Genomic DNA, 72,089 nt, shown 5'->3' with positions numbered 1-72,089 from the left:
TTCTTTTGCCTTTGCATTTGCATTGAGCTTTACTTCTTTTTCTTTTCTTTTCTTTTTCTTTGCATATTCTTACTTTTTAGCTCTTAGCTCAATGCTTTTCATGTTTTCCCAACAACCCCAAACTTGAACATTTAACAATACCACACAAGATTTTCTACTTAACTCAAGGTAAAGATTTTCAATCAAAGGTTTCAGTGTATGTTCAAGGCTAAGGGTTCAAAAGGATTGAACACAAAGTGTTCTCTTTTAGTGGGCTAATTTTTACAAATTTGGCCAATAAAAAGGTTTCCAACAAATGGCCTTGATCATATGATGCAAAACAAGCAATTGATTTAATCATAGAAAACCTGGGCAAAGTCATTCATACTTTCAAAGTAATAGCATTCAATCATACCAAAAACTCTGGAGCTCAAAACCTCACATATAAGCTCATTCACATTTGACATACACATCCTGCTTAATTTCACAATCACAATCATGATATCATGCATTTGTTCACAAAGCTTGTGAATCACCTGTATAAGCATTTAAATGTGCACATCATCTCAATCATCAATCAATCAAGAAGCATCATCAAACATTACTTATCAAACAATCACAGTTAAGAGCAAACCAACATCACAAACCAGGTGTTCAATAGAGTACATCAAACCCTAATCTAGAAACAAAGATAAATAAGTTCAGAAAACTTAAACCACAAAAGCATAATCATATGATAGCATTCATCAGTAAATGCTATCTCAGCTCTGCATCAGTCTGAGCTGTCCTCTGTATCTTCCTCTTCCTCCTCATCTTCATCATCTTCAAATGCATCCTCCTCATCAGCTTCATCTTCTTCCATATCTCTAGCTGAAGCTTCAGCTGCTCCAGCTCCTCCTCCATGCACTGGTTCTTCTGGCCAAGCTACTACATTATGGAATTCATCCATAGTCCACCTGTGGGCTGGAGGTGTATCATACATCCCCACTATCATCTCAGCAGTGGCCACCTGCCCTCTGTGAATGGACTGCAACTGAGCACCTATAAGAGACATATACATGTCCCTCATCTGGAATGGTTCTGCTTCATGTGTCTCAGCAGATGTCTGGCTCTGTGCTGGCCCTCTCTCTCTACGAGCCCGGCGTGGTGAAACTGGCTGAGCTGCATCCTCACCTCCACAGTACTGTCTATAATAAGCCTCATCAATAGCTTTTCTTGGCCTTTCAAATGATGGAACAGAAGTGTCCACCCCAGCTAGCTTACAAAGGTGAGTGATCAAAGAAGGATGTCCTAGTGGTGCTTTGTTGTTTGAGGTGTTAGCACATACACTAATTTCATCAGCTATCACCTGCCCAATATTAACATTTAAATTTCTGATAGCACAGTAGATGAATAGTGCCCTGCTGAGAGTAATATCTGACACATGTGAACATGGCTGAATGTTGGCATGAGAAAACGCCATCCAATACTTTGCAAGAGGAGTCAAATCCGTCCTCCTAATGTTAACCACTGAGCCAGATCTATTCCTTTGGAAGTGTCCTCCAGGTATACACAATACTCTCTCCACATCCTCATAATCAGTACCTTCCTCCATGCAAAGAGCAAACTGGCACTGCTCACCAGCCCATACAGTGTCCAGGAAGTTATTAATAGAATCAGGATCATACCTGATAGCATGGCCTCTGACATAGCCCAAATAATTCTCATCTGGATAATCACCAATCTTCTTTGCATTGGTGTAAAATTCCTTTACCACAGCTATGTTGGCAGGTGCAGGATAAGTGGCTAGCTTTCTCCAATCATTCCCTAACACTTGCTCTCCAAATTGAGGAGCAAAGTTAGGTATCATTCCAACCTTTCTCTCCATCAGAAGTCTCCTGTCCTGAACCACCCTAAAGTGCTTCTCATGTTTCCTAGAGAGGAACCTGCTAGATTGGGGTTGCTCTGGTTCCTTTTCCTTTCTCTTGGTTGCCATGGTTTTCAATCTTTTTCCTGATGAGGATGCCATTCCTACATTCAAAACACAAACAAAACCACAGAACATGATGTTAATCATTAGTAAAACACAGAACACAACTCCTTTCGAAGCTAAACCACCGCTGAGGGCCAGAATTTCCCCTCAGCGCCACCAGTACCACATTCCAGATCACAAAAACCAGAAAAAAAACAAATCTGGCAGAGTGCCGCTCAGCGGCAATTTGCCCCTCAGCGGTAACTCTGCAGATTTTTGAAAAACCTGTTTTAAAGCTTTCCTAACTCCACCCAAATGCAATTTTCAGTTTTTCAGTTCATAATCATGCAGTTTAATCGGTTCAAACATCAAATATATCATCAAATCATGCATAGAAATCAAAACCCCTAAATATTCATGCTTTGACAATCACATTCAAATTCAAGAACCCTAGAATGAACAAAATGCTTTTTACTTACTTGGGTGGAGATACTAGATGCAATGAGAATGCTTCCAAGCTAGAATGCTCTCTTCCAACCCCTAACTTTGATGGCACACTAGTGAAAAAGTGAGTGGAAGAGATATTTTCTTAAGAGGGAAGAGTGAAAAGATGTGGAAAACCTAGGAGAAGGTGTGTGGAAGTGTTTGTGCAGAGAAAAGCCTGGAAAGAAACCCTAAAACGCAGCTTGAGGTATAAAAATACCCTAATGGGCTCGGGTTCCGCTAAGGGGAACTAAAAACCCATTCTGCGAGAGTACCGCTCAGCGGTAAATTACCGCTCAGCGGCACTTTCGTGATGTGTCTTCTCCTTCTTTTCTTAACCTACGTGCCTCCTAAACATACCCCTCACTGGTTCCCTGCAATTCAATGTTTAAAAATGCTTATGCAAACCCTAACTAAAATAAACAAACAGAAATATTCAATCAACTGGGTTGCCTCCCAGGTAGCGCTTGTTTAACGTCACGAGCCTGACCCAAAATCCACCAACACCCATCAGTAGGTGTTACAAACTTTTCTTACCAACACCCATCAGTAGGTGTTACAAACTGAGTATCCTTCAGTAGATACTTAACCACCTAGCATCCTTCAGTAGATGCTATATCCAACAAAATATTTACAAAAATAATGTCCACAGATTAAAAGTTACAAAACCAAACTCAAAATCAACAGTTTGTAAATCACTGGGTTGCCTCCCAGCAAGCGCTCTTTTAACGTCATTAGCTTGACCCAGTAAAGCTCAAGTTCCATCTTCTTTATAGTTGATGTTGTCATTCCACCAACTTCTCAACTGTTTCCTTTGAACTGTTTTAGTTCTTCTTGAATATGGAGACTCTATCTCTATCATCTCCTTCTCTTTAAAGCCCTTCACGACCCACAACTTGTTCTTGATTCTTACAGGTGTGCCAAGTTGGAGTCTTCTTTTCTTCCAGTCTCTAGGGATTTCTTCTTCTCTTCCAATCTCTTCTTCCTTGGGTACCTGAAACAACAAACATTGGTTACCTGAAACCTCAAGATCTTCATCTGTACGTCTAGTCATGGGTGCATCTCGAAATGCAGCTTTATAACTAGCTTCTTCCTCCTTTGCTTGCGTTTCATCTTTGAAGACATCCACCACCACTCTCTCCTCTCTGTCCTGGAACACCACTATACCTTCATTTACATCTATGATAGCCCTGGCCGTTTTCATAAACGGTCTTCCAAGTATGATAGGTATCTTCTCGGTCTCCATCTTCATCACCACAAAGTCTGCTAAAAACTGAAGTTTGCCAACACAAACTATAATGTCCTCTGCAATCCCACATGGCTCCTTTGAAGATCCATCGGCCATTACTAGATTAACCTTTACAGGTTTCACTTTAACATTGCCAATTTGCTCCAGTAAAGAATAAGGTATCAAGTTAACACTTGAACCTAAATCAAGGAGAGCTTTCTTTACCTTTTTCTTCCCTATAGTACAAGGGATAGAAAAACTACCTGGATCTGGTGCTTTAGGAGGGAATGACTCTTTCTTAACAGTTATACACTTTTTTTTCTCATTATCTCTACGTCTCTTCTTTGTAGAGATTTCTTCATCAGATTTTGTGTAAACTGCTATTTTCTGTAGAATCTGCTCCCAAGGTGCTTCATTATCCATCATTCTGAATAATTCTGTGAAGTCCATTTGTTTCTCTTGATTTATTGGAAAAGGAAAAAGATTTTTGCTTTCTATTTCTCTTCTTTCTTCTGTTTCTCCTTCTTCTAACTCAATTATCTCTTCATTCACACTCTTTACCACTTTGCACTCTTCTCTGGGGTTAACTTCAGTATTAGCCCCAAAATTTCTATTTGGCCTTTCTTCCAATTGCTTGGTGATCTGACCCATTTGAATCTCCAAATTCTTTATAGCAGCTTCAGTGCTTTTTTGAGAAGATTCAGTTTTCTGTATGAATTGCTGAAGAATTTCTTCCAACTTTGTTGATCTTTCATTCAGCATAGATAACTGTTGCCAAATGGTTGGTTGCTGCTGCTTATTATATTGATTAGCTTGCCCAGTTTGTCCTTGACCAATGCTTGGATGTGGTTTCCACCCTTGATTGTAATTCCCTTGACGGTATGGAAATTGATTAGCCATGAAATTAACATCCTCCACGGCTTCCACTGGAAAAGCACATTGACCATTGATATGATCACCTCCACATAATTCGCACAACTGGGTTTGTACCTGTGCAGCAGATTTCAACTCTTTGGGTAATTGAGCAAGAGTTTTACTCAGCGTCTCCAGCTGTTGAGTTAGAATTTTATTTTGAGCTAGCAAGGCATCATGTGTTTGTAATTGAAGAACCCCTTTTTGTTGCATAGGAGCTCCTCTCTCACTGTGCAGCTCATTATCACTAGTAGCCATGTTTTCTATAATTTCTGTGGCTTCCTCTGGAGTTTTCCATTTAATATTGCCTCCTGCTGAGGCATCCAGCATCATCTTGGTTTGTGAACCAAGCCCTCCAAGGAAAGTTAAGACTACTTCCTGTTCTTCAAAACCATGTGTGGGTGTTTTTCTGAGTAGACTTTTGTATCTATCCCATGCATGCCCCAGTGATTCTTCCATGCCCTGCTTGAATGAAGATATCTCTTGCTTGCCTTTTGTCACCTTTGATTGTGGAAAGTACTTGTTTAGAAACTTTGTTACCACTGCTTCCCACTCTGTGAAACTGTCCTCTGGGAAAGAATTCAACCAAAGCTTAGCATTGCCTCCCAATGAAAAAGGAAACAAACTAAGTTTGATTGCTTCGTCTGGCACCCCATTGATTTTGACCGTGTTGCAAATTTCGTTGAATGTAGTAAGGTGCTCATATGGGCTTTCATGAGATAACCCATTAAATTGATTACTTTTCACCAGTTGGATCAGTGCTGGCTTGACCTCCATATTGGCTGCATTGACTCTAGGTCTAGCTATGCTGTTAAAATGCTGAGGTCCAGCTATATTGGTGTAATCAGCAAGAGTTCTTCTGTTGTTATTGTTCTCCATATTTTCTGTGCTATTGTCAGAACCTTGTGGTGATGGTTGCAACAGAGTTTCCGGAGGAGGGAAAAGTTCTCTAGATGTTCGAATTCTTCTCCTCCGTCTACTCTCGTCTAGACCTTCAAGCAAAGGTTCTGTTGTTTTCTTGCTCCTAGTTCGAATTGCCTCCTGCATACACAAGAACACAAAACCCTAGAAAAGATTTGGTTAGCACAAAAAGATATAAGAGAAGATATAAGATTCAGAAAATAAAAACAGAAAACAGAAAAATAAAATAAAATAAAATAAAAACAGAAAAATATAATTCAAGTCAAAGATAATCAATAATCACACAAATTAACCAGTTAAACCACGAGTCCCCGGCAACGGCGCCAAAAACTTGATGGACAAATTTATGAACACCAAAATATGATGTCACAAACTTGTTTTCAAATCGGCAAGTATGACCGAATCGTTCAAGTAATAAAACTTGGTAAGACCAAGTATCGTTCTTCCCAAAGGACTGACGGCCTAGTTTAGTTATGTGATTTCTTGATTAGCTAAGACTTAGGACGAAATATTTGAGGTTTTATATGCAAAAACGAAAATAAACATGTATGCATGAATTTGATCAATGGCTAAAACAAAAGACACATACTTTCAATGAAATATATTGATGAATATGTTGTTGGGGGTCAATTTCCTCTTATTCACTCTCATATATTTTAGGAATTCACATTCAAATCATCATTGTTAATGCCACTCTCTAAAGTACCTTTCTAGAAGGCTTCTCCCCAATCACGAGTTCATACAATTCCTAGCATTCCTAATGATCAGTTCATAAGTGCAGGAGCTTAACGACAACCAATAAAATATTGGGAGAAATTCCCCGGATCTAGACTTCCCCGTACGCGCCCGTATCGACAAAACCAATAATCATGCATCGAATGAGTTAAACAATGCAAGCATTAAGCAAAGAGGAAAAACCCTAACTAATGATGAAAGAAAGCATAGGTCTTAATTAAAAGAAGTAAAAACAAATTCCATATATGAGAGCTTCAAAAGATTACATTGATTCCCCAACAAACATACAGAGTTTAGTTCACCATATTCATGGTGAACCTAGATGAATAACAATGAAAGAATGGAAGATAAAACCCTAGAAAGGTGAAGAGGTAGCCTGAGCATCCAAGATCCTCCTTCAAAGGGGTGGAAGAGAGAGTGTTTGCTTTGTTTCTGCCAAAGATCCTAACCCTAGGAAACCCTAAAGCTTATATATCATTCGTAAATTACAAAAAGTCAAGTCCAAGCCCATTAAAGTGCCGCTCAGCGGTAAAATACCGCTCAGCGGTGAGTGCGTGACTTTGTTTTCTCCCCTCAGCGGCCATTTCACCCCTCAGCGGAGCCAACGTGACTGCCTGAGTGCCGCTCAGCGTTAAACTGCCGCTGAGCGGCAGTTGCGGCTTCTCTTTTTGCACTTTTTGATGTCTTTTCTAATTTCATCTCTCTCCTTCTTCACTTCTTTCACCAAATTCATCTTAAAACCTGCACAAAAACACTGAAATCAAGCATAAACCTGTCCAGCTCTCTTATTTCTGAAAATATGAGTAAAAGCATGATTTCAAGCTAGTTTCTAAGCATAAAGGTTGCTTTTAGTATCAATTTTAAGCATGAAAATAACAGTTTTTCAACTGTTATCATGGACTCCACTACGTTCGTCATTTTCGAGGCCTGACATTCCCCCTAACTACAAAAATTTTCGTCCTCGAAAATTAGGACTGAGACTCGAACAGATGGGGATACAATTCTTTCATGGCATCTTTCACTTCCCAAGTAGAGTCGCCTGTCTTCTCGTCCCATACGACTTTCACCAATCTGACAACTTTATTCTTGTATTACTTGGTGTTGCTATCTTCAACTCTAACGGGTTGCATCTCTATCGTACGGTCTTGACGTAGACGAACGTCTTCCAACTCCAGTATGTGAGAAGGGTCGGATACGTACTTCCGGAGTTGAGAAACGTGGAAAACTAGATGCAGGTTGGATAGCTGAGGCGGCAAAGATAACTCGTACGCGACTGGTCCGATCTTCCTCAAGATCTGATAAGGTCCGACGAACTTGGGAGACAACTTCTTGGGTCGAACAGCTCTCCCTACACCAGTGGTCGGATGTAGTCTAAGGAAAACATGATCTCCTGCATCGAACTCCAAGGGTCTTCTTCTTCTGTCAGCGTAGGACTTCTGTCGACTCCTGGACGTCTTCAACCTTTCTTGAATCAACTTCACCTTCTCAGTCGTCTGCTGAATGAGCTCTGGTCCTGTTAATACCTTTTCCCCTTCCTGAAACCAACACAAGTGCGTTCGACATCTTCTTCCGTACAGAGCTTCAAAGGGAGCCATTCCTATGCTGGCTTGAAAGCTGTTGTTGTAGGTGAACTCCACTAAAGGCAAGACTTCATCCTAGACGCCCATGTGATCTAGGACACACGTCCTCAATAAGTCTTCAAGCGTCTGGATGGTTCTCTCAGACTGGCCGTCCGTCTGAGGATGATAGGCCGAACTCATTTGAAGTTTGCTACCGAGCTCGCTTTGTAACGATCGCCAAAACCGAGAAGTAAACCTTGTGTCTCGGTCTGAAACAATGCTGGATGGAACTCCATGTAGACGAACGATTTCCTTGATGTAAAGCTTAGCCAGGTTCATCATAGACATCTTCAGGTTGACCGCTAGGAAATGAGCACTCTTCGTCAGACGATCCACTATTACCCATATGGAATCGTGATTCCTGACCGTTCGCGGTAAGTGAGTCACGAAGTCCATTGAAATGCCGTCCCACTTCCACTCTGGAATCTCCAACTGCTGAAGTAGACCGCCTGGCCTCTGGTGTTCAGCCTTGGCTCGTTGACACGTCAAACATGATGCCACAAAACGTGCGACATCACTCTTCATTCCCGGCCACCAGAACGATCTCCTGACGTCTTGATACATCTTAGTCATACCAGGGTGTATGCTAAGACGACTGTGATGTCCTTCCTCAAGGATAATTCTTTTCAACTCGCCATCATTCGGAACGCATGTTCTATCCATGTAGCGTAGAAGACCGTCCGTTCCGGTGTTGAAATGTTTAGCTTGATCTGTACCGAGCGCGCTTAAGATCTTCACCAACTCTTCATCTTCTCGTTGCTTCGCTCTGATTCGGTCGAATACATCACTGGAGATTCTAAGGTTGCAACATCTAATAACGTTCGGTTTCAAGTCGAACTGTAACTTTAGGTCTCTAAAGCTCTCTACCAAACTCAACTCTCGGACCATCATGGAGGAGACGTGAACTACCTTTCTGCTTAAAGCGTCTGCTACAACGTTCGCTTTTCCCGGATGGTAAAGTAGTTCAAAGTCGTAGTCCTTCAAGAACTCCGGCCAACGTCTTTGTCTCATATTCAGCTCCTTTTGATCAAACAGGTACTTGAGACTCTTGTGATCGCTGAACACATGGAATGTGGATCCATACAAGTAGTGCCTCCAAATCTTCAACGCGAAGACGATCGCTGCTAATTCTAGGTCGTGCGTTGGGTAATTCTTCTCGTGAACTTTCAGTTGCCGAGAAGCGTATGCGACCACCCGTTTCTCTTGAATGAGCACACAACCCAAACCCTGATGAGAAGCGTCACAATACACTTCGAACGGTTTAGCCGTGTCAGGAATGACCAATACTGGAGCGCTTGTTAACTTCTCCTTCAATTCCTGGAAACTTGCTTCACACCGATCAGTCCAAGCGAATGGTTGATCCTTTCTGGTCAGCTGAGTCAGCGGAGCCACTATCTTGGAAAATCCTTCAATGAACCGTCTATAGTAGCCCGCGAGTCCTACAAAGCTGCGAACTTCAGTTACCGAGCGTGGACTCTCCCATTCCAATACCGCTCGTACTTTGGCCGGATCTACTGAGATTCCTCCAGCTGAAACCACGAGCCCCAAGAACTGCATTTCCTTCATCCAAAATTCACATTTAGAGAACTTGGCGTACAACTCCTTTTCTCTTAATATGCCTAGAACGATCCTCAAGTGATCCTCATGCTCTTCATAGCTCTTGGAGTAGACAAGAATATCATCAATGAAGACTACCACGAATTTGTCTAGGTACGGTCTGAAGATACGATTCATGTAGTCCATGAAAACTGCTGGTGCGTTCGTCACACCGAACGGCATTACTACATATTCGTAGTGTCCATAACGAGACCTGAAAGCTGTCTTCTGGATGTCCTCTTCCTTCACCCGAATTTGATGATATCCCGACCGCAAATCAATCTTGGAGAATACGGTCGCACCATGTAACTGATCCAGTAGGTCGTCAATCCGAGGCAAGGGATACTTGTTCTTGATAGTCAGCTTGTTTAACTGCCTGTAATCAATGCAGAGACGAGAGTTGCCATCCTTCTTCTTCACTAAGAGTACAGGCGCTCCCCAAGGTGATGCGCTTGGTCTGATAAACTGCTTATCCATTAACTCTTCAATCTGCTCCTTGAGTTCCACTAACTCTGCTAGCGACATCCGATAGGGTGCAATAGAGATGGGTCCAGCGTTCGACACTAAGTCGATAGTAAATTCCACCTCGCGTGGAGGAGGTAGTCCAGGCACTTCATCAGGAAATACGTCAGGGAATTCATCCACGACCGATCGTCCTCCATTCAGTTTACTGGACGATCGCTCGTGACTCAAACCTTCAAACCGTTCGTCCGAATGCGTCATGATCAGAAAACAACTGGCGCCATCCACGATGTCTTCCTTTAGCTGACCGAGCGTCACGGATAGCTCTACTTCATACTCGTCCGGAAACACCAATTCCTTTGCACCACAATCTATGAGAATGCGATTGGCAGCTAGCCAATCCATTCCTAGGATTACTTCTAAATCTTTTAAGGGTAGACAGATGAGATTCACCTTATAACTACGCCCCTCAACCTCTATAGGACATCTTGCGTTCGGCTATACCCAATTTCTCAACGCACGCCTTCGAAATGAAGGAGTGTGTCGCCCCCGAATCATACAACACACAACATAGCTTTCCAAACAATAAACAGGTACTGGTGACGAGCGTACCTGAACTGGCAGCTTCGGCGCCCGTTATTGCATAAACTCGATCAACAGCTTGCGCTCGTCCACCCCGACCTTGTTGCATTCTTCCAGCATTCGGCGGCCTCATTGCTGCTCGTCCGCCCATATTACACTCGCGTTCTAGATGACCGTTCCTTCCACAACGAATGCAGGACTTTACTCCCAACAACTGAGGCCACGATGATCGGTAGTGTGGTCCTCCACATTGAAAACATCTGACCGTCCCATACTGCCCAGACTGTCCGGCAATAACCATAGCTTGAGGCCCATTTGAATTCAATGGTTGTGCTGGACGAGCGTACGGCATCCTGCCCCGATTCAGATTTGGCCTGGACATGATCGGCCCTCTAGTTGCTTGCTGTTGCCTCTTCTGTTGCTCAGCTTCGGCCACATTCTTTTCCAATACTTTGGCCCTCTCAACCATTGCAGGAAATGACCTAATGCATAGGCTGGATAGCAGCACTTTCAGATTACTCCTCAGTCCGTTCTCAAATTTCCTACATTGCCATTCTTCACTGGTAGCCATAGTATTGAAACGGACCGGATGTTTGAACTTGTTGGTGTACTCAGAAACGGACATACCACCTTGCACCAACTGGAGGAATTCCACTTCCTTGGCGAAACGAACGCTGTCAGGGAAATACTCCTCATAAAACTTAGCCCTGAAGACTTCCCAGGAAATGGGACTGTGAGCGTCCGTCAGTAACATCTTCGCGCTCGACCACCAATGACTGGCCTCTCCAGTCAACAAATACTCAGTGAACGCCAGCCTACGATCGGTCGGACATTCCTTGGCGTCGTAGACACGCTCCATATCACGCAGCCACTGATCTGCCTCGTCAGGAAGACACTTCCCATCAAACTTCGCTGGTCGATGCTGCAGAAAGTTCTCCAAACTCCATTCGGCCTGATGAGTAGTGTTTGAAGCAGATGCTCCAGGCGTACCCCTAGTAGTCGCAAGGATCTCCATCAGTTGCCTCTGGGTCGCTTCTGAGTTTGCGCGAGCAGCTTCTAGACTCTGTAAAGGAGCCGCGTTCTGCTGCATCAAAACAGTGTTTTGCTGCTGCAGTCCTTCAATCACTGCTTCCAACAGCCTAGTGTTATCAGGTACATCCCGTTCGGTGAGTGGTGGGGGAGGAAGTCTTGGTGCCATTAGTTCTCTGAGAAGTAGCGAAAACGATCGTTAGTGAAGTACAAAGAGTCTAAAATACTCAATAAACGAACGTTGAGTACACAGCAAAGCAAGCATGGTGTACTCACAACCTACAATGTCCTTAAAAGAACAAAACTGCTCTGATACCACTAATGTGACATCCCAAAAATACAGCCATAAACTATAATTTTAGAAAAATCACATTTAATAATAATCTCAAACAGTTTTCCACTAAAAATTTAAAATTTTAGAAACGAACGAACGCTCAAGGACGAACGTCCTTGAGTACAGTTACAAAAACGAACGAACGCGCCAAGCCTCACGTTTTACAACAAGAGTTACAAATGAAAGCCGAACGTACATGAAACCTGACCGAACGGTTTACACGGGACAATTACCGAACGGTCGAATATTCAAAAGAAACGAGTGAGTAGGTCGAACGACCACTTAAACCAACAACTAATAGCCGAGCGTCTCACTGCTCGGTCTTCACTTCAACTTCTATCAGGTTCTCTTCGTTCAGCGCCTCTTCCAAACGCTCGTCTCCCTCTGCTCACATCCACACGGATGATCATTGCAATGACAAGACGGACGTACAAAACGAGACAACACAAGGAAAAACGCAGGGTAAGCTTATGTAATTTAACTCATGCATCAACATACAAAATCCAGTACATAAATCATCACACATCAACACATTTTAACGCACGTACATAATAAAACTCAACACGACTGACCGTCCGGACTGTATGAATTCTGCGTAGTTATAGGCGTTCGCGCACTCGGGTGGTGTGGTAACTGGCATCCTCATCAGCTGCCACCCGAGGTTAGTACGTCCGTCCAAAGTACCTCTAAGGACGACGACCTCCTGCCGTTCCCACGCATGACGTGCGCCCTCTACTTGAGGACGAGCACTCACGGAACATCAGGATCGAACAGCCAGCATTAACTTCCCACAGTCATACTTTACAAATTCCAACATTTTCCAAGAGTCGTTCCTACCTGGAACGCTCCTTCAACAATCATAACTTTCATTTCATATCATATACTGTTCATCATTCACTATTCATCTATGAGTCGTCCCTAACTGGAACGCTCGTTCAAAAGTCACAATTTGTTTTCATCTCATATATTCCTCAACCTTTATCATTTATCATTTTATACTTATTTTCATCATTTCTTTGAAGACCATCAGAAACCGAACGTTCTGTCTCCAAGAACTGAGGACGAACGTTGTGGACGAGACCGAAAGACGCTCGTTCGACTCGGAGTACGAACGACAGAGTTAGTTACATTCGGGAATAGCCGAGTAACATCCTGTTCATTTGGACGAACATAATTACCTTGAGAATCAGTTGAATGAACTGACGCTCGTGAACCCAAACCAGTACTTCAAGAATAATTTAAGTGGGAAGGCTCTAGGCCGAATACGTCAAATGCGAACGTCTCAATAATGCAAGAAAGGTTTTTATGAGAGTTCTCGTTCTGAGTCCACTGCCGGTTAATGACCGAACGTAGAAATCTAAGGTTGGACGTACGCTAAGTTGCGATAAAAGAGTACGAGCGCTCAGAATAATACCGAGCACCATTTAGGGCGAGCGCTCAGTATAAGACCGAGCCTCATTTGGAGCGAGCGCTCAGTATAAGACCGAGCACCAATTAGAGCGTACGTTCAGTGTAAGACCGAACGCTTCCCAGTACGAACGTCAGGTGTGAGACCGAACGTTTAATAACTTAGATTGATAGAACTTGAAAAATAAACTAAGGGACTTTTAAAGAAGTGTTTACGAACGGTAAAATACACCATACATATATACGTACAACAGAAAGGAGTTTATCAAAGGATACTGGGTACAACAGTGCTTGGCCGAACGCTCAAGCATAGTTTTTAGACACGAGGACGCTCGTCCTCAACAAGAATTTTGTTTGAGTAAAAGATTTAACATTTCAACCATGTTACTAAGGAAAACCGAACGATCAATGACCGTTCAGTACGAACGTACATGTTCATAAAAATTCTCTTACAAACCATTTTTCATTTCCAGTTCATTTCTCATAGTTCCACTCGTTCACATCAAACAACTCTCATATTTCATACGACTCATATCATGTAATTTCATATATTTCATTTCACCAAATCAACGAACGTTCATGCATCTAAATTACATCCAATTCATCATATATTATTCTCATGCAGTGAAATAATGAACGTTCATATCATTCAATTTCATCAAACATCATACATTATACTCATACGAACGTTCACACAACATACATCAATCCAGTTAAATTAAATAAGCTTCCCTTACCTGGAAATGACCGAACGTTCTCAAACGTAGAGACACAACCCCTCAACCACTGATTCTCCTACTGTCAACGCTCGTTAATCCACTACACGAACGAACCCCAAATACCAAAATCAGAACTACTCCACTTTAAGAAAGATGACGAACGTACAACTCAGAATTGAGTTTGCATGCATGGAAAACGAACGTCCGAGAGGAAGGAAGGACTTACCAGCTACACTAACCGAACGTTCTCTCTGGAAGTCCTGGTCACCGAGCGTCCTTCTACGGTGTTGGTATTCTGGTCGGAGGAGAGGGACGGTGGTCTCCTTAGAGAGAAGGTGCAGAGAAATGAAGAGAGAAGAAGGAGAGAACTGAGTTTTCAGAATGAAGAAGAGAGGTGCGTGCAGAGGGAGTGGTATATTTTAGAACTCAGTTTCTGCTTCCCGCTTTGCCAGCGCACGTCCGCCCTGGCAGCCACGTTCCCGCTCTGCAATCGCACTACACCAACCCATCCCAGACGCACGTTACACTCTGGCAGGCGCATGTTCTGCACTTCTGATTTTCTGACTGCCCATAACGAACGGTCGTCCATTCTGAGCCGGACACGTGTAATCCACTTCGCCGAACGCACGTTCACTCTGACTGCCCATGCCGGACGTCCACTCCCAGGCGGACACGTGTATTCCACTACTGGTTTCCACTACCGGTTCTGACTCAGCTCCACGTATGACAGCTGGCGTCCGTTAGTGGGCGTCAGCCTTCTGCGGTTGCCATGTGCGCTGCCGAGGTGGCGCGCTCTCCTGCTGCCACGTGGACTCCACTACGTTCGTCATTTTCGAGGCCTGACATTATGCTTATTTTGTATGATGATGCAAATTATTATGAACACAAATGAAATAAAGTATGGGGTGAAGGAAAACTTAAAAGAGAACCAATATTCTGAAACTGGAAATAATAGGGCATTAATTAGATTTTAATAGAGTCATGTCTACTTTTCAGCACTGAATTTCTTTAGCAGTTCTTTTAATAATTATCCAACTAGGGACTTCCCTTCTTTTCCAATTTATTAAAATCTATTAGTTTTTATAAATATAAATTGTACTACCTCTGCTCTCATATATATTCAACAAAAGAACATATTTTTTGTTGTTTTCAAATATGATCAAATTGTAACTATGTTTACTTCATTTAATGTTATTTTTTTTCTACAGTACTCTAACTTTAATTAATGTTATTAGTTGTAGTGCTTTTTCTTTCATGAGAAGGTCATTTTAGGAAGAAAATTAGGAGATTGCTAAAATTTAATGTTGTTCACTGATTTTCATAGTGTATGTGAACTCGGTCTTTGTATGTTCTTGTTTCATGGTGTTATTTGGTGGAATGCCGATAGTCTTTGTATGTTCTTGTTTCATGGTGTTATTTGATGGAATGCCGATAGTCTTTGTATGGCGCATACCTTTGTCTTAACTAAATCAGGGAAGTTGTATGCCTTTGGGGCTGGAGACAAAGGACAACAAGGCATAGAGCTTAGTGCCAACCAAACTAAAAGACGATATTGAAGCAATGTTTGATGTCCAACAACTAGAAGCTATTGGCCAAATTGACCGTTTTAGCAATTGTTCTTGAACATCTTTTTTTTCTCTTAAATTTGTATTGTTGAATAATGTTATTTTTCATGTTCAGCAATTAATTATATTTAACAACATTAACAATGTTTATAGTATATTTTATATAATAATATTTTTTTTTCAAATTATCTCACTGTCTTTTATTATCAAAGAATTTTTTATAGTAATTAGATAATTTTTGTAATACCAAAAAAAAAATTTATTTCCCGACGGTTTTGTGAAAATTCCTGCAAGTACCGGCGGTTTTTGTGAAAACCCCCGCTAGTACTGACGGTTTTTCAAAACCCCCGCTAGTACCGGCAGTTTTTTAAAAACCCCTGCTAGTACCGGCGGTTTTTAAAATCCCTGCTAATACCGACGGTTTCTACAAAAACCGCCGGTAATTATTAGTGACGCTGTTTTTTCCAATGGTTTTCGTAACCGCGGGAAACGTATTTAGGCGGGGTTAAAACCGCCGGTAACTTAAAAAAAACCCCTGGTAAAATTGAACTTTTTTGTAGTGTCAGGTTGTGAATTTCTGCTCTTGAAGGAATTGGGTAGGTGATGGGTGGGTGATGGAAGACCATCTAAGATGCACATTGGACCTCTTACTAGAGCCATGGCAAAGAGGATTCAAGAGGAAGAAGGACCACATACTATTTTGCTTCTATGGAAGGTTACTTATAAAAATCCTTCTTCTCTTAACTAAAGCATTTATACTTTGTTTTGTAGGAATTAATAAATCTTGGAGACTATGATTGAGCCATCCAAGAAGATAAATCAATAGATCAAGCAAAAGAGCCAAAAAGAGGTGCTTACGGCATGCACCAACATTTTCCACGTGAAATGGGCTGATGTGGAAGGAAGCACACACCTTGCTTGATGAGCTGGAAAGAGGCATGGACCTTACTTGATCAAAATAAATCTGAACCATTTGAATTTAGGAGGGAATTAGACTTAGAAATTAGGCTCCTCTTCACCTATAAATAAGAGGGCCTTTTCCTTGTATTGATTCACTTTTGAGCTTAATGATATGCTGCAGAAATTGTTTTCCAGCTTTTGTGCTCTTAAGTCACCTTTGAATTACTACTTCTCCTCCTTTCCTCAAGCTTCCTTCCTCTGTATGAAGGCCCTCTGAGCTGTGAGGCTTCACCCATACACCTTTCCTCCATTAAAACACATCAAACAATGCATCATTTCATCCATCCGCTGCACCAATTTTCATTACTGGTTTTCTCTGGTCTGGAACCTCTTCCTGCACGTTTCCAGCTGGGAATTGGTCTCCATCAAGTGGTATCATGAGCTTAGGTCATCCACGCACCAAGAGCTAAGCTATTCATCCATCTTTGCACTCCATTTCTACATTCTGTTGTGATCTCTGTTCCAGCTTTCCAGTTCTGTTTTAAGTACTTTTGTTTCTGTTTTGTGTTTTTTTCCAGTTAGTAATTTGGTGTTTCCTGTGCATTATTTGTGTTTCCAGTAGTCAGAAATGTTTGTTTCTCATTTTAAACGGTGAATCATTCTTGTTTATGTCTCTTCCAGCTTTAATTTTAGATTCCAGTTATGTTTTAGTCTTGTGCAATCCATATTTGCAGTTTTAATTCTGTTTCACTTTGGTTTTCTGTTCTGCTGGGTTTCATTTTGGTTTATTTGAGTTTAGAGTGCTGGAAAAGCTTTAAATCAACCAAATAAGGCAATGAGAACATGTTCTAGCCTTGGTGATGGAAGCAAAAGCACTAGAAACTAATTCTGGTTTCAAATCTGCTCAAGAAATTCAAATCTGGTTTTAAAATTTGAAATCTGTTTCAGCTGATTTTATTTGATTCTGTTGCTTGGTAAAAATTTGTTTGCTGTTATTGGAAGTGGCTAAAGGTGTGGCAGACCATTAAAAGCAAGGAAATGCATCTAGCATAGCTTGGTTGCCTTAAAAACCAGTAGCCTTTTGCTGTCCAGTTTGTTTTGTTTTTCTGTTCTAGCTTTTCACCGTGCTACCATTCTTTGCTGTCCAGTTTGAGTTTATTCATACTAAGCACTTTAATCCTAGCTTAGTTCAGTGTAATAATATTCTCTAGAGTCATTGTGTGTGCTGTCCAACCTTATATCCACAAGGTTCTTAAATCTGGTGCTGTTTTGGTGGGAATTTGCTGCATAAATAGGCTATAGCAAGGGTGAATTGTTGAGTCTTGCTATTTCTGTGCATTTACAACATTTGAGCAAGTTTAAATTGTCATTCCAAAGTTGTTTGCACTGTTCATTTGGTCATTTTTTAGCCTATATGCAGATTTGCTTTTTAAACCTTAAAATTGCCTTTAAAATGGAAGTGCACCACTGAATTCACATTGCAATCTGTTTTCTAGCTGTTTCAATGTTTAAACATCTTTAAAATGATGATACAAAGTTGTTTGATACATCAATTGAACTGCTGAATCACTTCCAATCAATTTTGGGTTTAAAACCACCATTTCAATCCACTTTTTTTCTGGTGCAGAAATCATTTTCCAGCAACTGTTTTGGTCATTCTTGTTCAAATTCATTTCTGGATTGTAGTAAGAGCTGGTTCATTACTTTAAATTGAAAATAAATGATCAAAATAAGTCAGAGCAAGTGTTAAAAAGCCTGTTGAATCGTGCAATCCAGTTTTTGGCAGTTAAAAACCCCAAAACACCAAATCTGGTTTTCATTGGGGCATTTTAACAAACACTTTGGTAAAATATCAAACAGTTTGGTCTGGATGAGTTTGTGATCTGATATTTCTGTTTTTGTTGCTTTCTTAATCTGTTCTAGTACCATTATTAGGTTCCTTTTGAGTGCTTTCTGTTATTCCATCCCTGTTTCCATTTGATTTCCCATTCTTGGCTTCCAAATTGTCAAACATTCAAAACAAAATCTGGTTTGAAATTCTGGTGCAGTTTGCTAATTCTGTTTGGTGTGTTTGACTGGAATTTTGAGGTGCTGTGGTAACTATTGTGAGGCATCCAGAAGCAGAAACCTTTCCCTACTGAGGCACCATATTAGGAAGAGAAAAGGGGGCTGAAGTGGGAACAAAAAGGGAGCTTTTGAGCAGCTGCAACTCTGCTGTTCCAGCAGCTAAAAATACACCAGAAAAGCTTGAAGTGCAACCTGTTTTGGAGTAGCAATCTGCAGCAGCAAGAGAGTGAAGCTTACATTAGTTTTAGGCCTTCTTTTAAGTTTGTTTACACCACATATCACGGAACCTTTGTTGTTTAAAGTTGATTTTCATTTCTTGGCTAAGTGACTTGGGAAAATGCTCTTGAAGCAATTCCAAGATCACATTTAAACATTGTAATAGTGCAATTTCGTTTTCTTAGTGTGGAAGTGTGTCAAGGGGCTCCAAGTTTCACTTGCACTTTCACTTAGGGCCGTCTAGCATTTACATTCTTGCATCTTTATTGCTTTCTTTAATTTCTTGTTTAATCTTTTTGTTTTAAGTCTCCGTGGTATATATAGGATAGCATAGCATATAGTAAACCTTTCTTTGGTTTGTAGGTTCATAACATTTAAAAAGAATTTGAAGAATTTCTACTTAGAAACTAAATTAAAAGAACATTCTAAGGAAACTCTGGCTAAGGAAGAACTTGGTTTCTAAGCTTGTCCATTTGTGACTCACCTCTTCTTCCTGGGAGCTACTTAGAAACATCTTTTGCTTCTAGAATCTCTTTAGAAATTTTTCACCAAAAACAAAGAAAGCTTGTGAAAATCTTTTCACTCATTACTTGTCAAATATTTTGAAAACTTTGTGAAAACCTTTTCCTTTGACAAGAATGAGTCAATCAAGTGTGCAAGGAAGTTTGAAACCCAATAGTGAAATGTCTTTAAGGGAAGAATTTGAGCAAAGATTTGAACAAAGGGATAAAGAGATTAGTGAGCTCAAAGATATGATTAGTCAACTTTTGATTAATCAAGATAAAAAGAAAGAGAGGTCTTCCCATAGGAGAAGAGAAGAATCATCATCTTCTCCAAGTGAAATTGAGCAAAATAGTAGTCATCACAATGATGACCACTACCAAATGCCTCCTAGAAGACAACATAGAGTTAGAGAGCATTACCCAAGAGAGCCTAAGATTGATCTTCCTTCCTTCCATGGAAAAGATGATGTAGAAGAATACCTAGAGTGGGAAATGAAAGTTGAGCAATTGTTTGAGTGCCACCAAATAGATGATGAAAGGAGAGTCACCATGGCTTCTCTAAGCTTTCAAGGCTATGCCTTAATTTGGTGGACAGCCTTAGTCAAGGACCATAGGCTAAGACACTTACCTCCCATTAGGTATTGGAATGAAATGAGAGCTGCCTTGAGGAGGAGGCATGTACCAGCCTACTATGATAGGGAGATAATGGATAAACTCCATAAACTCCAACAAAGGAACATGAGTGTTGAGGAATATAGACAAAAAATGGAGTTACTCATGTTGAGAGCTGGGATAAGAGAAGAACCTAGGATAACAATAGCTAGGTTTCAAAGTGGACTTAACTATGACATAAGAGATAGGGTTGAACTTATACCCTACAATGATCTCAATGAGTTAATCCAACTTTGTGTGAGGGTTGAGCAACAACTAAAGAGGAAAAGCTCCACCAAGAAAGATTACCCTCATAGTTACAAGAAAGAATATAAGAGGGAGGGTAGTCTAATTAAGCCAAGATATGAAGAATCTAGAGAGAGGGAGAAAGGGAAAGAAAGAGCCAAAGAACCTCCAAAAGATAATAAAAGAAAGGAAACCAAATGCTTTAAATGTGGGGAAAGAGGGCACTATTCATCTGAGTGTCGAAATAGAAGGTCAACTTACATTCTTGAACATGAGAGTGAAAGAGAGGGTTCTTCATATAGTGAGTCTGAAACATCCACTTCTGAAGAAGAAGAAGCTTTACCTTGTGAGGGTGACTTACTTATGGTAAGGAGACTCCTAGAAAGTAAACATGTAGAATTAGAACAGTCACAAAGAGAGAACCTATTCCATACAAGATGCAAAGTTTTAGAAAAGACATGTTCAATGATAGTGGATAGTGGCTCTTGTTGCAACTGTTGTAGTTCTAGAATGGTAGAGAAGCTTGGTTTAACCACTACTCCTCATCCTAAACCTTACAAACTTCAATGGATCAAAGAGGATGATGGAATAGTAGTTAAAGAACAAGTAAGTGTACCCATTTCCATTGGCAAATATGAAGATCAAATTGTTTGTGATATAGTACCAATGGAAGCTGGGCACATATTACTTGGAAGACCTTGGCAATATGATAAACAAGCTTTACATGATGGAGTCACCAACAAAATCACCATTCAACACAAGGGAAAGAAAATTATTTTGTGTCCTCTTACACCTTCACAAGTAAGAGAGGACCAAATAATTCTTAAGAAGAAGTTGGATGGAGAAAAGAAAAAAAGAAAATAAGAAAGAAAGAAAGAATTTGGTAACCCATGCCTCAGCCCATGAAGTTGTCCAACCTCAAACCTTGAATATTTCCAAAAATCTTTTTCTTGGACAACCTCATTTCCTTCTTTATTGCAAAGAGGCATTTGTTTCAATCACTCATGAACTTGGTTCTCTACCAAAGGGGTTGCAAAAAGTTTTAAAGGAATTTGATGATATATTTCCCAAAGAGGTACCAAGTGGATTACCACCTTTGAGGGGAATAGAACATCAAATAGATTTGGTGCCTGGGGCAAGCCTACCCAATAGGCCAGCCTATAGAACCAACCCTATGGAAACAAAAGAAATAGAGAAACAAGTTAATGACTTGTTGAACAAAGGGTGGATCCAAAAGAGTTTAAGTCCCTGTGCTGTGCCTGTGTTGTTGGTACCTAAAAAGGATGGGTCTTGGAGAATGTGTACAGATTGTAGGGCCATCAACAACATAACTGTCAAGTATAGGCATCCCATTCCTAGGCTAGATGACATGTTGGATGAATTACATGGAGCAAATCTCTTCACCAAAATTGATCTTAAAAGTGGATACCATCAAATAAGAATTCATGAAGGAGATGAATGGAAAACTGCTTTCAAGACCAAGTTTGGTTTGTATGAATGGTTAGTCATGCCCTTTGGCTTGACCAATGCTCCAAGTACATTCATGAGATTAATGAATCATGTGCTTAGGGAATGCATAGGCAGATTTGTAGTGGTTTACTTTGATGATATCTTAATCTATAGTCAAAGCCTTCAAGAACACCTTAACCATGTCAGAAAAGTCTTGCTTCTTCTTAGAGAACATCATCTCTTTGCCAACTTTGACAAATGTACTTTTTGTCAAGAAAGTGTGATTTTCCTTGGATTCAAAGTGGGAAAAGAAGGTGTACATGTTGATCCAGAGAAGATCAAGGCTATACAAGAATGGCCAACCCCTAAAAATGTAGGAGAGGTGAGAAGTTTTCATGGGCTAGCAAGTTTTTATAGGAGATTTGTGAAAGATTTCTCCACCATAGCTGCTCCTTTAAATGAGCTAGTCAAGAAAGATATGCCTTTTATTTGGGGTGATAAGCAGGAGTTGTCTTTTGAGACTTTGAAACACAAGTTAACACATGCACCTATTCTAGTTTTGCCTGATTTTTCCAAAGCCTTTGAACTAGAATGTGATGCATCTGGGGTAGGAATAGGAGTTGTTTTAATACAAGGAGGACATCCCGTAGCTTACTTTAGTGAAAAACTTAGGGGGCCTACCTTAAACTATCCTACCTATGACAAAGAGTTGTATGCCCTCATTAGAGCTTTAAAAACTTGGGAGCATTACTTGGTAACTAGAGAATTCATCATACACACTGACCATGAATCTCTCAAGTACATTAAAGGGCAAGCAAAGCTAAACAAAAGACATGCAAAGTGGGTGGAATATCTTGAGCAATTTCCCTATGTCATCAAACACAAAAAGGGGAGTACTAATGTTGTTGCGGATGCTTTATCTAGAAGACATGCATTATTAGTAACCCTAGGATCCCAAATATTAGGATTTGATGACATAAAAGAGTTATATGAAAATGATGAAACATTTGCATCCACTTATTCATCATGTCTTAAGAAGCCTTTTGATGGATTCTATCTTTCTGAGGGGTATCTTTTTAATAAAGGAAAACTTTGTATACCCCAAGGATCCATTAGAAAACTTCTTATCAAAGAGAGTCATGGAGGAGGACTCATGGGCCATCATGGAGTTGATAAAACTCTAAACATTTTGAAAAGTAAATTTTATTGGCCACACATGAGAATAGATGTTCAAAGGCATTGTTCTAAATGTATAGCTTGTTTACAAGCTAAGTCCAAAATTATGCCTCATGGACTTTATACACCTCTTCCTATAGCTAATACCCCTTGGGAGGACATAAGCATGGACTTTGTCTTAGGATTGCCAAGAACTCAAAGGGGGTATGATTCTATATTTGTGGTAGTAGATCGTTTTAGTAAAATGGCTCATTTTATACCCTGCCACAAAGTAGATGATGCTAGCTATATCTCTAGACTCTTCTTTAAAGAGATAGTGAGATTGCATGGCTTACCCAAAACTATAGTGTCTGATAGAGATGTGAAGTTTCTAAGCCATTTTTGGAAAACTTTATGGGAAAAGCTTGGAACTAAACTTCTATTTTCTACTACATGTCACCCACAAACTGATGGGCAAACTGAAGTAGTAAATAGATCTTTATCTACATTATTAAGGGTAATATTAAGAGGAAATAACAAATCTTGGGATGAACATCTACCTCATATTGAATTTGCTTATAATAGAGTAGTCCACAAGACTACTAATCTTTCTCCTTTTGAGGTTGTTTATGGTTTTAACCCTATCACACCTCTTGATTTACTACCTCTTCCAGAATCATCTTCTTTTCTTCATAAAGAAGGTGCTTCTAAAGCGGAGTTTATCAAGAAGTTACATGAGAAAGTTAAAATCCAAATTGAAAAACAAACTCAAAAATATGCAGAACACAACAACAAAGGGAGAAAGAAAATAGTTTTTGAAAAAGGAGACCTAGTTTGGCTTCATTTGAGAAAGGAAAGATTTCCCTCTCAAAGGAAATCCAAACTTAGTCCAAGAGGAGATGGTCCATTCAAGGTGGTCAAAAGGATAAATGATAATGCATACATATTAGACCTTCCTGAAAGTTATGGTGTCAGTCCTACTTTTAACATCTGCGATTTAATTCCTTTCACAGGAGATGATCAACAGGATGAAGCAGATCTGAGGACAGATCTTTTTCAAGAGGGAGGGTCTGATGGAAGACCATCTAAGATGCACATTGGACCTCTTACTAGAGCCATGGCAAAGAGGATTCAAGAGGAAGAAGGACCACATACTATTTTGCTTCTATGGAAGGTTACTTATAAAAATCCTTCTTCTCTTAACTAAAGCATTTATACTTTGTTTTGTAGGAATTAATAAATCTTGGAGACTATGATTGAGCCATCCAAGAAGATAAATCAATAGATCAAGCAAAAGAGCCAAAAAGAGGTGCTTACGGCATGCACCAACATTTTCCACGTGAAATGGGCTGATGTGGAAGGAAGCACACACCTTGCTTGATGAGCTGGAAAGAGGCATGGACCTTACTTGATCAAAATAAATCTGAACCATTTGAATTTAGGAGGGAATTAGACTTAGAAATTAGGCTCCTCTTCACCTATAAATAAGAGGGCCTTTTCCTTGTATTGATTCACTTTTGAGCTTAATGATATGCTGCAGAAATTGTTTTCCAGCTTTTGTGCTCTTAAGTCACCTTTGAATTACTACTTCTCCTCCTTTCCTCAAGCTTCCTTCCTCTGTATGAAGGCCCTCTGAGCTGTGAGGCTTCACCCATACACCTTTCCTCCATTAAAACACATCAAACAATGCATCATTTCATCCATCCGCTGCACCAATTTTCATTACTGGTTTTCTCTGGTCTGGAACCTCTTCCTGCACGTTTCCAGCTGGGAATTGGTCTCCATCAGTGGGCCCCTTTTATTGAAAGGAAGAGGAAGAAAAGCATTGTAGGGGGAGGGTTCTTTTTTCTTTTTTTTTTGTGAAGAACCAGTTGTCCAAGTTTCGTATTGGGAGGTAGACTTTTGAGTTAGTGGGCTGACCTTGCTAGGCTTGTGGGCTGAAAGAGAATTACCTTTTTGAGGTCCACGTGAAGTTCTGGTTCATGGTGGTGCTTTAATTGAATTAGTTATTTATCATGGTGTTTGTGAATCCTTGTTTTTGGTGAGTAATGTTTATTATTGAGACTATGTATAAGAGTAATGAGAATTATGTTTAAATTTCTTGACCAGTTAAGTAATGTGTGTTATTGAGAATATGTATGGAATTGTGATGCGAACATAAAACTATGTTATTTCGTTGCACTATGGTAGTGATGTGAGCCTTTTGTATTGCGATACGTTAAGAAGGTTGAGTCTCGCATGGAGACAAAGATTCGAGTGTTACACTTCCACTTGCACAAGGACTTGAGAAGGTTGGATGTCTCACCCAAAGGCTTCGGCTCGTGCTGAGTATAATGCATCAGTATGTGTAGTATCGGTGTTTTTACTCGTTAATCATTGAGAAGTTGGGGAGATAGGTCTGAAGTTGTGATGAAAGACGACTCGAATCATCCGTTATTGAGAATAGGTTATGACAACACATTGCAAGACAATAGTTTATGAATAGTCTGGTTAAGATATTGTTTTGGTGATGAGATATGATGCTATAATGTGATATAATCTATGTTTAATATAACTATACTATGTTAACTGTTATGATATTTCTGGTTGTTCACCCTTGCATGTTTGTGGTTATGGTTTCCACTTTCGATGATCGTACTTATATAACAGTAAATGGTGTTGTAGATAAAGTCGATTTGAAGTAGCTGATGAGAATTGGGAGGTTTTGAGTTTGGGGTTTACTTATTTTCATCGCTTTATAGTTTCCAGACTTAGATTACTTTTATGTAAAAGTTATATTTCAAGATTTCCAAGTTTTGTAAGGATGACGTTTACCGTTATGGTTTCTTCCTCTTTGTAATCGAATAAAATTTTTGATTACCTGAAACGATTTTTTTATGGAAATGGTTTGGGAAAAATTGTAATTTCGTGGCATCCCACTATGGGTGTTACACAAAACCTTTCTTCAAAAGAACAACTCTCGTGATGACATTACTGAATTAGGTAAATTTGTTATCTATCATATGATGACAATAACTTCGTTCAATCTTCCTCATTTGATCTACATAAACCTCATGAGTTGCATCAGAGGAATGGCTGAGTACACCTTCTGGTGTTATTACCCCTGTCTGATCTTTAGAATAATGCAACATCAGGGAATTAGTACACCATATGAGGTCCACTTGAGATTACTTGTTTATTTGGTATTGGGTAATTTAATTAAATAATTAAAATTGTGGATAATGATCTTGTGCTTGGTCGGTTAATACATATTAATGAGATTATGTATTGAATTGTGATGTGAACATAAAACCATGTTATTTCCTTGTAACATTGTTAGTGGTATGAGTTTTTCGGATTGCGATACGTTAAGGAGTTTGAGTCTCACGTGGAGACAGAGATTCGAGTGTCATTCTTCCTCTTGTGTGAGGAAATGAGAGGGTTGGATGTCTCGCCCACTGTGGCTCGTGTTGAGTATAATTCATTGGTGCACGTAGTATCAGTGTTTTTACCCGTTAGTCCTTGAGGAGTCAGGGAGATAGGTCTGAAGTTGCGATGGAAGATGACTCAGATCGTTCTGTTTTGCAAAACAGGTTGGTACGATAAAGTGCAAGGAAACAACAATGGTTTATGAATGGTTTGGCTGGGATATTATTTCTACGTTGATATATGATATTGTGGCTTATTATAGTCTTTGATTTATTTGGTTATACTATGTTATATGATATGTATTTCTGGTTGCTCACCCTTGTGCGTTTGTGGTTGTAGTTTCCACCTGCGATAATCGTGTTTGTACAGGAGTAGATGGTGTTGCAAAAGAAGCTGGTTAGCGGTAGCTTGACGAGAGAAGGAGAACTAATTACTCCGAGGATTTGCTATATTTATTCTTAATTTTGATTTTCAGACTTGGTGTTTTCCGTAACAGTTGTGTTTGGAATTTTTTTTTTATTTTTTAAGAACATCGTTTATGTTTTGTGGTATTTGCTTCTGCGATATTATTTGAATAAAAAAATTATATGAAAAAAACGTTTTTATATAAATTACATCAAGAAGATATTAATTTTTTTTTTACAAGTGACATCCCGACAAGGCTGTTATAGTTGAATTTGGAAGTAGTAGTTGAAAGAAATATATTTTGTAGTTGTGTGTTGTGTTAGATGTTGTCTTACGTCAAATGATAGAGTACATGAGTATTTATAGATTATTTTAGAAAATGCTAATCACAATTTATGTGAAATGTTCTAGATTTTTACCTATATAAAATGTTTTTGAGTTTTTTCTTTCTGTCTTAAACTTTTCTACAATATTCTAGAATTTGAATTATATTTTTTATTTTATAATTTTTTATATTCCTCTATAATTTACATTACACTTTAATACTTTTGGAGTGGTGGATGAAAATATCTCATAATTCAACTATTTTCTTGGTTCTGATTCACTTTGTTAAGGATAAGAAATGTTGAATGCTTCTTTTGTTGTTAAAAACATGTGGTTCGGACGAAGTCTTTTGGTTTTCATTAGTTTTGGACCGTTCTTTCCACGTGTTTATGATAACTATTCTCAGTTTATGATAACTTTATGATAATGTATTGCTGAAGTTATCCAATAAATCATTGTTACTTACATAATTTTTTAATAACACATGCATTTGTTGGTTAGATTCACCAAATGCAACATGAAGAGATTCATTTACAGTCAAAAGTCTTTTGATGTAGTCTACGTGAATGACTGCTTATTGAATAAGAGCCTTAGGATGTTTTTGCATTAAACTTGTCAAAAAAAATTGTGATTATTTAATATAAAATACTTACATCCGAAAACTCTTACATGTCCTGTATGAATTTTTAAAAATTAATACACTATTAAGTACCTAAGATACATTATCAACGACAACACCAAATCATAAAAGTAAAATATAAAAAGTAACTTATTTTATAATGGCAAGTTACGCACCCAAGAAGATTTATTTGCGTCTGTTCGACGTAAGAGGAGGTATGCTTTGTTCGTTTCTGAAGAAATTTCTAGGGTCAATCCTGGTCTTCACGAGTGTCAATCTATTAAAGTTGTTACCAAAATACTTAGTGCCCCAAATGCTGGCTTGTCTAAAGCTTGTGTAACCATTGTTATTAGTTCCAATGTCGAGGTCTCTATAATTCAGATATGCAGCTCTTGGAGACTTTGAAACATGAGGTTCCATATATTTATACACTCTTCTAATCCAGTTGATGTACCTTTGTGCCGCCGCATCCCCTTTTTCTTGCCAATACACCCTGTATTGAATGTGGAATATGTAGCCAGATCTGTGTGGAAATGGAGTTTCGGATTCTGAAATCTCATTCATCCTGCCTCCATAAGGAGTGAATTGAATGTAAGCATCTTTAGCCGCATCTTCATATAAGAAATGCCATAACCTTTCTAACCCAAAATCTGGAATGGGATCTCTCACATAATCAGATTTTGCTTTCAAGAACAACAAACTGTTTAATTGAGTTCTGTTCAGCAAAACATCGGTGGATTCACCGGATGCGAATCCAGCCTTGTACAAAATTGATTCTATCCAACTCATCTCAGTGCAGTCTTCTCTCACCAAACCCAACTCCGGGAAGCTCTTTTGCATCGAGGGAATGAGATCATCTACACGTCCCAGATATAAGGATTCAAACTTCGCTCCTACTGTTACATTCCCACTTTTACTTGAATTTACCCTTTCAATGTTGGCCTTCATGGTTATGCTCTCATTAAATTTGTTTGCCACACGCTGCCACTTATGAATAATCTCGATTGCATTTTCTTCCAATGTCCTTGTAACTTGGAACACAGTTACAATTGATGGAACTGAAACTAGTTTTATCTTCCAAGCCACTATGACTCCAAAGCTTGCTCCACCACCACCTCTAATGGCCCAAAATAGATCCACGCCCATTGTTTCTTTATCTAGGAGATTACCATTGACGTCAACAATCTTAGCATCAATTACATGATCAGCAGCAAGACCGTACTTACGCAACATATACCCATAGCCACCACCGCTGAAGTGACCACCAACGCCCACAAGGGGACACTCACCTGCTGGGAACCCAAGTGTTTTGCTTTTCTGGCTAATCCTATAGTAAAGTTCACCTATAGTCGCCCCAGCTTGAACCCAAGCAGTTCTGTTTTCAGTGTCAACTTCGATTCTTCGAAGGTTTATGAGGTCAACGATGAGAAATGGAACCCCAGCAACATACGAGAGACCCTCGTAATCATGGCCTCCGCTTCGGGTTCGAATCTGCAGACCATGACGTTGGGCACAGATTATGGTGGCTCGAATGTGGGAAACGTCCATTGGTGTGATAATGACTTGGGGTTTTGAGCTTATGTTGAAGAACCTAAGATTTTGAATGGTAGCATCTAGGATAGAGGAGTATGAAGAGTTGCTTTTTTTGTAAACAACATTGGAGATTGAGTTGGTGATATGGGGATAATTGTAAAGACATTGAACAAACTTTTCAGGAGAATCTGCTGAAGAAGGATGAAATGGAAAGAGAAGAATGGCAGTAGCAAAGGTAAAACAGAAGCTTGGATACTTCATTTTTGTTAATGGATTGTTGGTGATATGAGAAAGAGGAATGCAGAGCCTCTAATTTATAGTAGTCTGGAGTTTAATGTTAACATCGTTATGTTTGGGGCGACTTCTCTGCTCTCTGTTTCGCTTTCTCTGACCATGAAAACGCAATAAAAGTAAAAGTGCTAAGAGGTCATTCGTCCCATTTTTAGAAACGTAGATAGAATGCATTTTAAGTTGTATCTATGATATATATAGTTCACATAGTAAAATAACTGCCGTTATAACTATCTTAAAAACCATACTAAAATTGAATATTGTTATTAAATATTATCTAAATGTATATATAAATAGTGAATGAGTAGTTTCGTCGGAGTGCTTCTTCAATTATGTGGTATTTATCAGAAGATGATTTTATAAATCACAAAAGTTATATATTTTTTATGTATGTTTAATACTTGGAATCATATAAAAATAGGAATGATGATAGTTAAATGTAAGACTAAAAAAATACTATAACAGAAAATTGTTATTGTTATATATATATATATATATATATATATATATATATATATATATATATATATATATATATATATATATATATATATATATATATATAAATATATATAAGGTGAATGTTATGTCTGGTGGTAGTTTAGAAAAAAATGGATAGTGAGAATGCATCAAATTATACAATTATTACACCCATGGATTTTATCAATATTATTTCTATTAGTCTAACTAGTTTATCGTTGTTATAAACTGCTTGTTAAGGTCAAATTCCATATCTTAAAAATAAATAAATAGGATAATAATTGAATTGTTATTAATCTATTTTAAATATTATATACTATTCTTAATATATATTTTTGGTGTACGAGGTGATGATCCACTTAAATAATTTTCTAATATTTTATTACTTTTTTCTTTATAATCGAAATGTATTTTTTCTTTGAGTTTGAGGTAATTTGACAAGTTTTCTAGCTTCATTCCACTAGTTTAGACATGGTAGGATGTTCACATTACTTAAAATAAGTGTACATTAGGTCTTGTTGTAAATTCTCACCTTTTAAGTACACTTTTTTAGGTTTTAACTACTCAAATTTTGAGTTGTACCTAATTCTTTGCTTTTGAATAGTTTCCTAGGTTCATTTCACTACTTTAGACATGTTAGGATGTTCACATTAGTTAAAATATGTGTACATTAGGTCTAGTTGCAAATTCTCACCTTTTAAACACACTTTTTAGGTTCTAAATACTCAAACTTTGAGTTTGAGGTAATTCTTTGCTTTTGACAAGTTTCCTAGCTTCATTCCACTAGTTTAGACATTGTAGGATGTTCACATTACTTCAAATAGGTGTACATTAGGTCTGGTTGCAAATTCTCACCTTTTAAGTACACTTTTTTAAGTTTCAACTACTCAAATTTTGAGTTGTACCTAATTCTTTGCTTTTGAATAGTTTCCTAGGTTCATTTCACTACTTTAGACATGTTAGGATGTTCACATTAGTTAAAATAAGTCTACATTGGGTCTAGTTGCAAATTTTCAACCTTTAAGCACCCTTTTTAGGTTCTAAATACTCAAACTTTGAGTTTGAGGTAATTCTTTGCTTTTGACAAGTTTCCTAGCTTCATTCTACAAGTTTAGACATGGTAGGATGTTCACATTACTTAAAATAAGTGTACATTAGGTCTGGTTGCAAATTCTCACCTTTTAAGTACACTTTTTTAGGTTCCAACTACTCAAATTTTGAGTTGTACCTAATTCTTTGCTTTTGAATAATTTCCTAGGTTCATTTCACTACTTTAGACATCTTAGAATGTTCACATTAGTTAAAATTAGTCTACATTAGGTCTATTTGCAATTTTTCACCCTTTGAACACACTTTTTAGGTGCTAAATACTCAAACTTTGAGTTTTAGGTTATTCTTTGCTTTTCACTACTTTCCTACCTTGATTTCACTAAGTTAGACTTGTTAGGATGTTTACATACCTTAGAATGAGTCTACATTAGGTGAAATGACAATATCTCACTTTATAAGTACACTTTTTAGGTATTAAATATTCAAACTGAGTTTTAGGTTATTCTTTTGCTTTTTATGGATTTTTTACAATGTTTTAATCATATCTTTGCATTTGGAAACATAAACCTGCACATGCCAACCCAGAATCGAAAATTGGAGCAAATAAATTTTCAAACAACACTTGATTTGAACACTGCACCAGGAAAATGCTTCTAATTTGGTGGTTTTGAACCCAATATTGATTGGAAGTGATTCAGCAGCTCAATTGATGCATCAAACAAATTTGTATCATCATTTTAAAGATGTTTAAACACTGAAACCGTTTGAAAACAGATTGTAATGTGAATTCACTAGTTCACTTCCATTTTAAAGCCAATTTTGATGATTTAAGACATGATTCTGCATATAGGCATAAAAATGACCATTTGAACAGTGCACACAACTTTAAAATGGCAAAATAAACTTGCTCAAACATTGTATATGCACAAACACAACAAGATTCAACAAATCATACTTGCTATAGCCAAATATGCATGAAAATGTCACCAAAACTGCACCAGAATTTAGAATTCAGTGAAATGAAATGAAGACAACAGTTGCAATGACTCTAAGACATCCTAAAACACTTGATCTAACTGTAGAGAATCAGCTAGAAGAATTTAAGCACCTAAGACACAAGTAAAGATATCAATCACGGTGAAAAGATTGATCAAAAAAATAATAACAACACCTTGTTTCAGGATTTATTAACAACTCAACTATGCTTTTTGCACTTTAGTGATTAATACAAGTTGCTACTACTTGGAACATGTTTAATATCATTAAAAAAACTTGCACATAGCTTAAGAAACAAAAAACTTCCACTGAAACAGATTTATGAGATTGCACCAGATTTATTCCATTTTGTGCAGAGTTTTTGAAACAGAATCATGTTTTAACTGATGTAGCACATATAATCAAGGCTAGCCATTGTCTCATTGCCTTATATGATTTGGTGTGTTTGGTGTGATATGGGTTGTCTTTGTAAGTAAAGAAAGAGAAACTAGTATTAGGGGAAGGTGTCACAACGTAAAAAAGATGGGTTTCTTGAACCTTGTCCAGGTTTCATTTAATAAAAAATAAAATGAGAGAAATCTCCTGAAAAGATATAATGTGTACAATAAGAAGATATACAAGAGCAATGTGAATGTTTGATCTGGCAAAAGGCAATTCAGTATGCGCCTTAAGTAAAGATTTGACAGAGACACATCAAATTAGAATTTAGTTAAATAGAAAAATTAAGGCATTTGATTACTGTAACAAATTGGAGAATGACCCTATATCCATTCCAAATCTAAACAACTTTAACTTTAAGGTTTCTGACAACATTTTCCAGAATCTACATATGCAAGCAGTTGACTTGTCAAATCACTCTTAATCTTATTTCTTCTTCTAAAAATAAAAATAGTTGTTTTAATTGCATAGAAGAGAATGTTAGCAATACACTTCAGGCTTAACTTCAACAACACTTTTAAACCATTCAATCAATATCAAACTTCATTTCTAATAAACAATTTTAAATAATTAAAAATAACATAAGCTCTGCAGCCATACAATTCAAATAATTAATGACAATTAAAAATCAGAATCAATTATCTTAGTTAGTAACCACTTTGGTTTTTTAAATTCTTTTAAAAGGAAAGCATTTTATTGATTTTATAACACTCTTGATTCTCAAATACTTATGAAAATTTTACTTATTTTATGAAACAAGATTTTTTCTTGTTTGGAATATGCAAGAAACTAGCTTTGAATGGAATTGTAGTGGTGCTAAAAACAAGAAATGAAAAAAGGGGTTTGGAAGCAATGGAAAGATTGAAAGAGTTTAGACTATCAGACTTTGTGGTTTTTCATCAACTTGATGTGACAGACCCTTCCAGTGTTACTTCCTTATCACATTTCATCAAAACAAGATTTGGAAAACTTGATATATTGGTGAGTGTTACTATCTTCTTCCCTCCTTTTCAATTTTTGATCAGAAAGCTTTCACAGTGGTACACCTGAGTGTTGCAGGTGAATAATGCAGGTGCTCATGGGGGAATAGTTAATGCAGAGAATTACCTTAGAAGGGTAAGGTTTCATGTTATATGTATCTATACATTTCCTTGTTTTTTTATGTATAATGGTACATCTTTGTTCGTCCTTGTAGAAAAGGTGTGAAATATTCTATTGGAATCTGATAGTGTATCAAAATTATGAGTTAGCCAAAGAATGTGTTGAAACAGATTTCTTTGGTGTAGAGAGAGTAACTGAAGCTCTTCTTTCTCTGGTCCAACTCTCCACTTCACCAAGGATTGTCAATATCTCTAGTCAAATAGGACTATTGAAGGTAAAGTTAAATTCAAAACATTAAATGAGTATGGTTTACTGTTAAGTGTTGCATAGTTTTGTTCACATTCTTTCTTTGAGAATGAAGGAAGCATCAATTAATCTCTGCCAAAGCATTGAAACCAGACAAGTTCTTATCACTTCTCTTCCTCTAGTTGCATAAATTTTTACTTATTGCTACATATGTCTAGTTTCTTTGAATCCAAACAAGAAAAGAAAGTCATGTACACTAGTTGCCTTTCAATATATATATGAATGAAGCTTTCAATTCAGAGTATCAGATTCAGGCTATAGAGTTAGCATATATAGATTTATTGCTTCACCACCCCAATTCCTCCTATATATTGCTTCACCTGCTTGTTGATGGATTGGCAAGTGTATAAAATCGCACAAGTAATATAAAATGGTAAGACCAAGTATCGTATCCCTGAAGACTCTCGACACTAGACAATTGTGTGATAACTCAATTAATTAAGACTTAAATAAAATGAGATTGTTGGTTTCAAATGCAAAGACATAAAATTAAATATGAATGCAAATTGATCAATAGTAGAGTAACACAAAGATGAACGAATGTTGTTTAATATGAGATGAATATATTTCACCAAGTTTACTCTCATGTATATAAGAATTCTTCTTTTTACATTAATGTTAACGTCACTCACTAAATTACTTAGAACCCGATCCCTCAGCGCAATAAGCCTACCCTAATTCTTAGTTCGTGCAATTCCTAGCGTGCCTACAAATTAAGTCTGAAGATCAAGATCTTAAGACGACCAAGTACTCATACCCTCATCCCTGAGAAATATTACCCTTGGGAGAATTCAACAAGAACCTGAATTATAAGGAACCTCCCGACACTCATGCAATTCATAAATCATGCTACCAAATGAGTTAAATAGAGCAAGCATTGAAACAGATTAATTCCCTAACAATTAATGAAAAAACATATAAATTAAGAATCAATTCAAATACATGAGAGTTAACAAGGTTACATCATCCCCCAACAACAAATAGAGTTTAGTTCCCCATAGACATGGAGAAACTAGATGAATAATGGAAAAGCATGAGATAGTGAAACCATAAAAGTAGAAGAGGAAACTCCCGCCTCTAGATTTGTCTTCAGAGAGTAGAAGAGTGTGTTGTTGTGTTGTTCCAGCCAGAGATACCAAACCTAGAGCGCATGAGTCCTTTAAATAAAGTAGGAAAAGAGTAGAAACAGGGCCCGGTCCAAAAGAGTCGAAACAGAGCAAAAATTAGGCCTAATCCACGACGCACGACGCTCGGGCGCCCCATTAAGGACGCCCGGGCGGTGGACGATCCTCATGTCGGGCTTGAGCCTTCAATTGGACGCCCAGGCTTCGGGGTGTGACGCTCAGGCGGCCTAGGAGGGCGCCCGGGCGGTGGACGTCATTTTCCGAAGGCTCAAGCCTCCAGATAGGGTGCCCAAGCTTCGTGCGGTTCCTCCTTTTGGTGCTGTTCCAGGCCTTTTTGAGATCTAACTCTTTAGCACTTCGCCTCTGCTTTCCACATTCTCTCATTACCTATCAAAACAAGAGAAATTAGTCATAAAATCATCAAATTCAACCTCAACTCTCTTATTCACACAACTTAGTGAAAAAGTATGAGTCCAAGCAAGTTTCTAAGTGAAAAATTGTGTATTTAGTATCAAAGTCATATCACAAATAACAGTATTTTAAACCGTTATCACTGCTCAATCTTCACTTGCTCGGTTGCTTTTATTTCCCCTAAACTACGGCTAAGGTTATTTTAACCTTCTCAGTGGCATGCCAATGCCTTGCCCCTCATTTCAATTACAAACCAATAAACTTTCTCAATCAAACAACATCATACACGGCTACCACAAGAGCATCAACCAGATTCAAGAACAATGTAATTCAGAATGAATTTTTAAATGCGCAACTCACCTCAACCAAGATAGCCCTTGATGATGGCAGCCTTTGTAGAGCACGACAACGACAGAAGCCCAATACGGCCCCTCCAACGAAGTCCCTCAACCAAGTTCCTTCAACACAGAACAAACACGAGACCACCAACCCTCAACGTAGAAACCAACCCATGATGAACCCTAGCCCAAGACTTCCCAAACTAGGACGCACTGTGAAGGAACCACCAATGCTCCAATCTTCTAACCGAGAAAGAGAGGGAAGAAAGTGAACGCATCACCGACTAAGTGTGTGAAGAAAATGAAATTGGGGAATGAAAGCCCCAATTTGAAACTTCAATCACCGAGAAAGTTACCGAGAGCTCAAAAGCCTTCGATAATCATCTCAATATCGACGGCTCAAAGGCCTTCGGTAATATGCCATCAGTAAATTGCGCTTTTCCTACATGATAATAATTAATGGTGTAATGAATACATTATAAAATTTTTAACAACCATAATTTATGATTAATGTTCATCTAATCATAATTCAATTTCGTTAAACTTAATTATTGACATATTTAAATTAATTAAATAATTAATTATTCCTAGTTATCATCATTAGTTACTTACAAGCTTTAACGATCAATTGAGACCGTTCAATTGGTATTGGTATGTATCAATACCTATATATAAACTACAATATCTATAAATATATAAATGAGAATGTAAGGTTATCCATAAAATTTTTTATGAACATATTAGAGGAAAATAACTTCCACACTAGTAAGAAAAGAGGTTATTAAATCGTTATATACGCTTCGGTTTCGTAAAAACTGAAGTATATCAAAACACGGTGGCATTTTCATAGTTATTACGAAGTTATATGTCTCAATTCAAGGGGCCCCGAGGCGTAAGAGGTATATTGTCTCGGTTAAATAAACAACCAAAACATATAACCCTGCTCAGAGCACATGTCTTTTCTGCTTTTCTGACAAGTCAGACTGTCATTTTCAAAAATAGCTTACTACCTCGGTTTCCTAATTACCTAAGGCATAAAAATGCCTTACTACCTCGTTTCCTAATCACCTGAGGCATAAAAGCCTCCTAGACCTACCCAAAAAAACCTTATGACGCGACCAATGCTTTTTCTTCCTCCTCGAGCGAACAACCGTCATCTTCCTCCATGAGCTTTCTTCTTCCTCCACAACACAAATAGTTTTTTTTTTTTATTTCAAGTGGGCTTGTGTGAAATTAAGGGTTCGACCCTTGTTTCTTTTTTTTTCCCTTGAACCAAATTAAGGGCTTGTATCAGATAACGCATTGGGGAGTTCTGTTTCGCGAAAGGGGGTGTTCATCCTCTTCCTCTTCTCTGTTCAACACCGCGTTGGATCTGCGTTGCGCAAGGGAGCGAGATTTCTTTTCTCCTTCTTCATCTTGATTCTTTTTTCACAGAGAGACCCAACTTTGGGGCAGCAGCAGGGGTCTCACGCAAGCTAAATAGGGTTTTCTCTTTCGCGTTGCTGAGAGGGGGGCTTCATTCCTCTTCTCGGGAACGAGGCTTGGGAAACGGCGTGGCTGCCGGAGGACTTAACATCGAAAACGCGAGCTCCATGGGAAAGCGACATCAACTTCCCTTTCTCCTCTTCCTCCCCCGCAGCGGCGGTTGACACCGTGGCCGAGGCCGACGAGGAGACGAAAGCGTTCGTGGCGGAGATGAACAAGAATTGGAACGAGCGCCGAAGAGGATCGAAAGAGAAGGAGAAGAGGGAAGAAAATGGCGCGCTTTACAGCGTGAAGAATATGAAGAAGGATTATTGACTGAAGAAGTAGAGGCGGGACGCTGGACTGTGATTGAAGGAGATTGAGAAGCTCGAGGAGACAAAATTGGCCGATTCTGACATTATTGCTGGCGATGACATTCAGAGATTGATTGATAGTTGCTCCAAGTATACCTCTTGATCTCTTACCCCCTTTTAAATTGGATTATGGTTCTCTGATTTCAATTGTGTTTTTTGTTTGATTGATTCTTTGGTTTCTTGTTCTTGTAGTCATTTAGAATTTGATTTTGTCTTGGGGGTTGATTTTTTGGGTTTCTGATTTATTGCAGGATGGAGCGGTGGACGTTGTGGGTTGCAGTGAAAAGGCCAAGCCTTCACCACCAGGGGTATTTTCCAGAGTTATGTTGAGCATGAAAGTGGTGTTGAAGGAAGCTATTTGGTTTTGGTTGTTCTTCTCTTTCCAAAGCTGGTATGGCTTTATGTAGAAAACATGTCCAGAATAATGATCTATGAGACCTAGAGTTTCAGGGGTTACTTGGATTGCATCAATTAATATACTTGAACTCTTGCTCAACCATAGATTAGAGTAATCTATGGTGAACTAAACTTATTTTGTTGTTGGGGAATCAATGTAAATCCTTAGAAACTCTTTTGTATGAAATTTGTTCTTAAAAATCATCTTTATGATACATGCTTTCTTTCATTAATAGTTAGGGCTTTTCCTCTTTGCTCAAAGCATGCATTGTTTAACTCATTCGATGTCATGATTATTGATTTTGTCGATATGGACACATACGGGGAAATCTAGATCTGGGGAATCTCTCTCGAAAGTATATTACCAACCTAGACATAGGAGTACGATAATTGATTGCCTTTAAGCTTCTATTCACTATAATGCATGATTAATTGCTAGGGAGACAAGACATTGTAAACTAGTGATTATGATTAGGCTTTATTTGCCGAGACATCGGGTTTTTGGTAATTTAGAAAGTGACATTAACATTAATGAAAAGAATGATGGATTCCTAAATACAAGAGAGTGGATAGGATGAAATTGATAACCCCCAACAACATATTCATTCATATAATTCAAATCACATGTTTTGTTTCTTCTTGCCCATTGATCAATACATGCATACATATTTACTTTTCGATCTTTTGCATTTGATACTTAGAACAATTTGTTCACAAGTCTTAATTCATCAATAAATCACATAACTGTCTAGGCCGTGAGTCCTTTAGGAGAACGATACTTGGTCTTACCAGTTTTATTACTTGATACGATTCGGTTACACTTGGCGAGGGTTAACAAGTTCTTGACTCCGTTTTCAGGGATCTAAGATTTGTTCATCAATATTTCTGTTTTGAAAGCTTGATTTTTGAAGGATTTCCAAAAAGGGATTAATTGAAGACCTATTCTGAGTTCTAAAATCTTTATGATGAATCTTTCCTTTGATGTTTGCTTGGAGCTTGCAATATCACAGCTGATTATGGCGAAAAAGAAAAAATCACTCTACTACCTCGGTTGGATTTAAATCGGGGCATAAGCACGCATTCGTCTACCTCTCTACTGTCTCGATTGGATTTAAATCGGGGCATAAGCACACACCCGTCTACCTCTCTACTGTCTCGGTTGGATTTGAACTGAGGCATAAGCACACATTTTTTTTGCCTCGGTTCAGAACCGAGGCAAAAAACTTACCTTTTTTTACCTCGTCTGTGTATGCCTTGGTTGCGGAACCGTTGCGTATAAGCGAAAATAACCGCTATCTTTTCCTCTGGACTAGTGCCAATAGATATATTTAGAATAAATTATCACGTTAAAAATGATTGAATTATATAATATTTTTTGTAAATCGCATACTTTGTAGTAATCACATGTTCATTCTCATTGATGTGTTTAAACGAGAGAACACAATTTTAATGACGTGAAAGGTATCTTCAGTACCCCGTTTTTGTACACAATTTCATTTTTTAATTTTGTTTTCCAAGTAATTGTTTTTTTCTTCAAAATTTAAATAACTGCTCATAATAAAAGAAAAACTATCTACTTAATAAAATAATTATCTATAATAAAATTTTAAAAATTATTTAATTTTTAGAATTACATTTTTATAAAAGTTATTTTATAATTTAATAATAATTTTCATTTCAACAATATTATAATAAATATTGTTATAAAAAATGACATATTATACGTATAAGAATGTATTTTCAGTAATAATCAATAATGTAGTTAATAATATTTAGTTTTTACATTTATTAAATAGTTTTTAAACTATTTAAAAATTCGTTTTCAAGGACTAATAACATAACTTAATGGCTATAATTTTAAATACTTTTAAAATTTAAAACAAAAGGGAAATGATTTTTCTTTATGACTTAAAATAATTTTCAAAATTTGAAGATAATTTTCAGCCGAAGCAACAACATATATAACATTTTTCATAAAACATGCATTAATAACATCATGGAGACATTTATACATACTTTGTGGTTGATATCCCAAAATCAGCAATAGGTTTAATTTTAATAAAAAAAATATGATGGGGGCACCTACCTTAGTGACGTAGTACGACAGGAATAAAGAGCAACAAAAGTATGTTATTCAAAATTCTGTCAGAATCATTGCTTTGTGGATTTGAAGGAGTAACGAAGGAGATTTGAGAGAATTTGAAAGTAAATTTTTTTTGTTGTTTATTTGAGTGGATTTGGAGATAAGTGAGAGTGAATTTGGAAGTAAAATTTGTGAAAATTAGTGTAGGATTTGATTGATGTGACAGATTAAAAAAATTTACTTTCAAATTCACTCCCACCTACCTCCAAATCCACTCAAATAAACAACAAAAAAATTTACTTCCAAATCTTCTCAAATTCCCTCAATCAGTGTCCTCCAAATTCATTCAAGTGAACAAAACCTTAAGAACTTAATTTAACTAATTAAATGAGACGGTTATTGTTTTAAATTAGTATTTTCAAAATTCTATAAATATATACTAGTTTTAAATCTTTGATTTAAAACTTTGAAAATCATAAAATCCAAATTAAACTAAGATTTTCTGAGTTTGTTATACAATTTTTAAAGTGTTTTCAAGCTTATAAGATTCAATACTTGCACCTAAGTCTTTATGTCCTTTTACTGTGATTTAGTAATTTGTTTTAAAAAATTCTTGATGGAGTGTTTCTAATTTTGTATTTGAGATTGTCTTTTCTAGAACGTTTTCATTGTGTATTGTTGGTCGTTGTTATAAGAGTTGATAAAACAAAGATTTTCTTAAACGACTAATCGATAGGACTATAGATCTTCTTGAGCTAATTACAAAAATAGAGAGAGCTTGTATCCCCTTTATCTCCATGATTGTTTGGGCCAATACCCTTGTACCAGTGGGGACCGGACGTCGAAGAGACCGGACGTCCAGAAAGCCATAACGGTCCAACCACGCTACCCTTCCGCTTGTCATCCGGATAAACAGCAACTATGAGGCCGGCCGGTCATACTGCCAAATAACCATGCCGCCTATAGGGACCGGTCGGTCGACTATTGCCAAACTTCGGGCGACCGGCCGGCCATGACGCTAATTAACTAGGTTTAAGGTAAGTTGTGGTTAAAAGCTATTGGGCTGAATTTGGGCCGTGATTAACTTTTCACTAATCCCAAGCCCATAGCAAAAACTATAAATACAAATCCAGGGTGAGTGGTAGATAGGTTGCATTTACTGCACATTTATTGCTGTTCTATCGGAAAAATGTCATTGCTCTCAACTGACTTTGGCATCGGAGAATCTTTCGCAGGTCTCCCACCCGCGCCTAGAGGAAGGAATCCAGGAGCAAGGAGTGAGAACCGGACGTTTGAGAGACGAGAAGAGAAGCACGTGGAGGCGTTGGACAACTTAGCCCCTACATACCGAAACAACCCTCTTGTTTGTTTGTAACTATTGTGTTTTTTTTTTGGTACAAATATTTTGTTTATATTTGATTTTAAATTAAAATTATGTAATGAAAATTAATTATTAATGTTATTATTATTGTATTAAAGATAGTAATATTGATAATTTTAATTTAGTTATTAGAATCAATATTTTATTGTAAACAAATTATTAAAATATTTATTAACTACCCTTAACATTTATAAAAATATTATAAATCTTAAATTTTAGGTATAATAATTTTTTTATTACTACAAGTTTCTACAACAGTAATATAATAATTATGATAATAATAAAAATATTATTATTATTATTATAATATTATCATTAAAAATAATAAATATTATTATTAAGAAAAAATAATATAAAAATAACAACATACATGGAAAGGATCAGCGTTCCTTGATACCCGCTGCGAGCATGTAGCTTAGCAAAAAATGAAACGTTTAATTATTAATTTTCTTTTTCTTTTATGTTCCCATATTGGTTGGTGTGATATTGGTGAGGGGTTTGTATATATGCTATAAGACAAACTCCACCAGATGAAGTAACTTGTCACTAGTTTCTGTCTATTTGCCTTTTTCCTGCTAGCTGGGTTTTCGTGTATGGAAATGTCTCATTTATAATTCCAATATTTTCTTGGTGTTACCTAGTTCAGGATAAGAAAAATTGAGTAAGAGAAGCTGAATGCTTCTTTTGTTGTGAAAACATGTGGTTTAGAGGAAGTCCTTTGGTTTCAGTACTCTTGAAAAGTTCTCCACGTGTTTATGACAACTATTCTCAGTTTTTTCGTACCATTTCAGAGTTAACACGTGTTTGAGTGACGGGCACTAATAGAATTTCCGTACCAATAATGTATAGTGGAATTATTTGGCTTGATAAAGTCCAAAATATGAGGTCTAAAAGGAAGAACTAAAATGCTGATGAGATTCTCAATTGGTTAACATCTTGGACTTTTATGGATTACCAGTTGTGTCATACGATTCCGTGGCGGATGAAACAGAACAATGTTCTTCGGGTAGACAAAGAGAGACAATAAATTCCATTAGTTATATGCAAAAGAAAAGAATGAAGTGAAATGATGCGGAATTAGATTGTATGTGGTCAAATTTATACGTATGTGGTAATGTCCGATGTTCGATCAATTTATTCATCTATAAGGATGTGTTTGTTTTTACATATTGTAGAGAATAGATTTGCGAGTTCGTGACATTTTAGGTTTTGATTTGACGAGATTTAGAGGAGTGGATTTGTTGAAGGAATGTTTATTCATACATATATCATGTAGAAGATATATAGGGATGTGTTCGTATATCATCTATATGTAGGGATGTATTTTAGAAGATTCAATCAAAGATCAAAATAATATGTATTTATTTAGGTAGTGTTTGAATTAGAGAAAAAATTTAAAAGAAAATGAGTGAATGAAAATAAGAAATGGTATTGTTTAAATTAAGAGATTTGAAGGGATGAACAAAGAAAAAGTAAATGTAATTTGTAATAGGTATTAATAAATTAAAAAGTTGTATTAAAAGATAAGATTAGATAATTATTATTTTAGAATAAATATATGTAAAATTAAATATAAATAATAAAAATTATGTTAAAATAAAATTAAAATTAACGTTTAAAATTACAAAAATATTATTATTATTGATCTATGTATATATATAATAAAAATAATAATAACTAATTATTTATATGTATGTAAGAAAGGAAAATTATTTATATAAATTACAAAATATTATGATTATAAATTATAATAATAATTAGGTTTAATCATCTTCGATGCCCCTGTTTATGTAGATTTATCTCAAATTGGTCCTTCAGTTAAATTTTAACTCAATTAGGTACTTGTTTCTGCAAAATTGAATCAATTGAACCATTTCCGTCAATTGGAGAGGACGGTGTTAACATTCCAATGACGTGACATGCTGAATACGCAATTGGAAAACATGTGGCAGAGTTAGGGTGTTAGTGACCTGGAATTAAAATAAAAATACCCTTCTCGGCCCCGCATCCCTTCGACGGCACCCCTAGCTCCATATTCCATATCACCGTCCTTCCTTTTCCTCTACCGCCGCCGTTTGCCAACCCTCTAGCTCTGACGATCTCTCCCCGCACGAGTTCATCCTCGCACTCCTCGCCCTTGTGACCATCCTGGTGCTAATTTACATCTTCATCTTCGCCTTCGATTGCCCCTTGCACCGCCGCGGCTGGGATCCCTCCATTAGCGAGCCCTCTGTCGCGTCAGAGGCTTCCTACTGTGAGATCGAACTCGCCAGCGTTGACTCAAGCGTGAAGTACCAGAAAGAGGAGCCTCGTTCGCAATCGATTCCTCCTCCGAGAGCCTCGTTCAACTCCATCTAGGTTGTCGTACAAACTCTATTTCGTGGCGAGAAATAGCTCTACGACTACGTTTTCGGTTCGGCGGAGAGGAAGATCGCGGACTCGTGTTTTGCCGCGATTTGCAAAGATGGCGCGATGATGTTGTTTGGCTTTCTAGAAAACGTGTCTAAGTGCAAGAAAACGATAGAGAAAATGTTCAGGATGCTGGACTTGTACAACGCGATCTGTGAAAACCAGCAACAATCGAGTCCATCTTCTCTTCCGAATCAACCTCCTTCATCATATTATAGGTGTGCGCTTCAAAGGCGAGGCTTGGCGAGGCCATCCGGACGATGTTAATCAACTTTGAATCCGCGATTCACAAGGAATCTTCAAAGATTCCAGTGCTTGGAGGTGGAATCTTCAAAGATTCCAGTGCCTGGAGGTGGAATCCACCCGGTCACGCGCTACGTCATGAACTACATCGATTGCAAATCTTCCGGGAACATTGTTGCCTCGATTGCAACTCTGGCGCCCAATTTGGCTTACTTAGAGCTAGGGCACAACTCGCTTTCCGGGAACAATATCATTCTAAGCACCATTTCTACTTTCCGCATCTTCATCTTCTTCTCTCTCTAGATCCAACCAAAAACTTCTTTCTTTTATTATTTTGTTTATTTGTTTTTAAATCTGTGGATGAAAGAAACTGAAGAATGGTGGTGGGGTTAAGTTTAAATCAGAATTCTTGATTCTTGTAGAAAGAATTGGTTTTGCCCTTGTCCGTGAAGGATGAGATTCATGGGTATTGTTTTTGCTTCAAGTGGATGCCGGAGAGGTAGATACCAGTGAGGAGAGGGACAAAGGATAATATGACGAGGCGGAGATGGGGTCGGCGGAGAGGAAGGTGGCATAAAGATAGTGGTAGAGGGGGTCAGAGTGGGAGCCCGAGAGGGAGGCTGAGACGGCAGCGTAGGCGGCAAAGGAGGAGAGGAGGGAAAGGGCGGGGCGTTCGGAGTCGGCGAGAGAGGAAAGGGGGTCACGAGAGGAGGAGGGGAGGATGGCGGCGAGGGCATGGATGCGGGAACGAGCCTTGGACATTGACTCCCACCAAGAGTGCATTGGGTCGGTTGTGGGTTTCTAGGGATCTATGGTGTTGGGTGTATACATGGACGAAGACGGCGACGATGAATCGCTACGGTGGAACTCTATGTTCCTCTCACTTTTATGATTAAACACAACATTTACATTTAGTGGGGTTTTGGGCAGCGAGGAACAACTTGAGGTTTGATTTAGGGAAATTGTGGTTTGGGGAGAGGTTTGGGAATCTGGATTTGTTACATAATGCTGGTAAGATTTCGAACAACGTTGTTGGGCTTCAGAAGTTGAACGTGAGTTACAACCATCTCTGTGGTCAGATTCCCAAAATCACGTTTCCGACAAGTGCTTCGCCGGTGGCTATGCCGCTGCGGGAGGTGATTATTACATGTAGAAGATGTGGAAGAAGGTTTCGCCTACTAATGCGGTACATTCCGGTAGGTACTGGCAGGAGAAGCAATTTTCCCGCGAGGCTTTTCCAACTAAGACGATCACACTATGCCACATCATTAAAACTTACGCAGTCAGCAAGACAACACACAAAAATTTTAACGTCGTTTAGTCTAATTAACGGCAAGGTTTCAATTAACTCAATTTTACAAAAACAAGGGCCTAGTTGAGATCAAATAAAATACGAGGATTTATTTGAGATAACTCCACAAAAAATAGGGACATTCGAAATGATTAAACCTAATAATTAATATTTATATATATAATAAAAAAAATAATTTATATATGTTAAAAATAGGAGTCTTTATATCTTATTCAAAAAGGAGTTGAATTGGATTTAAACTTTTTTCAAAATCTTTTTCAAATCTTTAAAGAGGTTCTTGAATCTTATAGTCAATAACTAAAGATAAATGAATAAATTAAGTAAAGAAATATGAAAGAAAGATAAAAAAGACACAAAGATTTACATTGGCGCTCAACGCCCCTAGAAAGGCGCCTAGGCGTGGCTGCAAGGCCTCCAGCGTTGAGGGCCCCAGAAAAGGGCCCCCACGCGTGGTTGCGAGACATCCTATGCTGACAGCCCCAGAAAGGAGCAGTCAGGCGCCCATGCGAGACATCTTGCGTTGAGGGCCCCAGAAAGGGGCAACCAGGCGTCCTGTGACCTTCTGTAGCCTTCTTTTCTATTGCTTTTTCTGTCCTTTTTGAGTTCCAACTCCTTGATATTTAACTCCTCTTCCAATTCATTCCAATACAAAATCAAGAGAATTTAGTGATAAAATCCTCATGTATAACCTAAACTCTCTTATTTACAAAAATAAGATAAAAGCAAGAGATCCAGCAAGTTTCTAAGTCAAAAGGGTTCATTTATTATCAAAATTGAATCCCAAATAACGGTGAAATCAACCGTTATCAATCAACAGGCAAGTAAGAATGTTATCCTATAATTCATGGAACAATTCCTCACCCAGGATAGTGTTTCACTCAACTCAAGGTTGTATAGTGAGGTGACACTCTTACACTCTACCATCACTATTGAGATTGTTGATAGGGGGAACACTAGTTTAGCTGAACCCACAATCTCAGTAATATTTTGAGCCATTCTATTTTAACAATTAACACCAGAGCTGGTTTTCATAAAATATTTGAAAAACTAGTCGATTACTATTTTCATTAAATCGACTGATCCTGGAAAATGACATCTCTTTCTCAAACTATGAATAAAAGTGAATATGTTTTTGAACTAGTGGTATCCAAATGAATCAGTCTCAGCCAAAAGAATCACATCTTACTGTTGTAAAAAGAATTTTGAAATACTTGAAAGGAACCAAGAATCTTGGCTTGTGGTATCCAAATGGTTTGAACATTTTCCTCGAGGGATATAGTGATTCTAACTTTCGCGGCTGTAAACTAGATAGAAAGAGCACTAGTGGTACCTGTCATATGCTAGGATGTTCTCTAGTTTCTTGGCATTCAAAGAAACAAGCTTGTGTGGCTTTATCAACCATAGAAGCTGAGTACATAGCAGCTAGAAGCTGTTGTGCTCAATCTCCTTGAATTAAGAGTCAACTAGAGGACTATGGCATATCATTAGATCATATTCCCTTAAAGTGTGATAATACCAGTGCAATTAATTTGACAAAAAATCCTGTTCTTCACTCTAAAACTAAGCATATTGAAATAAGGCATCATTTCATACGAGACCACATCCTCAAGGGTGAAATTAAGGTCGAATATGTAGATACCTTACATCAATGGGCAGATATTTTTACAAAAACCTTTGAACAAAGAAAGATTTTATACTATTCGAAATGAACTGGGAATTTTGGATGACAATAGTATAAAATAGATTAAATCGATTATACTGTGCTTGTATGCGAATGAATTATTGATTACTGTTACTTTCATACATTTGCATACTCACACATTAATTCATGTATAACATTGATTCTAAAATGCTTGATCTGGAAAGACTTTGAAAGGTTTTGTAGGAATATCACTTGCTGACTGGATGGAACTGGATAATTTGAAATATGCTACAGCAAGAAATCGACTCTGACTGAGATCAAATCGATTAAACATCAACAGGATTTTAAATATTCCAAAACTAGAATATCTGATATCTTTAGATATTGTTTTATTTGTTTTTTATTGTTTCTTCTTATATCTCTATGCTTATCTGCTGCATAAAATATCTAAGATAATAAGAGATTAAAATGTGTTGTTTGATTGAACAATATTACTATGATATTGCTGTATATATCTGATTTGATACAATGTTAATACAAGCTGATAAATGATCTGACATATTCTGATTACTGCATTGTGCATCTGTTTTTTGAGATTGAAATATGCATAATGACAGGGGGAGCATTGCATATCATTGATATATTTCACATGTCTTCATTTAAGGGGAGAATATCTGAATTTCATGTGAATATCTTTGACAGGGGGAGCATCATTACTTGTTTTATGATTATCTAATGCATCTCTGTATGCTTGATTATCTGTATATCAATACCATTGTGCTTACCTTTTTTGCTAGTGCCCAAAGGGGAGTTGTGCAACATGGTTGATTATTAATCATGATTTTGCATCATTAAAAAAGGGGGAGATTGTTGAGATTGTTCATAGGGGGAGCACTGGTTTAGCTGAACCCATAATCTTAGTAATATATGAGTTTTTGATGATTACAACACATAATTAATAACACATGTGTATTGTATTTTACATGTTCTATGCTTACATGTTATATGCGTATATGAGTACATTATTGTGTTATATATGTGTTGTTCATTGCATTTCACTGTGTTATATATGTGATTTTATACATGAATGCATGAAACATGTTTTTGGATGAGAAAAACCACAAGCACTAATGTTGAATTTTAATTGTGTAGCAAAACAACAGTTTTAAGTCGATTACATTATGGGGTGATGTTGATGGATTGACAAGTGTACCAAATCGCACAAGTAATATAAAATGGTAAGACCAAGTATCGTATCCCAGAGAACTCACGACACTAAACAATTATGTGATTACTCAACTAATTAAGACTCTAAAGAACATATTTTGGGGTTTTTGAATGCAAATACAATAAAATAAACATGAATGCAATTTGATCAACTGAGGCTAAACACAAGAATGAATGGATGAAGTTGATAATATGAGATGAATATGTTGTTGGGGTTTGATTTCACCAAGTTTACTCTCATGTATATAAGAATTCTTTTTTATGCATTAATGTTAACGTCACTCACTAAAGTACTTAGAACCCAATCCCTTGGCGCAATAAGCCTGCCTTAATTCCTAGTTCGTGCAATTCCTAGCGTTCCTAGAGAATTAAATCTGAAGATCAAGAGCTTAAGACGACCAAGTACTCATACCCTCATCCCTGAGAAATATTACCCTTGGGAGAATTCAACAAGAACCTGAATTGTAAGGAAGCTCCCGACACTCATGCAATTCATAAATCATGCACTAAATGAGTTAAATAGAGCAAGCATTACAAATAGATGAATTCCCTAACAAATAATGAATAAAGCATATAAATTAAGAATCAATTCAAATACATGAGAGTTTACAAGGTTACATCATCCCTAAATCAACAAATAGAATTACAATGGAATGAAAGAATGGAAGAGATAGAAAAACCCTAGAAAGAGAAAAGGAGAGCTGTCACCATCCCCAAATCTATCCCCAAGGGGTGAAAAGTATGTTTCTGTGCTCAAGCCATCAAAAGATTCTAAACCTAGAGTGCTTAGATCCTTTAAATAGAGTCGGAAAAGAGTAGAGACAGGACCCGGTCCAAAAGAGTCGAAATAGAGCAAAAGTTGGGCCTAATCACGACGCACGCCGCTCAAGCCTCTTGGGCGCCCAAGCTTCGCGGTTGACTTTTCTGCACTCTAGTTGACTGTTCGGCATTCCAACTACTTGGTACTTTAACTCTTCCTTCAAATCATTCCAATAGCCTACAAAATCAAGGGAATTTGGTAATAAAATCATCAAGTATAATCTCAACGCTCTTATTCACAAAACTAAAGCAAAAACACGAGTCAAAGCAAGTTTCTAAGTCAAAAATGGTGCATTTAGCATCAAAATTACCTCACAGATAACGGTATTTTAAACCGTTTTCAAGAGTGCTGTGAGAGTTTTTGCAAAGAGAAAAGTTTTCAAAACTTGGCTTAACATTGTTACATAATCGATTGCATGCGATATATATTCGATTAAGTTTGTTATTGTTTTGAAATCTGTTAATGGTTGATATAACTGTCACAACGGCTATATTTTTAAATGTGTTTACCAAGCATTAAATTCTATTCGACTGCATTAATTGTGAATTCAATTAATTGCTTTGACTGCTACTATCTGTTATAACTGAATTAGTGTATTCGACTGCATTAGTAGCAAAGTCAATTATGTTGCGTCTGATATGAGTTTATCTATAGATTGACGCAAATTTGATTTCTGTATAGACTTTTGTGATTCTAACATTTTCATATTCTTTTGCAGAAAAGTGTAAAGTTTACATAAACAAAACAACCTCCAAGAAACTAGTTTGACTGTGGTGATCAACTAATTGTGATTTCTTGAAGAGCAAGATTGATGAGTTTTCAAAGTCTGATCTATCTGCACATTTGGGTGTCTACTACAAGATCAGGTTCTACAATCTGCTGAAGATTGGGTTGAGTGATAACAGTTGAAAAACCGTTATTTTCATGCTTAAAATTGATACTAAAAGCAACCTTTAACACTTAGAAACTAGCTTGGAATCATGCTTTTGTTCATATTTTTAGAAATAAGAGAGTTGGACAGGTTTATGCTTGATTTCAATGTTTTATGCAGGTTTTAAGGTGAATTTGGTGAAAGAAGTGAAGAAGGATAGAGATGGAATCATAAAAGAACTCAAAAAGTGCAAAAGAAGAGAAGCCGCAAGTACCGCTCAGCGCCAGTTTACCGCTCAGCGGCACTCAGGAACACCCGTTGGCTCCGCTGAGGGGAGAATTGACTACGCGCTAGTACCGCTGAGCGGCAGTTTACCGCTGAGCGGTGGTCTTTTGGGCTTAGGCCCACTTTTCTGTAATATTTCGAATAGTATATAAGCTTTAGGACGTCCTAGGGTTTGGATCTTTGGCTGGAGACGAAGCAAACACTCACTTTTCCACCCTTTGGAGGAAGATCTTGGATGCTTAGGCTACTGATGAGTCCTTATTTTTTTGACTTCACCTAGTTTATTGTACTGGATTTAATTAGGGAATTGTGCTTAATTGTCCAGTATTTCCCTATTTATGTTAATTGTGCTTAAATTGATCAGAAATTCTTATTTTAATTAATTTGAATTATCTGAGGCTAATTATTTGCATTATTAATTGCAGGGAAATTGTTGGATAATATTTTGGGAAGAGAAAGGCCACATCAATTATATTTTAAGCTAAAATGAGAGACGAGGTGTGAAATTCAATTATGGGAGTGCACACGGAGTAGCTGATTTCGTTTTGGGCTTGGAGAAGTGGATTTCAAGTGGTGTGTTTAGAGTAAGGGAGATGCACAAGCAAAGCACACGACCCACACCTTATCCAGCAAAGATGGAGGTGCATGAAGAAGCCAAAAAAAAATGGAAGACAACACGCTGTCCAGCAATTGGATGAAGAGGCATTTTCGGTCCAGCAAGGTACGCATGGAGAGGGTGTGCACGTTGGAAGAAAACCAATAGGAGGTGCTGCCACGTCTTTGAATGGAAGTGTCGCGCACGCTTGCAGAGAAATTGGTGTGCACGTTGAGGGGGGTGCACTCGGTCCAACAGCTGCTACATCCAGAAACTTGGAGTGGGATACATACGTCCATCACAGCAGCGTCTAGGAGGTGTGTGATTGGAGAGGTGCACGCTCACGGGCTGAAGACCAAAAGTAGCTGCTACGTCCACATGCTGCCACGTCCACACAACCCATCAGCACACGTCCACGGTCCAGCAAGGGAGGTGCTTGGACTAAAGAAAGGTGTTACATCCAGCTATCATTGTTTTTCCATTTGAACACTTGGTCACGGCTTGGATGGAGTGCAGCACGCTGATCTCAATGGGCTGGACTTCACGCTCCCAACTGATTCACGTGGCACAGCAGCAACACGTAGAGAGGGCCCATGGAGAATTAATTTTGGAGAAGCTTCTTTTAAAATGAAGAAGTGGTGCTGGAAGAAAAAGGGATGCCACGGCCCACACTTGGCAGCGCCCAGCAGTTGCCACGTCCACTAAGTCCAGCAACACAGCTGAAGGGAGTTGGGGGTGGATTTAAAGCTCCAGCCGCCACTTGTTTTGGGAGGAAAAAAAACGATGATTGAAGAACGTGTTGGTTACGGCTGAGGAGTGAGCGGTGATTAATTTTTGAAGAGGAGAGGCTGATGTGGAGAGAAAGAAAAAAGCTCACGGACACCGAAGATGGAGGGTTACGACTGGTTTCTTTTCCTCATTCAAGTAGGAAGGTTGCATTCATTTCTTTAGAAGAAGCTCATCTTCATCACGCTGGCAGCAATTCACACGGACGGCCTGGAAGAAAGAGCACACGCCGCCACCACCTTTTGGATTCACTTTATTTTGCTGTTAGAGGTTGAAGCAAAATGACTCATTTCATTTTTATTCTACTGTCCGAGCATTTATTGTTTTTTTTAAGTGTTGTTCGGTGATGGATTCCTGAGGAATGTTTGTTTAATTTTTCATTGAATTGAAAGTGCATTTTAATTTAGTTGGAAGCCGTGCACACTGTTACGGTCTGGATGGAATCCTTGATTACACTATTTCTTTTAGAAAGTAAAGCATATGCTTCATTAGCGGATAGGTGCTGCACGGAGAATGGATGGAGCAAGGGCACGATGATTCATTGCATGTGGAAGCACATGGGTTCAATTAAGGGTTGCTGCCAAAAAAAGGGTAATGGGATTTTCTTTAGGTCTTCACGCATGAAAGTTTCATTTTTATATTTTAATTTGCATTCAGCATTTTTCTAATCTATATTATGCCTTTTACTATTTATGCTTTCTTTCCTTTTAGTACGATTAATGCGTTCCAATGCTATTTCGTTTCTTTTCTTTTATGTTTAATACAATGAGCATTTCATTTTTAGCTTTACCGTTGCATCCTAATTGGTCCAAACAATTAAGCATTGAATGTGTTTTTCTTATTTATTTATTGCACTGAAATTAGTTCACGCATCTTGGCATTGAATGTTTTATTCCAGTGTTTTCCTTCACTTTAATGTTGTCAATTACGTTCGGTTGTATTTAATTTTCAATTTTAATTTAGTCCGTTTTTAATCACAAAAACACTTTCAAAACCCCCCCACTACGTGTTTGACCTAAGTCTCGAACCACATTTGGTCCTTGAGAGACGACCTAGGAGTCACTTCCTAACACTATACTGCATTCTTTAATGCACATCAAATTTGATGAAAAGAATGATGAATTCCTAAAAGTATATGAGAGTGGATGAGATGAAATTGATTACCCCAACAACATACTCATGCATATAATTCCTTTTAAGTGTTTGTGTTCCTCTTTTCCATTGATCAAAACTCATGCATACATGTTTATTTATTGTCTTTTGCATTTGAAACCTCAAGAATTTATTCACAAGTCTTAAATAATCAACAAATCATATAACTAACTAGGCCTTGAGTCCTTTGGGAGAACGATACTTGGTCTTACCGAGTTTATTACTTGATACGATTCGGTCACACTTGTCGAGGGTAAACAAGTTTTTGGCGTCGTTTTTCGGTGTTCATAAATTTGTCATCAGTTCCCTGTTGTGATTATAGGAAGAAGGACGTGCTGCGTTCTTGACTTTGAGGGTGCCTAAAAAAGGTTGGACTGCAGGAGAGGGGATTCTTGCTACTAGTCTGTTTATGTACTACCTATATTTTGATTAGAGGGTTAGAGAGGTGTTTTATATTTTTGACGTGAGGTCTCTATAAAAACCTTGTTGTAAAAACCTTGTTGTAAAAACCTTGATCATTATAGTGCACTGGCTTCTTGTGGTTGGAAGGACACTAGATGTAGGCTTGACCGAACCAGTATAAAAACTCAGTGTTTGATCTTTCTTATCCCTACTCTTTTACATTCAATTGACTATACTTTATATGCATTCGATTAAATTTTCTCGGCATTGAAAATCTTTTAACTTGCATTTCAAGAAAAATATAAAGGTAGCTCTTTTCGTGAAAAAGATTTTGAAAGTTTTATATTTTATATTCACCAATTCACCCCCCCTCTTGGTGTGAGAAATTGAGCCATTCTATTTTAACAATTTTGTTTCAATTCATTCATTTACTATGTGCATTTAATTATTTTTCATCCAGTACTCATTCTAATGCTTGCTATTTGAGTGACTTCTAATCTGTTTGTGTTTGTGCTTGTTGTACCTAAATGAAAATAATCCTATGGAGACTCAAATTGAACATCAAGGAGTTGTTCCCAAGAGCTATCAACAACCGCGTGGACTTTCCTTGGACCACATCATTGGAGACATATCAAAAGTGGTAACTACTAGACACAATTTAAATAACTTTTGCCTAACAGTAGCTTTTGTGTCTCAAATAGAAGCCAAGAACATAAAAGAAGCTCTTCAAGATGATAAGTGGTGCATTGCTATGCATGAAGAGCTAAACCAATTTGAAAGCAATGACGTTTGGGAACTCATTCCTAGAAAAGAGGACTATCAAATCATTGGGACAAAATGGGTGTTCAGAAACAAGCTAGATGAAGATGGAAACATCACAAAGAACAAAGTAAGGCTAGTAGCTAAGGGCTGCTGTCAAGAGGAAGGTATAGACTATGATGAGACTTATGCCCCTGTAGCCAGGTTAGAAGCAATTATTTGGCTAAAGAAAAGAGATCCTTACAGAAGCTGGCTGACATTTCTGAGAAAATACACTTGAAAGACTCTTTGTACATGAAGGCCTAAACATGGAAGAAAAGATAACATCATATCTTCTTGTATGGGTGATTCTGCATAGAATATTGCTGCAGGATAGAATGACCACAGAAGATGTTTATCTGTTACATGCTATTAAGAATGATGTTGCCACCAACTAGGTGGAGGTTTTAAAAGATCACAAGACTAAAGCTACCCTAAGTCAATCACATTATCTGCCATATGCAGTTCTGGTTAGCAGGATGTTAATTCTTCAAGGTGTGAATGTTGATGAAGAGTAGAAATGCTCATGTAACTGCACAAATGTGGTTAACCGAAACATTTTTGCGTCTCTTGGGTTAGTAAAGACAATGAGAAGGTGGTGCTTCAAAGAGGAAGAAGATTTGGTCTATAGTTCAGGTAACTCACCTGCTGCAAATGAAGACAAAACCAACTTTCGTCCTGAAACTAATTTTGAGAGGTTTGTAGCTAACCAGTTCAGAAATCTAAATGAAAGAGTGACAAACCTTGAGAGAAAACTTGACAATGCTCAACATCAGAGAGAAGATGTATCTTCTGATAAAGACTCTAAGAACTCTTCTGATTCGGAATAGGGCTCTGGGATTACACATCTTGAGTCTTGTGTTTATGTTTTCAGTCTTTTGGTTCTTTAGTGTTCTGATTATAATGATTTAGTTTGTTTTGGTTGTATTGTTAACTTTTTATGCCATTATTGTTTTGGCTTTATCTAATTGAATTCACCCCCACTCTTGGTGTAAGAAATTGAGCCATTCTGTTTTAACAGTTTGCTTAATTTGTCTTAGGAAAACTCAATTGATCTTCGCTTAGCTGATTGATTGTTGTTTGAATAGGGTGAGGGTAACGTTAATTGATTGTTAATCGAGGATTGAAAGTGTTGTAATTGAGATAATGACCAACCTATCTTTTCATTTTGTTGAATTTTGTGTTATGGTTTGTCAATTCTAGTCACAAAACTGTCCAAAAACCACACCCACCACGTGTTTGATCTAATTCCTGAACCATAATTTTGTCCTTAAGAGATGACCTAGGGGTCAATCTCCAAGTCTATACTGCACTTAATTGAGCATTAAATTTGTATCGGGTACAACCTCGATCATGGATGATAAGGTGCAGTTACCCTGTGCCTCACACCATAATGCCCGAGTACTTTTGCTAGCTGAGCATTGCAAAAATGAGATCCCCCATCACTGATTAGAACTCTAGGAACTCCAAACCGAGCAAAAATTTTCCTTTTAAAAAATTTAATAACAATGCTAGCATCATGATAACGATTGAAAAACCGTTATTTTTATACTTAATTTTGACATTAAAAACACCCTTTATGACTTAGAAACTAGCTTGAAATTATGTTTTTGCTTAAGTTGTGGAAATAAGAGAGTTGGATGGGTTTTATGCTTGTTTTTCCTTGTTTAGACAAGAATTAAGATGAATTGGATGAAGAAGTTGAAGTAGCAAATAGTTGGACTCAGGAAAGGAAGGAAAATTGCACAAAAGAAGAATCGCAGCCACCGCTCAGTGCCATTTTCACCGCTGAGCGTCAAGCTTGCTGTTGACTTCTCTGTCTGACGCTTAAGCGCCATCGCTGAGGGCTAATCCAAGTATCGCAGTCACCGTTGAGCGGCATTTCTACCGCTGAGCGCCAGAGTTTGCTGTTAAGTTCACTTTTTCATGCCTGGGCGCCATCGTTGAGCGTCATTCTGAGTGTCGCACCGACCGTTGTTCGCAATTCCTACCATTGAGCGCTGTTAACTTGGGCCTGGGCCAATTTTCTGTTATTTTTATAAACTATATAAGGGTTTAGTCGACCTAGGGTTGATATCTTTGGAAAGAAAGAGGCGAAAACACACTCCTTTCACCCCTTGGAAGCGGATTTTGGATGCGGAAGCTCCGATCTTTAACTTTTAGGGTTCTATCTTTCATTCTTTTCATTATTTTCATCTAGGTTCACCATGTCTATGGTGAACTAAACCTCCATTGTTGTTGGGGAAACGATGTAATCCTTTGAAAGTCCCATGTATTGAAGTGATTCTTAATTATATGTTCTTTACTTCATTAATTGTTAGGGTTTTTCCTCTATACTCTATGCATGCTTTATTTAACTCAATCAATATTATGATCATTGATGTTATCGATATGGACGCATATAGGTAAATCTAGAACTGGGGAAATTCTCCCGGAAGCAATATTACCTAGGCATAGGAATAGGAGGATCGGTTGCCTTTAAGTTTCTGTGCGAATGTAATGCATGATTAATTGATAGGGAGCCAAGACATTGTGAACTAGTAATTAGGATTAGGCTTTCTTCACCAAGACATCGGGTTTAAGGTAAATTAGAAAGTGGCATTAACATTAATGAAGAAGATGAATTCATAAATACATGAGAGTGGATAGGATAAGTCGGAAACCCCAACAACATAATCATTCCATATTTTACATCAATCACTTTTGCATCTTTCAATCCAATTGATCAACACTTGCATTCATGTTTATTTTCCGCAATATAAACACAATGATTTCGTTTACAAGTCTTATTTAATCAAGAAATCACATAACTGTTTAGGCCGTGAGTCTCTAGGGCAACGATACTTTGTCTTACCATTTATTATTACTTGATACGATTCGGTACACTTGCCGGAGTGTTAAGAAGTTTTTGGCGCCATTGCCGGGGATCAAAAACTTGGTTTAATAAATGGTAAGACCAAGTATCGTTTCCTTAGAGACTCACGGCCTAAACAGTTATGTGATTTTTTGATTAAATAAGACTTGTAAACGAAATCATTGTGTTTATATTGCGGAAAATAAACATGAATGCAAGTGTTGATCAATTGGATTGAAAGATGCAAAAGTGATTGATGTAAAATATGGAATGATTATGTTATTGGGGTTTCCGACTTATCCTATCCACTCTCATGTATTTATGAATTTATCTTCTTCATTAATGTTAATGCCACTTTCTAATTTACCTTATGATAATAGTTGAAAAACTGTTATTTTTTATACTTTATTTTGACATCTAAAACACCCTTTATGACTTAAAATCTAGCTTGAAATCATATTTTTTCTTAAGTTGTGGAAATAAGAGAGTTGGATGGATTTTATGCTTGGTTTTATTTGTTTTGGCAGGAATTTAGAAGAATTGAATTAAAGAAGTTGAAGTAGCAAGGAATTGGACTCAGGAAAGGAAGGAAAAATGTACAATTCAAGTATCGCAGTCACCGCTCAGCGCTATTTCACTGTTGAGCGCCAAGCTTGCCTATTGAGTACACTGTCTCGCGCTTAAGCGTCATCGCTAAGGGCTAATTCTGAGTGCCGCACTCACCGCTGAGCGCCCTTTTACCGCTGAGCGCCGTTAACTTGGGCTTGGGCCAATTTTCTGTATTTTTTAATAAACTATATAAGGGTTTAGTCGACCTAGGGTTGGTATCTTTGGACAGAACGAGGCGAAATTCCACTCCTTTCACCCCTTTAAGGCGAATTTTGGATGCCAAAGCTCCGATATTCAACTTTTAGGGTTCTATCTTTCATTCTTTTCATTATTTTCATCTAGTTTCACCATGTCTATTGTGAACTAAACCTCCATTGTTGTTGGGGAAACGATGTAATCCTTTGAAACTCTCATGTATTGAATTGATTCTTGATTATATATGCTTTACTTCATTAATTGTTAGGGGTTTTCCTCTATACTCTATGCATGCTTTGTTTAACTCATTCAATTGCATGATTATTGATTTTGTCGAAATGGACACATACGAGGAAATCTAGTGACTAGGAGTAGGCTTTTTTCACCGAGACATCGGGTTTAAGGTAAATTAGAAAGTGCCATTAACATTGATGAAGAAAGATGAATTCATGAATACATGAGAGTGGATAGGATAAGTCGGAAACCCCAACAACATCATCATTTCATATTTTACATCAATCACTTTTGCATCTTTCAATCCAATTGATCAAAACTTTGCATTCATGTTTATTTTTCTCAATTCAACCACAATGATTTTGTTTACAAGTCTAATTTAATCAAGAAATCACATAACTGTCTAGTCCGTGAGTCCTTTGGGAAACGAGACTTGGTCTTACCATTTATTATTACTTAATACGATTCGGTACACTTGCCGAAGTGTTAACCAGTTTTTGGCACCGTTGCCAGGGACTCGTGGTTTAACTATTCTATTTGTGTGATTATTGATTAGCTTTGACTTGATTTTTATCTTTTTATTTTATCTTTTTATCTTTTTATTTTATCTTTTTATCTTTTTATCTTTTCATCTTTTCTATTTTTTTTTATCTTTTTTATCTTTTTATGCTAACAATTGTTTCTAGGGTTTTGTTTTCTTGTGTATGGAGGATACAATTCGTACTAGGAGCAAGAAAATAACGGAACCTCTTCTTGAAGGATTGGACGAGAGTAGACGAAGAAGGAGAATCCGAACATCTAGAGAATTATTGCCTTCTCCGGAGACACTTCTACAACCCTCACCACAAAGATCTAACCAAAGTACTGAAGAGATGGCCGGAGAAAATAATGGTAGACGTAGTATGGCGGATTACACCATTGTTGTTTGCCCTCATCACTTTAATAGAATTGCTAGGCCGAGGGTCAATGCTGCAAATATGGAGGTGAAATCGGTGTTGATACAATTGGTGAAGAGCAACCAATTTAATGGACTGTCACATGAATGTCCATATGAGCGTCTAACCACATTCAACGAGATTTGCAACACTGTAAAGATCAATGATGTGTCAGATGATGCTATAAAGCTTAGTTTGTTTCCTTTCTCATTGGGAGGCAATGCCAAGCTATGGTTGAATTCTTTCCGGGAGGATAGCTGATGACAAATTTATGAACACCGAAATGCGGCGCTACAAACTTGTTGAACAATCGGCAAGTATGACCGAATCGTTTCAAGTAATAACTCGGTAAGACCAAGTATCGTTCTCCCAAAGGACTCACGGCCAAGTTTAGTTATGTGATTCGTTGATTATTTAAGACTTCAGAACGAAATAAGTGGAATTTAATATGCAAAACAGAAAATAAACATGTATGCATAAGTTTTGATCAATGGCTATCACAAAATACAAACACTTCAATGGAATATATGGATGAGTATGTTGTTGGGGTTATCAATTTCATCTTATCCACTCTCATATATTTTAGGAATTCAACATTCTTTTCATCATTGTTAATGCCACTCTCTAAATTACCTTTCAAGAAGGCTTCTCCCTAATTACGAGTTCATACGATTCCTAGCATTCCTAATAATTAGTTTTTTTAGTGCAGGAGCTTAACGACAACCAATATACTATTGGGAGAAATTCCCCGGATCTAGACTTCCCCGTACGTTCCCGTATCGACAAAACCAATAATCATGCATTGAATGAGTTAAACAAAGCAAGCATTGAGCAAAGAGGAAAAACCCTAACTAATGATGAAAGAAAGCATAGGTCTTAGATTAAGATGTAAACACAAATTCCATATATGAGAGATTCAAAAGATTACATTGATTCCCCAACAAACATACACAGTTTAGTTCACCATATTCATGGTGAACTGATGGACAAATTTATGAACACCAAAATATGATGTCACAAACTTGTTTTTCAATCGGCAAGTATGACCGAATCGTTCAAGTAATAAACTTGGTAAGACCAAGTATCGTTCTTCCAAAGGACTCACGGCCTAGTTTAGTTGTGTGGTTTCTTGATTAACTAAGACTTAAAGATGAAATATTTGGATTTTATATGCAAAAGACGAAATTTAAATATGTATGCATGAAGTTTTGATCAATGGCAAAAAGCAAAAGATAAACACTTTCAATGAAATCTATGTATGAATATGTTGTTGGGGGTCAATTTCATCTTATCCACTCTCATATATTTTAGGAATTCAACATTCAAATCATCATTGTTAATGCCACTCTCTAAAGTACCTTTCAAGAAGGCTTCTCCCCAATCACGAGTTCATACAATTCCTAGCATTCCTAATGATCAGTTCATAAGTGCAGGAGCTTAACGACAACCAATATAATATTGGGAGAAATTCCCCGGATCTAGACTTCCCCGTACGCGCCCGTATCGACAAAACCAATAATCATGCATCGAATGAGTTAAACAATGCAAGCATTAAGCAAAGAGGAAAAACCCTAACTAATGATAAAAGAAAGCATAGGTCTTAATTAAAAGAAGTAAAAACAAATTCCATATATGAGAGCTTCAAAAGATTACATTGATTCCCCAACAAACATACAGAGTTTAGTTCACCATATTCATGGTGAACCTAGATGAATAACAATGAAAGAATGGAAGATAAAACCCTAGAAAGGTGAAGAGGTAGCCTGAGCATCCAAGATCCTCGTTCAAAGGGGTGGAAGAGAGAGTGTTTGCTTCGTTTCTGCCAAAGATACAAACCCTAGGACGTCCTAAAGCTTATATACTATTCTAAAATTAAAAAAAATCTAGGTCCAAGCCCATAAGTGCGCCGCTCAGCGGTAAAGTACCGCTCAGCGGTAAGTGCGCGTCTCGTTTCTTCCCCTCAGCGGCCATTTTGCCCCTCAGCGGACCTCCCGTGACTTCCTGAGTGCCGCTCAGCGGTAAACTGCCGCTGAGCGGTAACTTCGGCTTCTCCTTTTGCACTTTTTGATATCTTTTCTGATTCCATCTCTCTCCTTCTTCACTTCTTTCACTAAATTCACCTTAAAACCTGCACAAAAACACTGAAATCAAGCATAAACCTGTCCAGCTCTCTTATTTCTGAAAATATGAATAAAAGCATGATTTCAAGCTAGTTCCTAAGTATAAAGGTTGCTTTTAGTATCAATTTTAAGCACGAAAATAACAGTTTTTCAACTGTTATCACAACCCCAAACTTAGAACTTTGCTTGTCCTCAAGTAAACAAGATGTGACTCAATCTTCTACCAATTCATATGATGGTTCACTTTTTCAAAAATCTTCTTTTCAAGATAAGTAAATACTTCAATCAAACTTATGACCAAGAGTTCAATCAAGATGTGCACATGCTTTAGTGTTCACAAAGTCATTTAAATTCCAACAAATGCTATTTTTCATGAATGATCAATCAATTAAGCATGGATGTTCATGTGCTTATGGAATATTTCCTCACTAGGTAAAGTGTTTCACTCACACACAAGTGTATAAGAGGTAATCACTCATTCACTCCACTATCACAATGTCACATGAATCAACTTTGCCTTTCATTTTACCACAATCAAAAACATTCACAAGCATGCATCATCAAAAGGACTTTTCAATGGCTTATAATGTGGTTGGGCTAACAAGAAAATTGGTTTTTCTGGATCACAAAATCCTTGAGTTAAGAAAATCATAACAACACAATTATTCTTATTTTTCCCAACTTGCCTTTGCATTGAGCTTTGCCTTTCTTTTCTTTTCTTTCTCTTTTTCTTTTCACATTCTTATTTCTTAGCTCTTAGCTCAATGCTTTTCCTTTTTCATGCTTTCCTAACAATCCCAAACTTGAACATTTAACAATACCACACAAGATTTTCTACTTAACTCAAGGTAAAGCTTTTCAATAAGGGTTTTCAATTTATGTTCAAGGCTAAGGGTTCAAAGGATAGAACACAAAGTGTTCTCTTTTAGTGGGCTAATCTTATGAATTTGGCCAATAAAAAGGGTTCCAACAAACGGCCTTAATCACATGATGCAAAACAAGCAATTGATTCAATCATAGAAAACCTGGGCAAAGTCATTCATGCTTTCAAAGCACTAGCATTCAATCAATAAAAACTCTGGAGCTCAAAACCTCACATATAAGCTCATTCACATTTGACATACACATCCTGCCTAATTTCACAATCACAATCATAATATCCTGCATTTGTTCACAAAGCTTGTGAATCACCTGTATAAGCATTTTAATGTGCACATCATCTCAACATCAATCAATCAAGAAGCATCATCAAGCATTACTTATCAAACAATCACAGTTAATATCAAACCATCACACAAACCAGGTGTTCAATAGAGTACATCAAACCCTAATCTAAAAAAAAAAGGAAATAAGTTCAGAAAACTTAAACCACAAAAGCATAATCATATGATAGCATTCATCAGTAAATGCTATCTCAGCTCCTCATCAGTCTGAGCTGTCCTCTGTATCTTCCTCTTCCTCCTCATCTTCATCATCTTCAAATGCATCATCATCATCAACTTCATCTTCTTCCATCTCTCTAGTTGAAGCTTCAGCTGCTCCAGCTCCTCCTCCTTGCATTGGCTCCTCTGGCCAAGCTACCACATTATGGAATTCATCCATAGTCCACCTGTGTGCTGGAGGTGTATCATACATCCCCACAATCATCTCAGCAGTAGCCACCTGCCCTCTGTGAATGGACTGCAACTGAGCACCTATAAGAGACATATACATGTCCCTCATCTGGAATGGTTCTGCTTCATGTGTCTCAGCAGATGTCTGGCTCTATGCTGGCCCTCTCTCTCTACGATCACGGCGTGGTGGAACTGGCTGAGCTGCTTCCTCACCTCCACAATACTGTCTGTAATAAGCCTCATCAATAGCTTTTCTTGGCCTCTCAAATGGTGGAACAGAAGTGTCCACCCCAGCTATCTTGCAAAGGTGAGTGATCAAGGACGGATGTCCTAGTGGTGCTTTGTTATTTGAGGTGTTGGCACACACACTAATCTCATCAGCTATCACCTGCCCAATATTCACATTTAAGTTCCTGATAGCACAGTAGATGAAGAGTGCCCTGCTGAGAGTAATATCTGACACATGTGAACATGGCTGAATGTTGGCATGAGAAAATGCCATCCAATACTTTGCAAGAGGATTCAGATCAGTCCTCCTAATGTTAACCACTGAGCCAGATCTATTCCTTTGGAAGTGTCCTCCATGTATACACAGTACTCTCTCTACATCCTCAAAATCAGTACCTTCCTCCATACAAAGAGCAAACTGGCACTGCTCACCAGCCCACACAGTGTCCAGGAAGTTATTGATAGAATCAGGATCATACCTGATAGCATGGCCTCTGACATAGCCCAGATAATTTTCAGCTGGATAGTCACCAATCTTCTTTGCATTGGTGTAGAACTCTTTTACCACAGCTATGTTGGCAGGTGCAGGATATGTGGCTAGCTTTCCCCAGTCATTCCCTAACACTTGCTCTCCAAATTCAGGAGCAAAGTTAGGTATCATTCCAACTTTTCTTTCCATCAGAAGTCTCCTGTCCTGAACCATCCTAAAGTGCTTCTCATGTTTCCTAGAGAGGAACCTACTAGAGTGGGGCTGTTCTGGTTCCTTTTCCTTTCTCTTTGTTGCCATGGTTTTCAATCTCTTTCCTGAAGAGGATGCCATTCCTACATTTAACACAAATACAAAACCACAGAACATGATGTTAATCATTAGTAAACACAGAACACAACTCCTTTCTGATGGACAAATTTATGAACACCAAAATATGATGTCACAAACTTGTTTTTCAATCGGCAAGTATGACCGAATCGTTCAAGTAATAAACTTGGTAAGACCAAGTATCGTTCTTCCCAAAGGACTCACGACCTAGTTTAGTTGTGTGGTTTCTTGATTAACTAAGACTTAAAGACGAAATATTTGGATTTTATATGCAAAAGACGAAATTTAAATATGTATGCATGAAGTTTTGATCAATGGCAAAAAGCAAAAGATAAACACTTTCAATGAAATCTATGTATGAATATGTTGTTGGGGGTCAATTTCATCTTATCCACTCTCATATATTTTAGGAATTCAACATTCAAATCATCATTGTTAATGCCACTCTCTAAAGTACCTTTCAAGAAGGCTTCTCCCCAATCACGAGTTCATACAATTCCTAGCATTCCTAATGATCAGTTCATAAGTGCAGGAGCTTAACGACAACCAATATAATATTGGGAGAAATTCCCCGGATCTAGACTTCCCCGTACGCGCCCGTATCGACAAAACCAATAATCATGCATCGAATGAGTTAAACAATGCAAGCATTAAGCAAAGAGGAAAAACCCTAACTAATGATAAAAGAAAGCATAGGTCTTAATTAAAAGAAGTAAAAACAAATTCCATATATGAGAGCTTCAAAAGATTACATTGATTCCCCAACAAACATACAGAGTTTAGTTCACCATATTCATGGTGAACCTAGATGAATAACAATGAAAGAATGGAAGATAAAACCCTAGAAAGGTGAAGAGGTAGCCTGAGCATCCAAGATCCTCCTTCAAAGGGGTGGAAGAGAGAGTGTTTGCTTCGTTTCTGCCAAAGATACTAACCCTAGAAAACCCTAAAGCTTATATACTATTCGTAAATTACAGAAAATTAGGCCCAAGCCCAAAAATAGTGCCGCTCAGCGGTAAGTGCGTGAGACGTTTCTTCCCCTCAGCGGCCATTTTGCCCCTCAGCGGTCCTCCCGTAAGCTCCTGAGTGCCGCTCAGCGGTAAACTGCCGCTGAGCGGTAACTTCGGCTTCTCCTTTTGCACTTTTTGATGTCTTTTCTGATTCCATCTCTCTCCTTCTTAACTTCTTTTACCAAATTCACCTTAAAACCTGCACAAAAACACTGAAATCAAGCATAAACCTGTCCAGCTCTCTTATTTCTGAAAATATGAATAAAAGCATGATTTCAAGCTAGTTTCTAAGTATAAAGGTTGCTTTTAGTATCAATTTTAAGCATGAAAATAACAGTTTTTCAACTGTTATCACAACCTTTGCTTGTCCTCAAGCAAACAAGATGTGACTCAATCTTCTACCAATTCATATGATGGTTCACTTTTTCAAAATTCTTCTTTTCAAGATAAGTAAATACTTCAATCAAACTTATGACCAAGAGTTCAATCAAGATGTGCACATGCTTTAGTGTTCACAAAGTCATTTAAATTCCAACAAATGCTATTTTTCATGAATGATCAATCAATTAAGCATGGATGTTCATGTGCTTATGGAATATTTCCTCACTAGGTAAAGTGTTTCACTCACACACAAGTGTATAAGAGGTAATCACTCATTCACTCCACTATCACAATGTCACATGAATCAACTTTGCCTTTCATTTTACCACAATCAAAAACATTCACAAGCATGCATCATCAAAAGGACTTTTCAATGGCTTATAATGTGGTTGGGCTAACAAGAAAATTGGTTTTTCTGGATCACAAAATCCTTGAGTTAAGAAAATCATAACAACACAATTATTCTTATTTTTCCCAACTTGCCTTTGCATTGAGCTTTGCCTTTCTTTTCTTTTCTTTCTCTTTTTCTTTTCACATTCTTATTTCTTAGCTCTTAGCTCAATGCTTTTCCTTTTTCATGCTTTCCTAACAATCCCAAACTTGAACATTTAACAATACCACACAAGATTTTCTACTTAACTCAAGGTAAAGCTTTTCAATAAGGGTTTTCAATTTATGTTCAAGGCTAAGGGTTCAAAGGATAGAACACAAAGTGTTCTCTTTTAGTGGGCTAATCTTATGAATTTGGCCAATAAAAAGGGTTCCAACAAACGGCCTTAATCACATGATGCAAAACAAGCAATTGATTCAATCATAGAAAACCTGGGCAAAGTCATTCATGCTTTCAAAGCACTAGCATTCAATCAATAAAAACTCTGGAGCTCAAAACCTCACATATAAGCTCATTCACATTTGACATACACATCCTGCCTAATTTCACAATCACAATCATAATATCCTGCATTTGTTCACAAAGCTTGTGAATCACCTGTATAAGCATTTTAATGTGCACATCATCTCAACATCAATCAATCAAGAAGCATCATCAAGCATTACTTATCAAACAATCACAGTTAATATCAAACCATCACACAAACCAGGTGTTCAATAGAGTACATCAAACCCTAATCTAAAAAAAAAAGGAAATAAGTTCAGAAAACTTAAACCACAAAAGCATAATCATATGATAGCATTCATCAGTAAATGCTATCTCAGCTCCTCATCAGTCTGAGCTGTCCTCTGTATCTTCCTCTTCCTCCTCATCTTCATCATCTTCAAATGCATCATCATCATCAGCTTCATCTTCTTCCATCTCTCTAGTTGAAGCTTCAGCTGCTCCAGCTCCTCCTCCTTGCATTGGCTCCTCTGGCCAAGCTACCACATTATGGAATTCATCCATAGTCCACCTGTGTGCTGGAGGTGTATCATACATCCCCACAATCATCTCAGCAGTAGCCACCTGCCCTCTGTGAATGGACTGCAACTGAGCACCTATAAGAGACATATACATGTCCCTCATCTGGAATGGTTCTGCTTCATGTGTCTCAGCAGATGTCTGGCTCTGTGCTGGCCCTCTCTCTCTACGATCACGGCGTGGTGGAACTGGCTGAGCTGCTTCCTCACCTCCACAATACTGTCTGTAATAAGCCTCATCAATAGCTTTTCTTGGCCTCTCAAATGGTGGAACAGAAGTGTCCACCCCAGCTATCTTGCAAAGGTGAGTGATCAAGGACGGATGTCCTAGTGGTGCTTTGTTATTTGAGGTGTTGGCACACACACTAATCTCATCAGCTATCACCTGCCCAATATTCACATTTAAGTTCCTGATAGCACAGTAGATGAAGAGTGCCCTGCTGAGAGTAATATCTGACACATGTGAACATGGCTGAATGTTGGCATGAGAAAATGCCATCCAATACTTTGCAAGAGGATTCAGATCAGTCCTCCTAATGTTAACCACTGAGCCAGATCTATTCCTTTGGAAGTGTCCTCCATGTATACACAGTACTCTCTCTACATCCTCAAAATCAGTACCTTCCTCCATACAAAGAGCAAACTGGCACTGCTCACCAGCCCACACAGTGTCCAGGAAGTTATTGATAGAATCAGGATCATACCTGATAGCATGGCCTCTGACATAGCCCAGATAATTTTCAGCTGGATAGTCACCAATCTTCTTTGCATTGGTGTAGAACTCTTTTACCACAGCTATGTTGGCAGGTGCAGGATATGTGGCTAGCTTTCCCCAGTCATTCCCTAACACTTGCTCTCCAAATTCAGGAGCAAAGTTAGGTATCATTCCAACTTTTCTTTCCATCAGAAGTCTCCTGTCCTGAACCATCCTAAAGTGCTTCTCATGTTTCCTAGAGAGGAACCTACTAGAGTGGGGCTGTTCTGGTTCCTTTTCCTTTCTCTTTGTTGCCATGGTTTTCAATCTCTTTCCTGAAGAGGATGCCATTCCTACATTTAACACAAATACAAAACCACAGAACATGATGTTAATCATTAGTAAACACAGAACACTACTCCTTTCTGATGGACAAATTTATGAACACCAAAATATGATGTCACAAACTTGTTTTTCAATCGGCAAGTATGACCGAATCGTTCAAGTAATAAACTTGGTAAGACCAAGTATCGTTCTTCCCAAAGGACTCACGACCTAGTTTAGTTGTGTGGTTTCTTGATTAACTAAGACTTAAAGACGAAATATTTGGATTTTATATGCAAAAGACGAAATTTAAATATGTATGCATGAAGTTTTGATCAATGGCAAAAAGCAAAAGATAAACACTTTCAATGAAATCTATGTATGAATATGTTGTTGGGGGTCAATTTCATCTTATCCACTCTCATATATTTTAGGAATTCAACATTCAAATCATCATTGTTAATGCCACTCTCTAAAGTACCTTTCAAGAAGGCTTCTCCCCAATCACGAGTTCATACAATTCCTAGCATTCCTAATGATCAGTTCATAAGTGCAGGAGCTTAACGACAACCAATATAATATTGGGAGAAATTCCCCGGATCTAGACTTCCCCGTACGCGCCCGTATCGACAAAACCAATAATCATGCATCGAATGAGTTAAACAATGCAAGCATTAAGCAAAGAGGAAAAACCCTAACTAATGATAAAAGAAAGCATAGGTCTTAATTAAAAGAAGTAAAAACAAATTCCATATATGAGAGCTTCAAAAGATTACATTGATTCCCCAACAAACATACAGAGTTTAGTTCACCATATTCATGGTGAACCTAGATGAATAACAATGAAAGAATGGAAGATAAAACCCTAGAAAGGTGAAGAGGTAGCCTGAGCATCCAAGATCCTCCTTCAAAGGGGTGGAAGAGAGAGTGTTTGCTTCGTTTCTGCCAAAGATACTAACCCTAGAAAACCCTAAAGCTTATATACTATTCGTAAATTACAGAAAATTAGGCCCAAGCCCAAAAATAGTGCCGCTCAGCGGTAAGTGCGTGAGACGTTTCTTCCCCTCAGCGGCCATTTTGCCCCTCAGCGGTCCTCCCGTAAGCTCCTGAGTGCCGCTCAGCGGTAAACTGCCGCTGAGCGGTAACTTCGGCTTCTCCTTTTGCACTTTTTGATGTCTTTTCTGATTCCATCTCTCTCCTTCTTAACTTCTTTTACCAAATTCACCTTAAAACCTGCACAAAAACACTGAAATCAAGCATAAACCTGTCCAGCTCTCTTATTTCTGAAAATATGAATAAAAGCATGATTTCAAGCTAGTTTCTAAGTATAAAGGTTGCTTTTAGTATCAATTTTAAGCATGAAAATAACAGTTTTTCAACTGTTATCACAACCTTTGCTTGTCCTCAAGCAAACAAGATGTGACTCAATCTTCTACCAATTCATATGATGGTTCACTTTTTCAAAATTCTTCTTTTCAAGATAAGTAAATACTTCAATCAAACTTATGACCAAGAGTTCAATCAAGATGTGCACATGCTTTAGTGTTCACAAAGTCATTTAAATTCCAACAAATGCTATTTTTCATGAATTATCAATCAATTAAGCATGGATGTTCATGTGCTTATGGAATATTTCCTCACTAGGTAAAGTGTTTCACTCACACACAAGTGTATAAGAGGTAATCACTCATTCACTCCACTATCACAATGTCACATGAATCAACTTTGCCTTTCATTTTACCACAATCAAAAACATTCACAAGCATGCATCATCAAAAGGACTTTTCAATGGCTTATAATGTGGCTGGGCTAACAAGAAAATTGGTTTTTCTGGATCACAAAATCCTTGAGTTAAGAAAATCATAACAACACAATTATTCTTATTTTTCCCAACTTGCCTTTGCATTTGCATTGAGCTTTACTTCTTTTTCTTTCCTTTTCTTTTTCTTTGCATATTCTTACTTTTTAGCTCTTAGCTCAATGCTTTTCATGTTTTCCCAACAACCCCAAACTTGAACATTTAACAATACCACACAAGATTTTCTACTTAACTCAAGGTAAAGCTTTTCAATAAGGGTTTTCAATTTATGTTCAAGGCTAAGGGTTCAAAGGATAGAACACAAAGTGTTCTCTTTTAGTGGGCTAATCTTATGAATTTGGCCAATAAAAAGGGTTCCAACAAACGGCCTTAATCACATGATGCAAAACAAGCAATTGATTCAATCATAGAAAACCTGGGCAAAGTCATTCATGCTTTCAAAGCAATAGCATTCAATCAATAAAAACTCTGGAGCTCAAAACCTCACATATAAGCTCATTCACATTTGACATACACATCCTGCCTAATTTCACAATCACAATCATAATATCCTGCATTTGTTCATAAAGCTTGTGAATCACCTGTATAAGCATTTTATGTGCACATCTATCTCAACATCAATCAATCAAGAAGCATCCTCAAGCATTACTTGTCAAACAATCACAGTTAATATCAAACCATCACACAAACCAGGTTTCCAATAAAGTACATCATAAAGTACATCAAACCCTAATCTAAAAATAAATAATGCTTACATAATACTGGGTTGCCTCCCAGCAAGCGCTTGTTTAACGTCACGAGCCTGACCCAAACTTTCAAGGATCAACCAACAACATCATTGTGGAAAATTGTTGCAGCTCTCCCCCTAGATAGGGTTTGAGACGTTGACCATTCACCACCCAACTTCTCTGTGGATCATCAGCAGCTGGATTAAATATTTCAGTTGCTCCATGCGGATGCACTTCTTTTATCACATATGGTCCTGACCATTTTGATTTCAGCTTCCCAGGAAATATCTTCAATCTTGAATTGAACAATAATACCTGTTGTCCTGGATTGAAAACTCTATTCACCAACTTCCTGTCATGATAAAATTTAATTTTGTCTTTGTAAGCCTTGGATGAATCATATGCATGTAATCGCATTTCTTCAAGCTCCAAAATCTGTCGTCTGCGTGTGCATTGAGTTTCATAAGGATCAAAATTCAAGAATTTCAAAGCCCATAATGCTCTATGCTCCAATTCTACTGGCAAATGGCATGCTTTCCCATAGACTAATTGAAATGGTGATAATCCCATAGACGTCTTCATTGCTGTCCTATAAGCCCAAAGAACATCATCCAATTTGAGAGACCAATCCTTTCTTGATGAAGTCACTGTTTTTTCCAGGATTCTCTTTATCTCCCTGTTAGACACCTCAGCTTGTCCATTGGTTTGTGGATGATAAGGTGCAGCTACCTTATGCTTTACTCCATAGTGTTTGAGTACTTTCTCTAGCTGATAATTGCAAAAATGAGATCCTCCATCACTGATCAACACTCTTGGAGTGCCAAAGCGTGAGAATATCTGCCTCTTCAGGAATTTAATTACCGTGCTAGCATCATTTTTAGGACAAGCTAATGCTTCCACCCATTTACTCACATAATCTACTGCTACCAGAATATATTCATTATTGAAAGATGGAGGGAAAGGTCCAACAAAATCAATACCCCAACAATCAAAAACCTCAACCTCTAAAATACCTTGTAAAGGCATCTCATGACGTTTAGTAATTGTCCCTGCTCTTTGACATTTATCACAATTCCTAGCATGATTATGGGCATCTTTAAATAAAGTTGGCCAATAAAACCCTGATTGAAGGACTTTTGCTGTTGTTCTTTCTCCATTAAAATGTCCTCCATAAGGTGAGTCATGACAATGCCAGAGAATTCCTTCTGCTTCTTCATTTGTAACACATCTCCTTAGAAGATTATCTGCTCCAATTTTGAACAAATAAGGATCATCCCAAACAAACTGCTTGGCATCATGCAGAAATTTCTTTCTTTGTTGCCAAGTTAAGTCTTCCGGCATGACTCTTGCAGCTTTGAAATTCGCCATATCAGCAAACCAGGGCCTCTGCTGAATATACATGAGTGATTCATCTGAAAAAGATTCCCATATTTCAGACTCCTTGCTAGTAACCTCATTGTTGACTAACCGTGACAAATGATCAACAATTAAGTTCTCACTTCCTTTCTTATCACAGATTTCTGCATCAAATTCTTGCAATAGTAATACCCATCTAATCAGACGTGGCTTAGAATCTGGTTTTGTCAACAAATATTTGATAGCTGCATGATCTGTATAGACAATCACCTTAGACCCAATAAGATAAGGTCTAAATTTCTCTAGAGCATATACAATGGCAAGAAATTCTTTCTCTGTGGTAGCATAATTCAATTGAGCATCATTCAGCACCTTGCTAGCATAATAAATTGGATGAAACTTTTGTTCTTTCCTCTGGCCAAGGACAACTCCTATTGCATAATCACTTGCATCACACATTAATTCAAAATTTCGATTCCAATCTGGCGCTACAATTACTGGAGCTGACACTAACTTCTTCTTCAATATGTCAAAAGCTTTCAGACAGTCTTCATTCATCACAAAAGGAGCATCCTTCATCAAAAGATTACTCAATGGTTTAGCAATTTTTGAGAAATCTTTGATAAATCTTCTATAAAACCCAGCATGACCAAGAAAACTTCTAATCCCCTTTACATTTGTTGGTGGAGGTAGTTTCTCAATGACTTCTACTTTAGCTTTGTCTACCTCAATTCCTTTAGCAGAGATTTTATGCCCCAATACAATTCCTTCAGTTACCATGAAATGACATTTCTCCCAATTCAAAACCAGATTTGTCTGAACACATCTTTTGAGGACAGTGTTCAAATTAGCCAAACATCTTTGGAAAGAATTTCCAAAAACTGAGAAATCATCCATGAATACTTCAATGCATTTTTCTAAGAGATCCGCAAAGATTGCCTGCATACACCTCTGAAACGTAGCTGGAGCATTACATAATCCAAAAG

The 72,089-nt window shown here is 37.7% G+C and overlaps 3 protein-coding genes across 10 annotated transcripts; 2 read left to right on the top strand and 1 right to left on the bottom strand.

The window, feature by feature from the left end:
• Window positions 1–27,525: 27,525 nt before the first annotated feature.
• On the bottom strand, window positions 27,526–29,429 carry LOC108319882 (tetrahydroberberine oxidase). Its single transcript, XM_017551179.2, has one exon. It carries the CDS (start codon window positions 29,257–29,259, stop codon window positions 27,652–27,654), a length of 1,608 nt encoding a protein of 535 aa, XP_017406668.1. The 5' UTR covers window positions 29,260–29,429; the 3' UTR covers window positions 27,526–27,651.
• Window positions 29,430–33,003: 3,574 nt separating this feature from the next.
• On the top strand, window positions 33,004–37,333 carry LOC128195169 ((+)-neomenthol dehydrogenase-like). The gene is made up of 4 exons (XM_052872150.1): window positions 33,004–33,234; window positions 33,313–33,342; window positions 33,449–33,628; window positions 37,073–37,333. The coding sequence occupies exons 1-4, from the start codon at window positions 33,004–33,006 to the stop codon at window positions 37,331–37,333; spliced, it is 702 nt and encodes a 233-aa protein (XP_052728110.1).
• Window positions 37,334–50,570: 13,237 nt separating this feature from the next.
• On the top strand, window positions 50,571–57,637 carry LOC108319884 (uncharacterized). Of its 8 annotated transcripts, none has more exons than XR_008250641.1 (3): window positions 50,777–51,691; window positions 51,814–52,012; window positions 52,896–54,735. XR_008250641.1 is itself a non-coding variant. In XM_052880696.1 (3 exons), the coding sequence occupies exons 1-3, from the start codon at window positions 51,487–51,489 to the stop codon at window positions 57,160–57,162; spliced, it is 336 nt and encodes a 111-aa protein (XP_052736656.1). In that variant the 5' UTR covers window positions 51,289–51,486; the 3' UTR covers window positions 57,163–57,637. The 8 variants fall into 8 exon arrangements, 1 of the variants encoding a protein (XP_052736656.1); XR_008250642.1 differs by having other exon boundaries at window positions 50,783–51,691; window positions 51,921–52,012; XR_008250639.1 differs by having other exon boundaries at window positions 50,787–51,691; window positions 51,829–52,012.
• The last annotated feature ends 14,452 nt before the right edge of the window (window positions 57,638–72,089 follow it).

The sequence above is a fragment of the Vigna angularis genome, chromosome 1 (genome assembly GCF_016808095.1).
Source record: "Vigna angularis cultivar LongXiaoDou No.4 chromosome 1, ASM1680809v1, whole genome shotgun sequence".
In the NCBI taxonomy this organism is placed as follows: Eukaryota; Viridiplantae; Streptophyta; class Magnoliopsida; order Fabales; family Fabaceae; genus Vigna; species Vigna angularis.
This window is presented reverse-complemented; position numbering and strand designations above follow the sequence as displayed.

Excerpts from the sequence above, each read along its gene's own strand:
- LOC108319882 (XM_017551179.2), bottom strand. The coding sequence starts at position 29,259 with ATGAAGTATCCAAGCTTCTGTTTTACCTTTGCTACTGCCATTCTTCTC.
- LOC128195169 (XM_052872150.1), top strand. The coding sequence starts at position 33,004 with ATGAAACAAGATTTTTTCTTGTTTGGAATATGCAAGAAACTAGCTTTG. Across the intron at positions 33,235-33,312 it reads TTGGAAAACTTGATATATTG|GTGAATAATGCAGGTGCTCA; the intron begins GTGAGTGTTACT and ends TGAGTGTTGCAG. Across the intron at positions 33,629-37,072 it reads GTCAAATAGGACTATTGAAG|GCTTGGGAAACGGCGTGGCT; the intron begins GTAAAGTTAAAT and ends CTCGGGAACGAG.
- LOC108319884 (XM_052880696.1), top strand. The coding sequence starts at position 51,487 with ATGTGGAGAGAAAGAAAAAAGCTCACGGACACCGAAGATGGAGGGTTA. Across the intron at positions 51,692-51,889 it reads ACTTTATTTTGCTGTTAGAG|AAAGTAAAGCATATGCTTCA; the intron begins GTTGAAGCAAAA and ends TATTTCTTTTAG.